Below are 72,089 nucleotides of genomic sequence, written 5' to 3' on the forward strand. Positions count from 1 at the left end.
ATAAATTCCCATTTCCTGATTTTAAATTTTACCTTAAAAGGTTCATAACGACCACCTCGTGGGACCACCTCTGTTCCAGGTTTTGTATCTCTAAGATATCTTGCCCTAAATCTTGATGCAATCTCAGCCAAAGCTTCTTTTGCAACACCGTAACTCCCAGGCACCAACAAGGGTATTTTTGGAAATTGTAAAAGATCAAAAAGGGTATTTCAGGAAAGTGAAAAAACCAAAAGGGTATGTCTGGAAATTGAGATACCTGAACAAGCTCTTCATTTTCAGCAGCACACTTGCAAAAATTTTAAACTGTTAAAACCCATCTTAGAAGGACTAAAGGTTAGAACGGAGAAGTAATGAAGCTATAAGTTGAGAAAAGAGTAATCACATCAAGGTCTCTAAAACATACCTGCTGTTCAAAACAGATTTACTCCAAAATCTAAAATAGAAACATAGCTTTAACTAAATTTTATAGGAAACTATGATTGTTCAGGATTCCAGAACTATAAATAACTCCTTCTAACTCCAAAGGATGAATTAAATATGAATTTTACAAAAAGGCGTATCACTTCTGTCTCCATCAAGACAGTTAAGTGAGGTTGGCCAATTCTACCCAACTTGTGAGTAAAATTCGTCCAAACCAAAATTCAGAGAAGTAAAGGACATACAAATGAAAGTCTCAGAGTTAGTATTGAATGAAAAGAATTTCCCAAGCTTTGGATATAAAATTCATATTGTGGACAATCACAGCACTAGTAAAAGCTGGTGATTGCCCACTGATCTGGAGTGTGGATCCATTCTAAACAATTTATAATTGGAAATAACACCTCATCTGCTCCATATATTAAATTCATAATACCAGGAACATATAGAAACTTGGAATCACTCTGGATCCTTTTCCAAGACTTACAAATGATGAAAACAAAATGACATATCAGAACAGACCCGGATCAGACCTAACAGCAAAGATGCCATTCTTGCCCATAGATAAAGTCCTTATCAATGAGGTTGGCCTGCTTAAGAAAGTTAGCCAACTCAATTTTTAAACTTTGGGCACTAGTTTGGGGTCCGTTTGAGTTCTATTGCTCAAGGTATGATTTTTACAAAATGACTATAGATCTGATGGAAAACAGAATCGTAGCCACCCGTGATTCCTTTTTGGCTTATCCATCCTTCTCCATTGTTAAAAAAAAGTTCTACAAAGAACTGATACAGATACAAGACATGAAATCTAAGTAAACCATTGAGATGAACATGTAATCAACATTTCATAGATGTAAACATGATATCCCATGCCTCTAACATGGAACATGATATACACATATCAAAACTTTTAATTGAATTTACAAATACATACACTAGCCAAAAATCAAGGGATATCAAGTACCTTAGTTGATGACTTGAGTAGTGAACTACAATCATTTTCTGTGCAATCCATCATATAGATCATTGGAAATGGGTAAAACAAGAATAAAAACCAATGAGTGGACAGAAAAAAAAGTAAAAAGGTAAAAGGAGCTAAACAGAAAGTTATACCAAATGAAAATACAAATGCCATCTACGTTTTACCATTCCTTGAATGTATGATATACCTAGCAAACCACAAGTTCTTCCAGCTTATCATCATCAGGTTGAACATTTGTTACTGGCATTGTGATATCAATATCATCAGAGAGTAGCTGGAAGCGTAAATCTTTAGCAAGTGAAAGAGGACATTTTGGGACCAAACTAAAAAAACTAACTGCACTCAGGGCCAGAAGTGTAGTTTACTATATCTTCTTTATAAACCATCATCCGAAAAAACTATTAAAATTAATAGTACAAAACAATTAAGAAAAATGTATAATTAAGTTGGATGCCATGTTGGCATGGAAAACTGTTTAACCCGCTATAACAAGTTGGGTTACCATGACCCATTTTAGTCCAATAAATCAACTATACAAATCAGTACCTACCTGGTGTGATCATGACCCATTTTAGTCCAACAAATTAGGAAAAAGAATCCATACAGGCTTGCCCTGTATGGATTCGAGTGCAAGGTGTGATTAGGTACCATATCACTTGGTCTTGTGTACATCAGGGAATGTTATAAGGTATGAATTAGGTAAGATTCTTCTTTTAAGCATTTATTCGAACACTTGGAGTGCATAGCTCATCTCCTTCATTTTCTGCGAGTTCCCAGAATCTAGGGTTTAATATTTTATTCTCAAAACATATGTTCAATATTATCAATACAAGCAGAAAGTAAAGAGACCACAAGAACATAGAAAAATACCTACTTATTTTTTTTGAAAGAGCAAAGGACCGAGAATTTAATCTCGGGACGGAATCCTATGTCTCGGGACGGAATCCATCAAGAACATCTGTGAATTTCGACACATAAATGTACCTATACAAAATTTTGAAAGGTAAGGATGATGCCGATGCACTGGCTGTGAACATACGCGAGCAATAGAAACGGGCAAATGAAGGCTGAGAAATTAGGTCTAGCCAATGTTTGCAAACATATTTGAACCTAAAAATTGATTTCAAGGGAATCTTGTGAGGATTTCGAGAAGGAGAGACTCAGTGAGGTTTTGAATATCGTATGAGAACGTATGAGCAAGGAGAACAAGCCCTAGAAATGATGATTCGGAAAGAGGGTTTACTTGTGTTGAATCGATTGGTGTGATTACCTGAGATTGAGAGTGTTTTCTCTTTCTTGAATAGGTGATGATCTGATGACGGTGGCTTGGAAATGAGTTCTGATCACCATCATCGTTGATGTGATTATCAATTTGATTGATTGAATTGTTGGGTTCCATTTAGCGGTGGTTTGAGGTTGGAAATGGAAATGGAAAGAGCGCCACCAAGGAGATTGAGGAGCGGAAGAAGAGAGAATCAGAGATGTTCGAAGTGTGGATTGAGTTTTTAGTGTTCAATTTCAACTCAATTAGTAAAGAGTCCAAAACAATTACACCTCCCTGTACCTCACTCAATAATCGAAACCATAGAAATTCTTGAGTTTTGTATGAACTTTTCTCACGAATGATGTTCACGTCGCCGGCTCCAAAGCGCCATAATCATGTCGAGATCCAGAATTGTATACGTTTGTTGTTTACAAATCTGTTGTTGAACCTTGAAGAATCGACCTAGGTATTTCCACCGCTTAAGATAAAGATGAAGGCCCTAGGGCTTTTTCTTGCTATGTAGAAGAGGCGGGGGGATTAATTTTTAGGATCCAATAGGCGGGGGTAATTTTCTTCGATTTCATTTCCCGCCTAAAACACATGTTTCACTTATAAATTATAAAGCGACACATTTACATGATGCACATTTTATTAAAGGCGCCCTCCACATTTCTTTTTTTTCTTTTCTGACACTAATTTTAGGGCGTGCACAAATGCGTGCCCTCTATCCTTTAGATTTTACAAAACTGACATTATTTTTTAGGGCACGCACAAATGCGCGTCCTGTATCAGCGAGTGTCATTATTTGCGCGTCATTAAAGGGTTGTTTTCTTGTAGTGATTCTAGTTCAAGTGGGGCAGAATTTTAACATCCCAATGATGAGGTACTTCTAATTTTGACCCTATAATTGAATTATATTGCATTTTGGTTCCTAATTTCAATAAAGAATGCATAAAGGGACCATAGTGGCATTTTGGTAAATTGGGACTTTGAGGAGTATGATGTGCGTATGTGTGTATGTTGAGCGTACTAGGACACACTTTAGTATGTTAGGCATACACCTTGTACGCAAGGCGTACATGGAAAGCATGCAAACCCTAATTTTTAGGGTTTTGGCTCATATTTAAGCATCCTTACGGCCTCATATCTTCTTCTTACCCAACCTCCTTCTGTGACATCGACCCTCAAGCAACCCTAAGAGAAAGAGAGCAACTTTGGAGCCTTTAAGAGGGTTTTGAAGTGGTTTTGAAGAAAGAAGAATGTGGTGAGAAGATCTTAGAGTTGAGAGAACCTTGGATCTTCGATTTCTACTTTGTTTGTAACCTCTAGAAGGTATAAAGCTTGCAACTTTACCACTCCATCTTGTAGATCTAGGTTTTTGCTCTTTTAAGTCACTTTTGGTCCCAAAATGGTGATTCTTGAGCATGGCCTGTTCTTGACCGATTAAGCCATTCTTTCAGACCTTAGGAAGCGTCTTGAGCCATAAAAATGAGGTATTAGTGGTGGGTTTTACTCCATGCACTCATTAGAAGGTCTTAATATATTAAGACCTTGAGTTAAGCACTTAATGGACATGCAAAGTCATATACTTGGAAACTTTATGACTCTTGAGGATGATTTAGCCTTGGATCTGAATTGGGACATAAGAGCTTAAGGAATTAAACTCTTAATGGAGTTTAAAGAAATCTGGGAGTATACCCTACGTAACCTGAGTATGCAGTGCATACGTGGTCAACTTCCCTGATGGTGGTCAAAGCTTAAGTACGCCCCGCGTACATGTTTTGTGTCGAATTGGTTAAGTTGACTCGAATGGGTTGATTCAGTTGACTTATGGATTTTGACCAGTTTGACTTTGACTTTGACCAAGTTTGACAAAGGAGTATTTTGGGTAATTTGAATGGTATTTGAGAAACTGGTCATTTGGGTGGATAGCTGACGGTTAGAGTTGAGATTCGGAGTCGAGACCTCATCAAATTTTGTCTAGACTTTGAGGTGATTTTTTCCTCACTGCACTTACGGGTCGATGACACCAAGGCCGACCCATTGGATTAGATATACTATTATGTGATAGTATGTTATCGGGGTTGTAGTGATATGTTAGATCAATATCCTGGTATATAGGATGATGTTATGCTTAGTGATATGTAGATCTGCCTGATTGTCTGTTGACTAGTTATATGTTTGTCTATTAAATGTGCACATATTTTGGTTGATGGTTGAGGCTTTACTGCTATGTGTGTGGGCCAACAGACCGAGGGCATTCCAACCCGACGGTTGATTAGGCCCGAGGGTATTCCATCCCGAGGATGACTGGACCCATTGTATATTGACATTCCAACCTTATGGTTGACTGGGCCAAGGGTATGCCAACCTGATGGTTAACTGGACCCATTGTATATTGGCATTCCACTTAGGGTATTCCATCGTGAGGATGACTGGACACGGAGGGTGACTGGGCCTGTGGTATTCCAACCCGATGGTTGATTGGACCTGACATGTTGTTATATATGTTATCTGTTTATGTGTTGGTTCTTTGGGGAAACTCACTAAGCTTTGGCTTTTAGTTTTTAATTATTATTTCAGGTACTTCTGATGATTGCGAGAAGGTGAAGGCATGACCGTACACATCCTCTGTTTTATGTACATTTGATGTATGGGATACTCTGGTATGGAACAACACTTTGAAAACAATGATTTTGTAAACATTCTATGATTTGCGGTTGTTTTAAAAGTTTAAATTTGATGTGATTTTTATGAAGTTACAAAAGGAATACTTGATACCATCCCTAAAGCATCAATTATATCTTTGAGCTCCTAGAATTGGCTATTGATAAGATGGCACCCCTTTGTATGCTGTTAGGGGAAGTAGCATGTTACTATACACCAACTACTGTCTACGTCAATCCGTAGTGATTCTTTTCCAAGTGGGAGATTGTTATATATATATATATATATATATATATATATATATATATATATATATATGCTCAAGAGACGTTATTAAATGATATTTTCTAATAACATATGATGATATAGGGTCACACCTTTATCAGGTTGACACATATTTAATATTTTTTATTATGATGATTATTAATAAATATAACCAACTCATATGATATGATTTAATAATTCATGTACAAGTTTTTCGTCATTTTGGTTACCTCCTAACTTTTCTATTTACATGAATAAACTAGTTGTTGAATTTAGTCAACTCTCTCTCTCTCTCTCTCTCTCTCTCTCTCTCTCTTATTTCTCTCGCTAAAACTATAGGTAATGGAGAAGTGGGTGAAGCTTGCTTGGAAGTTTCACTCTTACAGATACAATGCTTTAAATATCCCATACCTTTAAGCTTTGTTATGGTGTGGGTCTTGGATATGATGTGTGGGTATAAAAGAGAGAATAAGGCTTTCATTTGATTTTGATCCTTGCTCTTTTTCTTCTCCATAACCGAGAGCATCTCCTCTCTGTAGCGTCCCAAAAATGCATGACTAAATATTTCATTTTAAACCATTAAATAAAACCATATTATCAAACTATTCCATCAAAACATGAGTCAAAGTATTTCAAAACATTATCATCAGAGTTTACAAATCAAAACATCAGAGTAAACATCCCATGTTAAAAATCATGGTGTGTGCAATGTAGTCATCCTGAGCTCTTCTCTTTGCAACTGGAAGTACCTGAAACCAAAACTGAAAACCATAAGCATGAAGCTTAGTGAGTTCCCCATACTACCACATACCATACACATAATCACATATAATGTGCCCCTACCCCTTAATCGGGCCCCGCCCGGCATCGGACAATGTCCGGCATCAGGCCCCGCTTGATATACATATCTGTTTCTCCTAGACCTCGCCCGTTGTACACATACAAACAATATCATATAATCATGCTAGCATATAAAGAATCATACACAGTACTATATGTTCTAGTCCGAAGGCCTCGCCTATCATGGGCCCCACCCCTACTCTGCTACTAATGAGATATGGAACCCCATCCATACTCAGCTAGTGATGAGATACGGGACCCCGCCCACACTCACCTCCCTACCATGCATATACAAGTATCACAAAGACAACATGTAACGCCCCGATTATGGTATGTTATTTAATATTATTATTTATTCAAGTTTCAAGAGGGACTCAACGAGTCAGTAGCCCGACTCGTCGAGTAGAGACGGGATTTCGAGCACGTTTGAGTTGGCGACTCGGCGAGTCCATATCCTGGACTCGGCGAGTCCTTCAGTCTGAATGAAACACTAAATCCCCGGGTTTTGCACCCTATTTAAGCCATGTTATGAGCCCCAACCTCGTCCCATTCACCCTCAGAGCATCATTTAGCAACCCTAACCTTTCCTTGAGCATTTTGAGCATTTATTGTTTGAATCTTGAAGTTTTGGAAAAGAAGAAGTAGCTAGATCCAAGGGAGTAGAAGAAGGTCCAAGATCTTGCATCTATTGCAAAGTTATTGAGGTAAAAACCGGATCCCCTCTGTTGCTATGATTGATTTTTCCTTGTTGAAATACATTTAGACCATTTTATGCATTCCTTATCTTATTTATGGTAGAGAAATCACATTGGGGTGATTGGACTCCGGGTCTAGCCATGTTTCAGTTCCAAAGTAGTGGATCTAACACCTTTATGGAGCCTTCTTGCTTGAAAGCCCTAGATTTATTCATTTAAGTGTCTTTTTAGCCTTTAAATCCATTTACATGCATTTGTACACGTAAAGTTGGAAACTTTACGTGGTAGCTAAGCTTTATGAACCCAGATCTATAAGTTGTATGCATTAGATTTGAGCAGAATCTTCGGAGTAGTGTTACATGCAACCGACTCGGCGAGTTGTTCTTCAGACTTGGCGAGTCGGGTCGCGAGTCCCTGAGTTCTTCCCTTTTACGTGTTATGCCGAGTGGAATTAGTGAATTATGGGAAGACTCAGTGAGACGAAGATCGGACTCATTCATGTAGGTACTCGACGAGTCCAAGGCAATTTTCATACCTCAAGAACAGACTCGACGAGTTGTTCATATAACTCGGCGAGTCACAGCCAGAGTGTCATGTGTTGAAGGAGGACTCGACGAGTTGTTCATACAACTCGGCGAGTCGGATGTAGATTGACTGAGTGTTAGTATCGAAGAGGAACTCGTCGAGTCTATGCCAAACTCGACGAGTAGTAGCGAGCAGAAGCAAGAAGGTGAGAGTAAGGACTCGACGAGTTGGTGACCCAACTCGACGAGTCAGGTCAACTGTATGTTGACTTTGACCAATAGGTTGACTGTGACCAGGGGTAAAATAGTCATTTTATTCTTAGTATAGTTATCAATATTTGATTGAGTGTACTTATGGAAATTCCAGCCGGGGTGAAACCGGAGCAGCAGACAGATTCCAGAGCAATTCATTCAGCAGCTAGTCTACGAGGTGAGTTTCCTTCCAGTAGGAATGGGTCTAAGGCCACAATGTCGGCCCGATTAGCTAGCAGTAGTTTCCAAAATTCGGTCCGATGCAGCAGATAGTGTGTTTGACGCCTTCGTGGCTCAGACAGGATTTATGTGTTATGTGTTCCAGGCTACGGCCTGATGCAGTATGCAGTATATGTGTTTATGCTAGATGACATGTGTTATGCTAATTGATATGTGTTTATGCTATGCTATGATCCGTTAGTTCCGGACTTCGGTCCGATGCAGTCAGTTCCGGACTTCGGTCTGATGCAGCTAGTTCCGGACACCGGTCCGATTCAGGGGACAAGGTCCCAGTCAGTTCCGGACTTCGGTCCGATGCAGTTTCCTGACTTCGGTACGATGCAGTAGGTAAGGCCCAGTATGCGATTTATATGTATTGTATGGTATGTGGTAGTTTGGGGGAGCTCACTAAGCTTCGTGCTTACAGTTTCAGTTTTGGTTTCAGGTACTTCCGCAAGTAAAGTGAAGAGCTCGGGTTGATGGCATCGCACACACCATAGTTTCAGTATTTGTCCTGGGAGTTGGTTTTGATTCATAGTCTGATTTGATACAGTTGTTTCACGACATTTTATCATGATTTGAGATATTTGACGTATGGTTTTATGATATGACGTTCAGTATATGATTTTTATTATTATTAAAACAAAAAAATTTGGGTCGTATTTTTGGATGTTACACAACAAGTATAACTAAACATGCACATAGTCATCGGGTACCACCCGACATTGAATCGTAGTCCGGAATCATACATATAAATATTCCTTAGGCCCCGCCCGACATCGAACCGTAATCCGGAAAGCATATAGACATTCCTCGGGCATCGCCTGACGTCGAACCATAATCCGAAAACATACAAATACAGACACATGCAAGAATCACGAAGACATCAAGCATACAAACATTCCTCAGGCATCGCCCGACATCGGATCATAATTCAGAAACACATAACATAAATATTAGCCGGCATTGGTGCCTTCGACCCGTTCAAACAGGAGGAAAGTCACTTCACAAAGCTGGATCTCAAGGATAATCCTCTGGCTGCTAGCTGGTAGATCCGCAAACTGGTGATCTCTCGACTCCCTAAGCTACTAATTATCACATAAACTAGTTAAGTTCGAGATTCTCATAACTTAACCACAAGTCCTCACTGAGTTAAAAGACCATTCTTCACCTCACATACTCTTGTTCCAAAATGAACTCTTACTAAACTCTTGACCCATATAGATAAACACTCTTATAAGGTCCAATACATGGCCCAATTTCCAATTGGGCCCAATCCCTTCACATGGGCCTCAACCTAAGGCCCAATAATGCTTCTCTAGTCCAAAGGTTCAATTCTAGATGGCGCACTAAGGCCCAAGATGCCATCCCATGGAAATGGCCTAAACAACGCAAAGCCCAAATTCAATGAGTATGTGGGGTGTTCTCCTCTATACGCTAAGCGTACATGCTATATGGCTTGTACGCTGCGTGTACATGCTTGTACGCCCATCATATTGCTCTATTAATCCATTTATATCATTAAGCACTTAATACTTCATTCCACAGGCTAATATCACAGATCCAAGTCCTCTTCAGCGTCTTAATCCATAAAGTCACTGACTTGGTGACTTTACATGACCCAAATGAACCCAAACTCAGAGTATAGCAATCTACTTCCATGAAAATGGCCATAACTAAAGCATGGAAGCATTTTAATCCCAATGATGGCAACTTTATGATTCAATGACCCAAATAACACTGAGAATGGCAAATCTAAGCTTCATAAACTATAAGGACTTGTGACACTTCATTAATGGGACCAAAAGGGTCCATAAACCTATACTTCAAGAAATCTAAGCAAATAAACACCAAGTTCAAAGCTTTATACCTTATATGAATGCCAAATGTTGATAAGGATCTGGATCTATAAGCCTTTGCTCCTTTGATGATGCTTCAACAATGGCCACCTTCCTTCAAAACACTAAGATGCACTCCAAAATGGTCTTCTAAGCTCTAGGATCACTCAAGTAAGGATTAGGGTTTCGTAGTAGCTGCTTTGGGGTGAGAGGGAGGCTGGTCTTTGAGGCATAATGTTCCATATATAGTGTCATACCCTAAATTTAGGGTTTTAGTCTGAATGGAGTACGCCCCACGTACCTCTTTGTATGCCCGACGTACTCACAAACCACCTGCGACCATGCAGCCTTCTACGTTGGGTGTAACCCAACTTACGCTGGGCATACCCAGCCAAACACGTACATACATTCCTTGCATGTGTGGGACTGATCTGCCACTTATCTCCATCAGGGACCAAAATTGTCACTAACTTTAAAGTATCATATCTTCCTCATCCGAGGTCCGTTTCCAACGAACCTTATGTTGGGTTTTGTATACTACAACATCCTATGGTGCACATACAACCCTAAATGCTTTGGATTTATGTTTTCTCTAATTATACATGCATTATTGTTTCCAAAACATTAAGCCTACAACTAGCATGCAATTGACATAAACAACATAAAATACTAGTTAGGAGTTTACCTCTTTATGTAGCTTGTAGAACTTGTTGTATTTGGCCTTTAAGAACTTAGTGCCCCAAGTGTGACACCTCAAATGATTCACAACACACCTTAGATAAACGATGACTTTTGAGAGAGCTTATGCACACTAAAAATCGTCTCCATGAACTCCTAGAACATTAAGGTGTCGATTTTAGCTATGGGGTGCTGTATATATATGTTAGGAATCCAAGAGTCATGTGTAAACCCTAATCTTATTATCCATGATCAATGATTCAAATAGGCTAACTCTTTATGGATTCTTCCATAAACTTAGTCCATCATGTATCATAAGCCTAAAACATATATACAATTAATTTACACAATTAGTCCCGATTAATTTAATTAGTCTCTTTTGATCACTAAATTAATTCCAAATTAATTCTTGATCAATACTAATTAAATCATATGATTTTATATTAATATATTAGAACTTATAATATATTAATAAATCATAAATAACCTCTTCTCAACAGTCCATCCTATCAAATTGTCGTGGTGATATGCAACCCAAATGGATCATGCTACTCTCGGGTCAAGTACATACCAATTATAGTTATGGGCTTAGACCCCTAATCCAACACCTTATATCCACGAAAAGGTGGCGAGAAGCCCTACGCTCCTAACAACACGTCCAAGCCTTAAAACCTTCCGAATAAAACCCAAAACTCATAAAATACCGAGACATCCGTTTACAATCATACCCTTGGCTTCGGAAGACACAAACGAATACTTGGGTCACTCATTCCATGACCCCCACCTCCGAAATGGGCCAAATCATTCCTTTCCCAAGGCCCTAAACCCTATGGCAATAATAACTGGGTCGTAGCCCCGAGCAGCGAAACACTTTCAAAACTGGGTGTTACACACTCCCTCTATTCTTCTTGTCTTTTGAAGCCGGATGAAGATTTGGTACTTAGATGTGCTTCTCTTTTAGCTCTTAGTTGTGTTGAACACTTTAGCGACTAAAGAGTACTTCACATATGAAGGTAACTAGAATTCCATTGTGCCTTATTTTTTATGGTGGATACATTGTAGAAAAACACTATCCTTGAGTTTTTTCTATCTTCAACAACTCCCAATTTCCAAGTGGGATCAAATGCTCCAAAGGTTGTCTTCTTAACAACCCTGTGTTGTTATAATCTTTCTAGTTCATGTAACTGGATCATCTTGATGGTTTCGTTAAAATGATTATAAAATAAAAAAGTTATTTTTAAAGTCTTTCATTTGCCGTTTATAAATTATTTTATAAAAAGGATCATTTGTACCTTCACGAAACCCATCATTTTATCCTAAGTATGTTTTTCAACTTTACAAAAAACCCATTAAGTTGACAAATCTTTAATGTTTTTACCCTAACTATGTTTTTCAATATACATGAAAGTCCCTAAATTTGTAAAACTTTGTCAGTTTTGTCTGTGAAAACCTGCTATTATGAGTAAAATGGAAAAAATGAAAAAACGTTGAGAAATTTTGGAAATTAACAAACAAAAGATCGTCATCGAGACAAAACATACAAAACTTGTAAAACGTAAGGCATGTTATGTCTAAAGTCATTAATCAATCACAAATCTTTTCCAATTATTTCTCGACATGAATAATTTTTATTGTAAAATGAGCTCATAATAAATAAAGAAGCAAATCATGTGGATGGCCATAGTAGATCGTGTCCATTTCTCTCTCTCATTGTCTCTTTTTGGTTCGTCACCGAACCATCCAATTGCTACCAAACATATCATATCTCTTAATTTGTTGTTTTTCTCTCTTGGATACCATTAGATAATTCCAAGTCTAGGTTATGTAATAAATCACCAGTCATTTCCAATTCTCTAGATATATATCATTTTTCTTATAAAAGGAGCTCACAACAATCCATGGAGGTAAATAGTAGATCTTGTCCATTTCTCTCTTTCTTTCTCTGGGCACCTTTTTCATGAAAAAAGCTTAGATGTAAAACTTATACCTCCATCCCTTGAATTTAAGAGGAGGATGAAAATACACACCATATTTCATGAAAAAGTATTTGTTTAATCTCACTAGCAAAAAGGAAAGTGACAGAGAGGGTAAAGAGAAATCATAGTGACTACGAGGGTTAATGGTGATGGTATAAGGTGGTTCGTCCTACAAAAATGTTAGTTAATCAAGAGCTAAAATGAAATCATGAACGATATGGAGATTTTGTTTGCTTTAGAATCCTGAATCATGGCAATAATTTTGTCACTTTGATTCTGCAGATCTATCTTCATTCCAAATTTATAATTAACTAGAGATTGTGGTTGTTTGACTTGCTTCGATGAAGGATGGAAGGGTGGATGGAAGTATTTAGAAGAAATATTTTCAGAGGAGGGAAGGATGGTCAGTCATGTTGGTGACTGGAGGAGGAGGCAAGAGTGGTCGACATCATCAATAATACCATAGAGGTGGTATCGCAAGGTGTAGGGTTTTAAAAAGAAACTTGCATCAGATAATTTATGGATTTTCATTGCGAAAAAGAAACGAACGACAACGAAGAGAAAAGAAACGGTTCACACGACAACAAGAAACATAATATTTTTTTTGTATTAGAGGACACACGCAACAAGAAGAGACAAGAAACGAAAGATAGTGAAAAAAGAAACGAAAGAAGAACACGCCTCGCTCGACAGGAGGGAAAAAATCGTACACTCTTATCTCCAGTTTTCGATTCTTCCAAGATGCAAGTAACCAAGAAAAACGTTTTTTAAGCATTTGAGCTTCCTCCAATCTGATGCAAGTTGTTTTGTTTGAAATTAGTTCTTGACATGTTAGTAAAATTGAGTATTTTCAAAAAGACTGAGCTCCCATGATTCATGTGTTGAAGAATCATCCAAAAGAGAATGTTCAAATTCCAATCAATCATTCCATTCAGTTTCTAATGCAATCTAACAAATAATAACCCAAAATAACCTTAACAAATACAAAAAGTCTACATAATTTACTCTATGTTATAACACAAATCTTAAAAAAAATAACTTAAATTTTTGTCTAACAAATAATAACCCAAATCTTAAGCAGTGCACAAAGCCCAAACCTTAGTTTGAGTTTAATGGGTTTCATGTGTTTCACAGGTTGTGCCGTGTTGACATGGGGTTAAAAGTGTTGTGTCTAGGTCGTGTTTTTCAACATGTTAATTATATATATCGTGTATGGGCCCATCATTCTTAACCCATTTAATGTCTTGACCCGACACGACCCAATTTCTAGGTCTTTGTTATTATATTTGATCTTAAAAAATTAGTGTCACTACTGCTCGACATTTCAACGTCCATCCCTATGTGAATCTACACCTTTATGTATAACCAGGGTTGAGCTTGAGGATTCAAATTCCCAGGACGAGCCGGAATGAAAGCCATTAGACCCTAACGTGTAACGAGTTAAATTATACAAAATAAAGTTTTTTTTTGTAAAATGAAGATAAACTTTGTTGCAATAAACATAGCAAAATCATATTATTTTAATGAGTAATGACATCATAACAACTAACCAATGACCCATGAAGCTCTCCTAACATTCTTGTTAACAATAAACATAGCCCAAATATCAAAATGAAACACATCAAAAAGATGCTTTTGAAGTATAAATACTTTTGGGAAATGGTAGTCTATGTTGTCTAGCTAGTGAAGAGGGTGAACAGTGCTGTAATTAGGTGCATTTAGCCTTTTTATTTGTCTGTTAAAGCCTTGAAAAGAGGGTGAAAAATGCAATATTTTGGTAAATTTTTTAGGTAAAGTTCCCTAATAAGAAGAATATGACTTAAGAGATGCATTAGTGATGAGAGATGACTGATATTATGCACATTTTGGGCAATTTATGCACATTTTGAGTATTTTCTTCAAATTTTGTTGACTGGATGTTGAATTGAACTGTAGATAGAGAAAGTAGAGGCGGTTGGATGCAAAACAGAAGTCGAAAATGAAGATTGAAGAACTATAATGATGAAGCAGATGATGAAATACCTCATTTTAAGTCCAATTGACTTGAAATTTGAAACACAAGGTCTACTAACATATCATAAGATATTAGCATTGTTGTTTTGTTCTTTAGATATACTAAGAGGGATAGAATTAACCATTTTGGGAAAAAGGACGAAAATGTCTTTTTGTCCAAAAATTACCAAAACCCAACCAAACAGCCTCTAAACTTAATTCTTAGTCATATTAACTACATTGAAGTGTTTTGAGACATTTTTTCATTCATTATATGATTCAACTTATTAAGCCATATCAAGTCTTCAAACTCACTATTTTGAACACAGTTTAACCAATTCAAACTTTTATATCAAATTCAAAATTTTACTAATTGAATAGGCATCAAAACCATTAATGGAACTTAATACAATATAAGGAATCATAATCCAAAATGTGGTGATTCATAATCAAACTCTCTTTCAAAATCCATTTTTAAAGCTAAATTTTCAATGATTAGTAGAATTTCATATTTCTAGGACAAAAATGGAAAAACGCAATTCTGATTCAAGGCTTGGAATATTTTGATCAATTTACTAAAGAAAACTAGAAATCTGATAAGTGGAAGTATTCAACATTTAATTTTTGAATTCTGATAACATAAACACATGAATGGCCGATTACTCGATTATTGATTAACATGACTGCAAGTGGCCGGACGACTGGTAATTGATCATAGTATGATCGATTGATTTTCCTTTTCATAATCGATTAATGGAAGAGTCTCACTTCAGTCGCTTGAATGATCGCTCCTGCCTTCGCGTATGGACTACGAGTCTATGACTAATTGATTAAAGTGTGTAGTGGCCTGGACTATCCTTTGCATTTGGGTCTGATTTCAGAATATACTATAAAAAAATTGCCCTATGCACATGTTCACCTTGCCCTTGCTCATAACCAGACCTGTGCATAATAGAGGTTTTTATAATACTCTTTTGTCTATATAATCATACACTTTTTTATTATATATATATATATATATATATATATATATACATCTTTTCTATAAAAATTTGATTATATTAAAATACATTTTATAATATTCTTTTGTCTATAGAATCATGCACTTTTTTTCCTGTATAAGACTAATGGGTGTGGGCAACTAGTTAAGGGGTGTTATCACAGCCAAAAGTTGTCACCTCACATGCTATGTCAATATGCTGTTATAATACCAAATGGAGGAAATAGACAACTAGTTATAACACTCCATGTCATCTTTTTTTCAATTTATTTTTTAATTTTTAAATAAAAATAATTAGAACATGTTATTTAAATTAAACCTATTTTTTAATTAAACATAACATTTAAAAAAATTACATTTTGCCCATAATTTATTCATTTTCATTTCCATCGTACATAAAATCAACCAAATCTTCTTGAAGTTGTGTTTTCGTGTGTCTTGAATATCTACGACCCTATGTAAATATTCCGTTGTCCTAGGTTGAAGTTGCATGTGTCTGGGCTCTGAAGCCGAATACTCCGTAATGTTTCGTCATTTATCTTCAACCACCATGTTATGCATTATGATACATGCATACATAATATCTTGTAGAACGTCTAACTGATATGCTCGTGTCACATGTTCAATTATGTGTCATTTCGACTTCAGAACTCCAAATGCACGTTCCACATCCTTACGTGCTCCTTCTTGTTTTCTCTTGAAAATTTTGTCTCTTGATGTTACTGGGTGTCAAAACGCCTTCATGAATGTGGAATATGCTGGATATATTATATCCGTAAGGTAATACCCAAACTTATATTCATTTCCATTCACCATGAAAGGAGCATCTGGTGCCTTTCCTAACAAAATATGGTCAAATATTGGTGACTGATCAAGAACGTTCACGTCGTTGTTCGAACCCGCAACCCCAAAAAAAGCATGCCAAATCCATAAATCTTGGGAGGCAATAGCCTCTAGTACCAACGAAGGCATTTTTTGATGACCACTTGCACACTGGCCTTTCCACGCCACATGACAATTTCTCTAGTTCCAGTGTGTGCAATCAATGCTTCCAAGCATACCTACAAAACCATGTCTTTCTTCATGCACCGCATATAGTTGTTCTATATCATTCAATGAAGGTTTGCGCAAATAAACGTCACCGAAGCTTTCGACAACACCCCTCGCCAATTTATACAAACTTTCTCTTGCAGTTTTTTCATACATTCTCATATAATCGTCAATCGAATCAGGCGACTCTCCCATTGCCATAAGCTTAATTGTGACAACACATTTCTACAACCATGTGAATCATTGCTTACCTCTAGCATCATATCTCATTTGGAAATATTCATACCTAAACATATATTAAATATATGTAATAGATATATTTGAAAGAAACAATGTATTTAAATTATGTAAAAACTATATTTTAATGAAACAATACCTGCTTTCCAACGTGTTGGCTATCTGAACAAAAACATTTTTCCGCAAACAAAACTTTCTTTTGAAATCGCATGGCTGGTAGACACAATTATCTGCAAAATAATTGTGAACTAAACATCTATGCCCTTCTTCACAATCTTTTTTAACGTTGCACGCTTGGTTAATAGAGGAGCTGGATTTGATTGTAGTAGCACGTTTGTGCAATACTCGTACATCATAGAGACGAACATATCATCGTCATCACTATCATCGAACATATTCATTTTTTTGGAATGTATTGAAAGTATATGAAATAGAGAAAAATGGTGATTAAATTTATATAGAATAAAGAGAAAACTGGTGATTTTATAGGTAAAGATTTTTTTAGAATGTTACCATTTTTCAACGGTAAAATGAGAAAATTTAAAAAATAAATACGTGTTATCGTTCGTTACACTACCAATGGAGGACCACAGAACAGGAAGGGGCGGTGTAAAAAGAATATTGCATATACTTCAAAAAAATATGTTATAAAGTATTAATGGATTGTTCTTAAAGAATGAAAAAAGTTTCAAGTAATTTCCTGATTTTAAAAGAGTCAAATCGTCCGATTCTTTAATTTTGTACTTTCTGAATGTTGTATAAAAACATTTTGTTAATATTTTGTAAAACTAATAGTTAAATCGCCTAACTTTCATAGAAAGAAATATGTTATGAAACTAAGTAATTCTTAAGGAATGAAATCTATTTCGTTTTATGTGATTATTGTTTAAAAAAATATTGCAAAATTTTCAATATGTGATTTTCTGTGATTTGGTTTTAAAAATAGTAATCTGGATTTTATTAATATATTTGACTTGATTTCCTAAAATATAGTTACTTCTCTTTTATCTCATCATAAATACTTATAAAGCTAGCATTTTTTCTTGAATCTCATGCATTTGAAACCCCATTCTTTTTCCTTTCACCACATTCATTTGAAACTCCCATGACTTTTCAATTTCTTTATAATAATAATAATAATAATAATTATAATTTGGTAATTAGATTAAATAAATATCAAATCTAAAGTGTATTCATATATAAACTAAATTTCAATACTAAAATAATATCTTTAATTCTACTTATAAGATTATGTTTTTTAACTTTTAATATATTATACTTAATTTATTAGTTTTAATATATTGTTGGATGTAAACCATTATCATTTTAAAGGTATAATTTTTGAGCAATTTGTATAAAATACTTAAATTATTAATTAAAATATAACATTATAGGCTCAACTTAAATATAAATTTTATTTAACTTAAACAACCCAAATATTATTTTATAAATAGTTAAAAGTGATAAATTGTAGTGTCTTTCTAATAATGGTTATAAGTTGGTTAATAAGGTTAAATAAATATTAAAGCTAAGGTGTAATCATAAATAGACTGGATTTCAATTTTAAAATAATATTTTTACTTCTATTTATAAAGTTATGTCTTTAAATTTTAACATATTATATTTAATTTATTAGATTTAAAATGTTGTTGCATGTAAACCATTATCAGTTTAAAGCTACAATTTTTGAACAGTTTGGACAAAATACTTAAATTGTTAATTTAAATATAACATTACAGTGTCAACTTAAATATAAAGTTCAATTCCACTAAAAAACCAAATAATATTTTGTAAATAGTTAAAAGTGATAAATTATAGTGATAAATGCAAAAACTAAATTGTAATATCAGTTTAACTAAAATATTTCCTAAATATATTTATATAATCGTTAAAAAATTTCAAATAAGTAGCTTAAAATAACTTATAATAACAATAGTCAAAAATAACTCTATATAAATGATTATATTGTTACCTTTAAAATCAAAAAATAATGTTTGATGTTTTAAATAATTATAATGATAGAAATTAAAACATTAAGCAAATAAATTTTAAAAAATTAGTTAAAAACAACAACTATAAATAGTATTAAATCATATATAATATTTAATTTTATTGATGTGTAACTCGCGAGTAGAAGTCATTCAAACGATTGAGATTATGACGTTATAATAGATTTATATATTATCATATAATTCAAAATAATCAATATATTATATCAAACTAATATACAAATTATTATATCAAATTTAACAACAACGTTAGTGTTATATTTTAAAAAAAATATATGCTTGTAAAGACTTCAACTATATAGGTGTTTCTGCGCATTACAATGTCAACTCAAATATAAATTTTAGTTCCATTTAAAAAAACTAAAGAATATTTTGTAAATAGTTAAAATTGATAAATTGTAGTGATAAAAGCAAAAACTAAATAGTAATCTCAATTTAACTAAAATATTTCTAAAATATATTTTTATAATCGTTAAAAGTTTCCAAATAAGTAGCTTAAAATAACTTACAATAACAATAGTTAAAAACAACTCTATATAAATGATTATATTGTTAGCTTTAAAATAAAAAACAATGTTTGATGTTTTAAATAATTATAATGATAGAAATTAAAACATTAAGCAAATAAATTTAAAAAATTAATTAACAATAAAAACAACTATAAATAACATCAAATCATATATTATATTTAATTTTATTCATGTGTAACTCCCGGGAATAAGTCATTCAAACGATTGAGATTATGAAGTTATAATAAATGTATATATAATCATATACTTCAAAATAATCAATATATTATATCAATTTAGTATATACAAATTATTATATCAAATTTAACAACAACGTTATTGTTATATTTAAAAAATCATGTATTTGAAACCCCCTTTTTTAACTTTCTTTCACCACATTCATTTGAAACTCTTATGACTTTTCAATTTCTTTACAATAATATTATAAATAAGTTAAATAACGTTCTATAAACAAGAAATGATGTTTTATTACAATGTCTTCATCCCACATCGATGGTGAGAGTAAACAAGAGAATGTTTCCTCTTCTATAAATAGGAAATGTTGTGAAATGTTTCAAATGGACCAAACTATGAGAACTTCCTCATGCCTACCTTTGTAGGATTTTAAAGGTATTATTTAGTGAGATTATCTATATTGGCAAGTGTCCAGTTAACTTTTAGAATTGCAGAAATGGTTTTGAACCGAAATTTTTCAGGTTTAAACCGTGTTTCAGTTAGAAAAAAAAACTTAAAAAATTATGTAGTTGGGTATATTGAGTTGAACCCGAGTTGGATCAATTTGGACCGATAAAGGAATCATTTTCCTTTCACAACAAAGATTTAAAACTCCCATGATTTTTCAAATTATTTCTAATAATATTATAAATAAGTTACATAATTTTATATAAATATAAAAAAACATTTACCTAAACCTAAAATTTTAACTGTTTGACAAATCACTTTGATTTAAAATACGAAATATATACAAAACGGGTTTAACTAGAAAAAAAATATGTAGTTTGGTATATTTAGTTGAATCGGTCCGAATTTGATCTATTTGAACCATAAAAGAAGCATTTTCCTTTCACTAGATACATTTGAAACTCCCATGATTTTTCAAATTATTTCCAATGATATTTTAAAAAAGTTACATAATGTTATATAAATATAAAAAAAACATCTACCTAAACATAAAATTATAATTGTTTGAAAATTCGATTTGATCAAAAGCACGAAATATATACACAGATTATATTTTATAAATGAATTCTTTTTTTAATGAACTTTTGAATCTTGAAAATACATATAAACAAAGTTTCTATATTAAGTATCTAACTGAATTTATGATTTTAGAATTGAATAAAAAGTTATTCAATTAAAACTTACTTTTTTGGATAACAACTTACGAGATTGTAGAAAAATGGAACTATTGAACAATAAAGAAATGGTAAACAAGAGAAATGGTGTTTTACTAAATAAGTTGAAAAATGTTTTATAAACAATAAAGCATGTTTTATTACAATGTCTTCATCCCACATCGATGGTGAGAGTAAACAAGAGAACGTTTCCTCTTCTATAAATAGGAAAGATTGTGAAATGTTTCAAAATGACCAAACCAAGACAACTTCCTAATGTCTACCTTTTTAGGGTGTTGATGGTATTCTTTGGTGAGATTGTCTTTATTGGCAACTGTCCATTTAAGTTTTAGAATCCCGAAAATGGTTTTGAACAAGATTTTTTTAGGTTCAAACAGAGTTTCAGTTGAAAAACCGTTATGTGGTTTGGTATATTGAGTTGAATCGGTTTGAGTTTGATCAATTTGGACCAATAAAGGAAGCATTTTCCTTTCAGCACGTACATTTGAAACTCCCATGGTTTTTCAAATTGTTTCTAATAATATTATAAATAAGTTACCTAAACATAAAATTATAATTGTTTGAAAAATAAATTTGATTCAAAACACAAAAAATATACAAACCGGGTTTCAATAGAAAAAACGTTTTGTAGTTTGGTATATTAAGCTGAATCGGTCCGAATTTGATCAATTTGGACCGATAAATGAAACATTTTCTTTTCACCACATACATTGAAACTCCTATGATTATTCAAATTGTTTATAATAATATTATAAGTTACATGATGTTATATAAATATAAAAAAATCTACGTAAACATAAAATTATAATTGTTTGAAAAATTACTTTGATTCGAAAGCACGAAATATATACTCGATTATATTTTATAAATGAATTCATTTTATAATGACATTTTGAATCATGAAAATACATATAAACAAACTTTCTATATTAAGTACCTAACTGAATTTATGATTTTAGGATTTAACAAAAAGTTATTCAATAAAAACTTAATTTTTTATAGCAACTTACGAAATTACTGAAAAATGGAACTACTGAACAATAATTTTTCTGGATAACGTTTTATTTTTATTATTTAATATTTTATTTAACAAAATGAAATTATTACCAAATAAAGAAACAAGTTTAATTAAAATGTCTTCATCTCACATTGATCGTGAGAATAAACAAGATAATGTATTCTCCTCTATAAATACGAAAGGTTGGGAAATATTTCAAAGGGACTAAGCCATGAGATCTTCCTTGCATCTAACTTTGTAGGACGTTGAGTGTATTCTTTGATGAGATTGTCTTTGTCAACAAGTGAACAATTAAATTTCAGAAATTCGAAAATGATTTTGGACCGTATTTTTTAGATTTGGGTCGAGTTTAATAAGGATCCGAGTGTCTTCTCGCTGAGTTAGGCAAACTCGCTTCTATCGGAGGCCGAGTTTAAGTAACATGCCGAGTATTTGGTTGTGTTAGCCAAGTTTTACAACCCTCTATGTAATACAATTTAAAGTTTTAACCTTATAAAAGATGTCACTATTATCATATGTTCTATATAATTATGGTAATATTTATGATACAAAACATTTTTTTTACTATTTAAGATAAAAAGTTGTCTCTATTATCATATGTTGTACATAATGATAAAATTTAAGATAGATAAAAAGATGTCTCTATTATCGTATTTTCTACATCATGATAATATCTAATATAAACGTATTAATTTAATATTAAATTATTATTTAATAGATAACAATAACGATTTATTTATTTTTAAAAATTAATTTTTTTCTATTTTAATCATATAACTTTGTATATGCAAAACAACTTCAAGTTCCAACCTTATCTCTTATAATATAGTTCAACATAATAACAATGCAAAACTTCATTTTTTATTTTTTTATGAAATTATTATTTAACTGTTAATAACAATGATTTAATTATTTTTAATATAAAATATTTTTTATATCCCACGCAACGCGTGGGCATTCGCCTAGTTTAATAATAATCTCGTTTGTTTGCAAGGACAACAACATGTATCAAATTGTCATCAAGTGCACCAACTGCTCCCTTGAACACTCGTCGTAGCCTTCTATTATGTCCCGGAACGTTTGGATTCAGATTAAAAGAAGTTGATATTATAATGTCATATGCGAAAAGCAACATTTCATGAAAAAACCTATGAATTGTTTTCTTTGAGTGTTGAAATCTCCGCTTGATAATCACATAATGTTGGTTATGACCGATCATCATAAAAAAACATAGTCATCTTATCCTCAACCGATACATGTTTGCTATCCTTTAACGAGTAGTTTACTCTGAAATGAGAACATAGCCGGAAAAATGATCCATGAGACATACGTAGCACTTCAACACATTGTAGAGGATTACGGTGAAGTAAATCTAACGTAAATTCATGTCCCGTCATTTCCAAATCGTTGTCCCGCACTCGTTTGACACCCCTCTTCCAAAAGAGCGGACGTACAAGTACATTAGAATTATGATTAGTATTTTTTTTCGTGATCCATTAAGAACCTATTAATCAACAAAAGTACCAAATAACATAAAATAAAACTCAATAACCAACTAACATAACATAAGATTCTAGTACCAACTAAATAACATAACTTCCAAGTACCAAATAACATAACATAAATCTCAAGTACCAAATAACATAAGATTCAAGTACCAAAAAACATAACATAAAAGTCAAATACCAAATAACATAAGATTCAAGTACCAAATACTACAAATAACATTCAAGTAGCAAATAACCAAAAGTCATAACTATATAGTTCCAAAACATGCAATTAAAACCTAAACAACTCAAACATATAAACTTAACGAACAATCTTTACATCCTTTAGAACTCCTAAACTTGTAGTTGTCATCTCGATTCATCCTCTTAATATTTTTGGATCATTGGGCAAATTTACCCACATCTCTCTTATATTCATGGTCCCTCCAAAAATATGATACACATCAAATTGTAGAGGGTCTACCGGGTCTAACTCGAGCAACTCAAGCTTCTCTAAACATTGGGGAACTATTGGCCCTTAAGTCAAATGGCGTAGAGCTTTTTGCATCTCCAGTGCTAAATCATCAGTAGTAATAGAAGCTTTAGGCGAGGCACAAGAAGGTGGATCAGGTGAGGCACTAGGAGCTCGAGGTCTAGGAGTTGAGGGTTTAGCCATTTTTTGGGGGTTACCAGAAGGTGAAGCAGCAGTAGGTGAATCAGCAGAAGGTGATGGTTGAGTAAAATGCTCACTAGTATGATTTGAAAAGTAATCATTTTCATCTATGTTAATGGAAGGGGCATCCATAAACTTTAGTGGTGTGATATGGAAAGAAGATGATCCATGTCCAGATGGTGTTTGGGATGTGGCATAACTGAGATTACCAGATGCATTGTTTCCATCAAAGAGCTCTACACAAAGCTCTAGAAACAATAACGGGACGGTTTTCAAAGAAGTGGCTTTCGGATGTCCCTAAACCCAATCAATGTAACAAAAGTAACATAAGAATAAATGGCAACTATATAAGCAAAATACATATAAATATGTGTGTGTATATATATATATATATATATATATACACACACACACACACCTTTTTAAAGTTCTCCCACTCCTAATTTGTTAAGTTAAAAGTATTTGTCTGTGGATTGTAAAGGTTGTCAGTTTTGTTTTTAAGTATAACCATCCTATGTATTTGCCTTTAAAGTTATCATAGGCATTTTTTAATTGTCGTTGATTCAAATCCATGCCATACTTTTTCTTAATGGTTGTTCCTAACTTGTGTCATGATTGTTTGTGCAAACTCAAAACTTTTCTTAATGGTTGTTCCTAACTTGTGTCATGATTGTTTGTGCCTTTAAGGTTATCATAGTGCTTGTGTCTATTCAGGTGTACTTCCTAAAATATATTAGACACACTCCTCACGATCATCGCTTAGCATTCTAAGTTTAAGTATAGAAATAAATCCTTATTCCTAATTCGCTTAAACTAATGCTCTGATACCAACTGTGACATCCCCATTTTCACGGCCAGAAAACACCGATTTTGTTTATACTTTGTAAAAATCAGAGTATCTCTTTTTAAGAAAGACGTTGCGGAATTTGTTCCCAGAAAATATGATAATTGCATTATCAAAGCATTTCCGAAGAAAAGCATTTTTTTAATCTTTTTAAAACATTTGGGATGTCTTCGTCAATACAGAAACATAAGCATAAACATAACTTACATTCATTATCACTAGTGATTTATATCTCCTTAATCTCTCAGTGTAATGTGACTTCATATCAACACCTATGATATAAATAAACTGAGTGGGTCAGGTTGGGAAACCTGGTGAGTACATAGGGATTTCAATCCCACAATGTTTTATCATATATATAATTTAGAACTCACAAAATATACAATTTCACCATATATGTATAAGTAACTCCTATCCCACACCGTCGATTCTCACAACGAGACTATCCATACTCTCAAACCTAAGATTAACCGTTTTACCTAATCCATACTCCCAGATCAGAAATGAACGAATTTACCTAATCCATACTCTCAGATTAATGACGAATGGTTATGCCTAATCCATACTCTCGGACTAGGGGCGAATGACTAATCCATACTCTCGGATTAATGTCGGATGATTATGCCTAATCCATACTCTCGGACTAGAGACGAATGACTAATCCATACTCTCGGATTAATGACGAATGATTATGCCTAATCCATACTCTCGGGCTAGGGACGAATGACTATGTCTTAATCCATACTCCCGGACTAAGGACAACTGACTATGTCTTAATCCATACCCCCGGATTAATGACAATTGACTATGTCCAATCCATACTCTCGGACTAGGGACAATGACTGTGTCTCCCGAATAAATGACGTATACTAAAGTTCTATTCTTTGAGTATAACTCACTTGTACTCGTAAGAAAATACTACCAAATATTCCTCATAATTAATTTAGGTTTACTCTTTATCCTAAATCATCATATATAATCAGGCATGTTCTTTAACACGTATTTAAGGCAACATCAATTAACTCGCACATAAACATATAATTAATACTTCAATCAATACTTGTATTAAAATCATGTTCATGAAAGGGACTATGCACTCACCTGATATGGTGGTGACTCGGTACTTGGACAACACTTCGTTACTCTTAAAACAATTTCCCTCGACAAAACCTAGTATCATTACCACTAGGGTTTACTTCAGTATTTACCGAGACTAATTTAATACTCTAGCTGTTATTATTATTATATAAGCGTTAAACAACACTATATAACTCATAATAATAGCCCAACTAATTATTTTAAGGTCCTAATAATGTTACTATAATTAATTAGAAGCTATATTAAAAATAGCGTAGGTGTAGCTCACTTACAACGAGTTTTTTTTCGAAAAACCGGGCTTCGCTGGAGTAGCATTTCAGAGCCGAAAGACCCTTTTTCTCAGGACTCCGGGAGCCTCGGGGCTTCCTTCGGGTGCTAGGGGGTTTACCTAGGCTTTTAGGGGGGTTAGAGAGCTTAGAGAGAGAGTTTAGAGAGAGAAAGAAGAGGGTTGAGGGGTGAGAAAACGAGGGAAACCGACACCTCTATTTATAGGGTGAAATCCTGACGGACTCGCCAAGTCGGTTCACAGACTCGCCGAGTCGGTGCCACGTGTCATCACCTGATGGCTTTTCTTGGGGAGAAAGCCTTGCCCCATATTCAGCCACGTCACCCCTTTTACAGTAGCACCATTTCGACTTCTAAACCCCGTAACTTTCTCATACGAGCTCCGTTTTTTATGTTCTTTTTTTCCATGCTAAAAACAAGATCTACAACTTTCATTTAGACTCTGTTGGCTAATTCTCGACCGATCTTAAATTTAACAGTACGGGGAGATTAAACTACTAAATGACCGCGAAGAATTCGTAACTCCTTCATACGGACTCCGTTTTCGTATGTATTTTTACTGTCGAGTTCCTATTAATGAGATATTCAACTCTCATTTAGGTCGTGTAAGCCAAAAACCGCTCGAACTAAAATTCGAGTTTCGGGCTGTACACTACTAAGCCGAAACTTTGAAAAATCATAACTTCCTCATACGAAGTCAGATTTGGGCGTTCTTTTTATGGATTTTCTCGTTTTTAACATACTCTACGACTTTGGTTTAGACTACTAAGGCTAAAAAGTTTTCTATCGTAAATTCACTTTTTACGCTTCCCGGTACCGTGCCGGTTTTGCTGTAAAACTTCGACGGGTCATAACTTCTTCGTTATAACTCGGATTTCGGCGTTCTTTATATTTACGGAACCCTTTAGACATATTCTAAAACTTAGTTAAGATTATTTATTCTAAATAATCTTCCATTAAAAATCATTTTTGACACTCATTGTCTCTAAATTGGCTTGCCCGGATCTGCTGGCGTTACATTTAGCAACAAAGATTAATCATATTTCAACATAATCAACAAATAAGTTTAACATATTCAACAACAATGCATAATGAATGAACAAAAAAACCATATAAGCAAAGATTATACAACACAATCAACAAATAAGTTTAGCATATTCAACGATTTAAGCGCAAGCTTGCATATAAGCATAAACTTGATCTCCATTCAAGAAATACAAGTGATAAAGAAACTCATTTCAGGGAAGACTTTAACATATTCAACAAATATTTATGATTTCAGCATATTAGAATTATGATTTCAGCATATATACTTGCATATAAATTTATGATTTCAACATATAAGTATATGACTTCAGCAAAGATTTATGATTTTACCAAACATTCATAACAATTCAACACAAAAATTCATAAACCAAAACATAAATTTGAGCAGAAAAATTGTTATAAGAACAATTATATCATAAATCAACATTCAACAAAGATTTTAGCAAAGATTCTTTACATCTCAGCAATAAAATCGGTATTCAAATCAGAAATTTGGTACTCAACAGCATAATCGGTACTCAAATAAGAAATCAGAAAAAAAAACTAACATGTTGAAGATGATGGCAGTGCCGGTCGACTGGGCAGCAGGAGCGGCGAGCGGCGAGTGGTGACCGACGATTGGCTAGCGGCGTTCTTCCGTTCTTCAACAAGATCAACGACAAGAAGGGTTCTTGGCCGATGGAGAACGAATTCGGTGAGAAGGAATGTGGCTACAATTTTTGTCCACTTTTTTTTGTTTAGATTAGGTTAGAAGTAGTGAGAAGAGCCAAGCCCAATGCTTTGTGGGGCAGAGGACGAGAAGAGGTTTTTGAGCCCGAAGTCTTTTAAAAAAACAAACTGTTGCGAACTTAAAAGTGATGTCTCTGTGTTGCGCCGCACAACACTAAGGTGCTGTTTGTTTTTTGGAAAAAAAAAACATCTTCACACCTCTTATTGTTGCGCGGCGCAGCACACGCGCAACACTTTTTATCTCGCAGCTGTTTGTTTTTTAAAAGTCTTCAGAATCAAAAACCTCTACGCATGCTCTGTTTGGCGCAACACTTGTACTGCCTCTTCCAACCCCATCTTCTTCTTTTTTTTCTTGCTGAAATTTTTATTATATGTTGTTGAAATTTTATTTCACTTTTTTTTTTCGTTTCTTTTTTGTTTATTCTTGTTGAATTTTTTTTGTTTTTTTATATTGAATAATGATAGATTCTTGATGAAATATCATTATTTTTTACTAAAATCTTTATTTTTTTTTGTTGAAATATCATTATTTTTTTATTGAAATATCATTAATTATTGCCGAAATGTTATACATTATTAAATTTTCCGTATTAAAAAATTATTTTTGATTTATAAAATTAGTTTATTTTAACTTTTTAATATCTGCAGCAGTATGCAGATGTTAAAAAACCAAACACGCTTCTTATTACAGTCTGCAACCGTTTGGTCCACCTCTTCTACTGCAGAGGGTTACAGAGGTGGTCCACAGACTTCATGAATTTTTGCTCTAGAAAATCAAACAGCACCTAAGAGGTTAGAAGATGTTTTTTTTTAAAAAGCAAACAACATCGTGAAATTCAATTTAACCTAAGGGCCTTAATGTTTGGCTTAATGAGGGTTCAAAGTTAAGGATTTTCAAATAAAATGTCACTTTCATACTTATTAGGTTCTTTAAGACAATACGATAAACACCTTGTGTGCATGAAATCCTACAGTGATCATCAATTCTCTGATAGACTCCATTCCAACCCTTAAAGCTTAATATTTTCAATAAAAACAATCCAATCCAACTGTATGCATAATTCATCACAAAAGCAAGCAAATGAACAAGAAAGTTCATAATAAAACTCTACAATGACGTTAATAAATGTTAAACCTTTAATTCAAACTCTGACTTAAAGACAAAAGCATATGTAGATACTTCCATTTCATCCATATATTAGCATTGTGAACACAAAAATATTTGTGAATATAAAGGATAGCTTGGTGGTTCATGAAAATGACTACAAAGATGAAATACAAAAACAGACCTTTGGGATTAAATTATACATCGACATAATAACACCTAACTACCTTGAAAGATGTATATATTCTTAAAGGACTTTCAACGAACATCTGATAGGCAATGAAAATCAACTTTTAAAAATGAGTACTTATGTTACTATATCATTTAATTCTGCCATTACACCAACTTCATCACCACCGATTTTCATTTTGTTCAACTAATAACTAAAGACTAAAGGAAATTTTGTGAAAATTTTAAAACGTTATAAATGCCCTAACAATTGATTTTATGTCATCATTTTATAAAGTGAGATGAAATGGAAATGTATATGAAATTATGGCATCTTAATGAATATTCAGGTGAATTTCAAACTAGATTGAGCAAGCATCAGATTCAGATTGTTACCTGTCTAATTACGTCTCATGATGAACTGCAACACATACGACACTTGTAAGGCTGAAATGAAGCAACATGATTCCATTACTCCATGATATAACCTCCTGTAGAAAATGTCTTCCCAACAGTGGTTATCTCCGGTAGTGATTGATGGTGCCGATGCGATTTGCGGGAGGAGGCGGTGTTGGGCGGAAAGCAAGATCGGAGTTGGGTGTCATTGGTTTTTTGCATGAATAAGTAAAGTGATGGACTAGGCGCCTGTTTTAATTAAAACCAACACATGTTTTAATTTTGTTCTCAAATCCAAAATTGTTCTTAGTAGAATATATATATATATATATATATATATATATATATATATATATATATATATATATATATATATATATATATATATATAGGGTAAAGTGAATATACCTAACAACCTTATATAAGCTTAGATACTTAACTTCATAATACTACATCGGTTTATATCATATTTACATTGTAATTGCCTAAGGTTCTTAAACTTCAACCCCATAACTTTATTACTTCCAAAATCTTTGGACTTTCACCAATATCTTTCTTTTACATCACGTCTTTTTATTGTATACCGCCTGATGGGCTCCATATCCTATAACTACAAATGATATGATGTAGGAGAAATATAATGATGAATTTCCAAAATATTTTGAAGTAAATCAAGTTTAGGGATGAAGTTTAAGAACCTTGGATGATTGCAATGAAAATTTAATGCAAAATGACGTAGTTTGATGAGGTTAGGTACCTAAACTTATATAAGGTTGTTAGGTATATTCACTTTACCTATATATATATATATATATATATATATATATATATATATATATATATATATATATATATATATATATATATATATATATATATATATATGGTTGGTCTGGTTCACGATTTTGAATCCGCTATCCTTTATTTGGTGTTCGTTAAAAAATGAATGCCAACATGGCAAGCCTCATCAGCATGCCATATCAGCCATTTGACCCCATTTAATCCAAGTATACATGCCAAGTCAGTGGAAAAGGCCATGCCAGCCAAGTCAATAATAACCGGCACCTAGGCATTAATCTGATGGTCCTCTTTTAAAAAATAAAATTTTAAACGTTTTTTTAAAAATAATGACAAATCAGTAAAAAAATATTTAAGATAAATTAAATGAACTTAAAAAAACTTCGGTAGTATTATCCCTTTTATTTAATATAGAAAGTAGTACTTGATCAGGTTATCTAAGTGTATTCCCGTGAGCCGTTGCCCTCGTCTCTCCAATTATAAATTCATTCCCTCCCCTCACCTTTCCACTCCATCGTTCTCCTCTTCTCTCTTTTCAAGCTCCAACAATGAAGCTCCTTCCAATGGCGATTTTTTTGCTTTTTGCTCTCTTCGTCGTCTCATCAGCCATGGACATGTCGATCATAGGCTACGACGCAACCCACATGACCACCTCCGATGCATCCTCCTCGAGCTGGCGCACCGATGATGAAGTCAACGCTATGTACGAGTCTTGGCTCGTCAAACATCGTAAATTTTACAACGCCCTCGGAGAGAAGGAGCAGAGGTTTCAGATCTTCAAAGACAACCTTAGGTATATAGAACAGCACAACTCCGGCGATCACTCCTACAAGCTTGGACTTAACAAGTTCGCAGATCTAACCAAGGAAGAGTTCCGGTTAGGCTACACCGGCGCTAAGACGGTCGGTTCTAGGCGGAAGTCGAACAACTTGAAGAGTGATCGTTATGCTCCCCGTTCCGGCGATGCCCTGCCTGATTTCGTTGACTGGAGGACCAAAGGTGCCGTCGCTGCCGTCAAAGATCAAGGAAGTTGCGGTGAGTTATTTTATAAAATTACTTTTTTTGCTTTAATTTGCTTTTCCCCTCCTTTTTGAGCATTTGTTTTATTACGTGCCCACTAAAACTAGGGCACGAGAACGATTTGGAAAAATCATTAGTAAATATAATTTTTAGTACATAACAAGTTAAAACAAAATATAAACAAAATACAAAGTGAAATAGCTACTAAATACTGAGTGTTGTCGCAAAAGGATACTTCAGTATGATTTTGATTGGGCAACGAATCAAGAACCCGAAAAGTGGGACCGTGATTTTGATCGAAGATGTTTTGTCTTCTATAAGAATTTGGGAATGATAATTCCATGTCCTTCTTTAATTTCTTTTAAAAATCTTCATCTAATTGATAAGAAAAGTAAACAGAAAACTATAAAACATGTATTGCAAAGTTGATTAATATGATGGATCGCTGTCTGTTGAATTAAAGGGAGTTGCTGGGCATTTTCAACAATCGGATCAGTAGAAGGGATTAACCAGATCACGACTGGTGAATTGATCACACTTTCAGAACAAGAACTGGTGGATTGTGATACATCATACAACGAAGGATGCAATGGTGGTGATATGGATTATGCTTTTAAATTCATCATCAAAAATGGCGGAATAGACACTGACACAGACTATCCCTACACTGGCAAAGATGGAAGATGCGACAGTTCCAGGGTTCGTATCATATCTCCTTGTTTTCAATACTTCAATACTTGAATCATAATAAATTAGTGAATTTTTATATTGTGTTTCTTGATGTGCAGAAAAATTCAAAGGTTGTTTCTATTGATAGTTATGAAGATGTTCCTGTGAACGATGAGTCAGCATTGCTGAAGGCTGCTGCAAATCAGCCTGTAACTGTTGCTATTGAAGCTGGTGGCAGGGATTTCCAGTTCTACACTTCGGTAATCCTTTTATTCTTTAATCTTATCTTAACTATCTTATAAAGTATATTGAATTTTTCTTGAAATTTAAGAGATACATGCTCGGTAACTTAATGTACAAATATGTTATGCACAAACCACTTATCTTTTCATTAACAAAAACTAATTATGGTAAAGAATAATCAACGAAAATATTTAAGGAAGAAACATTAATTAAATTTTGTTTTTTTTTTTAATGTCTAAATGTAGACATGATGTTTGTTGTCTAAGGTTGGACATGAAATTTTTCTAACATATCAGCTGGAAAATTTGTAGCCACTGAAATATAGTCAAATAACATTTTTTGGAAAAAACATCATTTGTCGAACACACCTAATTTTAATTAAACAAGTTCGCAAAAGAATTTCCTAATCCTTAACATGAAAATTCTAGTTACATTATAGAATACACAGGAATGTGTGTCTCCATGGAATCTTGTTGGTTGAGGCCTAAGGATTGTGGGGTGGGTGGGTGGAAATTAATATAATATTAAATCATTATATTTAAAGATTAGGTACTCGTTTTGTCTTATTAATGTTTAGTACTTGATATTTTTTTTGTTTATTTTTTAACTTGTTCAATCTGGTATTAAATATTAAACCTAACGAACTTCAATTTTGTCAGGGCATCTTTACCGGTCAATGTGGGACCGATTTGGACCACGGTGTGGTTGTGGTCGGATACGGGACCGAAGATGGAAAGGACTACTGGTTAGTGAGAAACTCATGGGCTGCGGACTGGGGTGAAGAAGGTTACATAAGAATGGAAAGAAATATAAAAGAAAAAGTTGGTAAATGTGGAATAGCAATGGAAGCATCTTACCCGATTAAAAACGGTCAAAACCCACCTAACCCTGGTCCATCACCACCATCACCGGTCAAACCTGAAATCATCTGCGATCAATACGCCACTTGCCCTCAAAGCACCACATGTTGTTGTGTCTATAACTACCATGGCGCGTGCTTTGCGTGGGGATGCTGCCCCTTGGAAGGTGCTTCTTGTTGTGATGATAATTACAGTTGCTGCCCTCATGATTATCCCGTTTGTAACTTGCGCCGTGGCACTTGCTCAAAGGTAAAAGTAGTGTTGTTTCGTCTGTTAGATGAGACTGTGTCTAGCTGAAATCTGACTAGTTTTTGAATTTTGTGTTTTGCAGAAGAAGAATAGCCCATTGGAAATCCAGGCGTTGAAGCGTATTCTTGCTACACCGACTGATTTGAAGAGGAGCGATGCTTGAGGAAATGAAGTGATTTGTGTTATTGAAGTTTTTATTTAACTTTAAACTATTTGATTACCATCTGATTATAAATATAATCAGATGCTCATTTGTAAATACTGCATTGATTCCTCCTGTACTGAATTTGATCAAGAGACAAGTTCATGCTTTTCCTTTTTATATTGCTTTCCTCTTTTACTAAACCTTTCATAAATTTTGCCAAATACCAATGTGCTTTTACATGGTTTCTTTTAGAGAAAATTGCAAAAATAATCTGGGGTTGTCTTTTTTTTTTCCTTCATCTTCGCACTCGCCCAAATCTCAAGTAAAATATAGTTGAAAAGGATGAACCTGAAATTTTGAAAGCAAACAGTAAATATAGGGGTCAGTTTTGCAATTTTGTATCTTTCTATATTGCTTTCATCTTGTGATAAACCATCCACCATCACGCAACGACGGATGTCACCTTGGATAATGTACTACTCTTACAGCTGAATGTACAAGTCTCTGATATCCACTGACAAAGTCTCGGAAATAATTCACTGTGAGGTATGGGTTCCATGATCCATCTACTATTTTATTTCTTCTGGTTGTGGTTTTCCATATCTTGTAAGTTGTAACTTGATCAAACTAGATTCGCATCTCTCTACCCATCACCAGCCAATCTTATAAGTTCTAGCATGTTCAGTTGTTCACGTTATCTTAAATCTCACCATCAAAGTCGCATGCAGTTTGACTAAAAAATTGTAAAACTTATTGCCTTGTTGTCAGGGGCGGAACACAAGTATTAGAATTAGGGGCCGAAATCAAAACTCTATAGCAGAACAATATAAACAAGTATAATTGGTTCTATTTTATGACATTAAAATTTTGAACTAAGCATGAGGATATTTTCATCGGAAACAATTTCTAGTGCTTTTTGGATGTATTTTCATCGAAAACAATCACTAATGTTTTTTCGAAATAAAATATCTGTATGTTTTCTTTTAACAAATCTCTCACGATAGGATTTTTTTTTTTTTTTTTAAATTTTGCTATACACTGAAAATTACTAAATTAAAATCAATAAATAACAAAATAAAATAACAACCAGTAAATATATCTTAGCAAACACCTAAATCTTTAACAAAACTACAATTTGTACCGACAAGATGAATAACAAATTAAGAGAAGATGAATATATTTTAGCATATAATACATTTATACATTTTAGTTTATGAGTTTCTTTTACATTTCGCTGGTTATGAGAGTACGTAATTAAGAAAATGGAAATATTAATAAAATGATTAGGATTTGTATTCGGCACAGCTTTTAAAGTGTACTCACTGTAAAATAAAGATATTCAAAATCTCGTATAGTCATATTCACAGTAATAGAGTTATCACTATTTCTATATACCAATTATAAAAATATAAAGAAAGTGAGAAAGAATAAAAGAAGCAAATAAAGATATAGAGTACGTACAATATACATATGACGGAGAGGAGACCCTTGACGGAGATCGGCAACCGGCAAGAGTGCACGACGGAGTAACTAGTAAGGCGAGGTCGCGACCAGAAGAGAGGAGAGAGGTAGTGCACGCATCAGACGACCTGTGGAGGAGGCGTGGACTCCGGCGGCGACGCCTTATTCTTCTGGTCAGTTTTGAAACTATGTCCTGCAACGGCATATTCAATCGGCTTTGAGATTTGGAGGGAATAAGTTTTTCAACTCAAACTAAGTTGAAAATTGGATTAGATTTTGAGTTTTGTATACCGAGATTAAGAGGAGTTTCCTGGTTTATTTGTCTAATAGAAACAAGTTTGGTTTCGATTTTTGAAATTTTCAGTGATTTTTGGAAGTTTCATTGATTATTGAGGGATAATTAGTAAATTATTTCATAACTAATATATATATATATATATATATATATATATATATATATATATATATATATATATGCAAGTATTAGGAACTTCAAAACCAGGGGGGCCATGGCCACCCCTGGCCCCTAAGAGCATCCGCCACTGCTTGTTGTGTGTTATTATCAAGGCATTTTTTTCAGTTTTCATTGGACTCCAATTAGTTGGGTTGTTCGTTGGATGGTAGATCCTAAATACTTTGATGATTAACATGCTCGATGACACAATGATGGTTATTGTTTTGGTTTCTTCGAGAAGGCTCTTAGATGTGGAACAATTGTTTAGCTTGCGAATCATATATGAGTTGATCATTTTGGTACACTTCACTTCTTTGTTGCTACTGTAAAATATCATCATGAATAACTCCAATATCGAACCACTTGCACCAAAATAATACAGTCAAATAATCATATGGATATTGCACCTCTATAATCTATTCTAATTGGTCATAATATTTCTCTCCATTCTCACGCACCGCTAGATCCCCAGAGTTGTGTGTTATGTGTTGTGCACGACTAAGTACCATAAACCTAACACCGTTGACTATGCACCCGATGTAAGTATAAACATTCATTTGTAAACCCACTGAAAGGGCTAACAACAGTTTGTGGAATTATGGAGAGTTTTCTGTTTCCATATGAAAAACTCATTAAATATAAAATAATGTGTTGTGTATTCTTGATTTGTTATATTGATCAAAGATATTTTGTTTGTTAATTAGTATTACCTTTTCAAGAAACCACTTAGGAAATTCGGTATTTTCTTTACTTTCAGGATGTTCAGATTCGAATTTTCTATATTGATGACACACACACACACACACACACACACACACATATATATATATATATATATATATATATATATATATATATATATATATATATATAATGAATGGGAAAAAGTAACATTAGATAATGAAGATAAAGATAAGAAACTTACTTGATGTATTGTTTGACTTCTTCACAACTATTTAATATAAACCATTCTATATTATGTTTTTTCCTTAGATCAAAATGTTTGATTTTCGTTACGCTAGTTAGTCGACACTTAAACTCAACATCCAAAACTTTGTTTTTTCAACGACAACATCCTCGTTTCTTTCGGGGTGATTAAATTGAGTCTGCACATCTCGAAGGTGCATCAAACAAAATGATAAAGCTTCTTCAACAACATAACCTTCAACTGTACAACCTTTCGAGCTCGCCTTATTTATGACAGTTTTTTAGTTTTTTCATATACCTTGCGAATGGATATATCTATCTCATACATACCAGGCCTCCGACGATCACTTCATCAGGTAAATGCAAAACTAAATGAATCATAATGTCAATAAATGTTGGAAGATAAATCAACTCTAACTTACACAAGATTCTAGTAATGTCTTTGTAACACCCGTTTTCAAGAATGATTTATCTAAAGACTTAACGGGATAAAAGATGAAGTTTTTAGGAAAAACTCTACGCCACAACGTGCCATGGCATAAATGATTGTGTCCTCTTGATGAGATGGTATTAGGGCTACAATGTGGTGACTATTTCGGCCTAATCCCTTCATTTTAGGGTTTCCTCCGTATTTATGTCTCTAACCTCAGAATTAGGGCATCATTTTCATCCTACATCATCTCCAAGAACTTTGAAGCAAACCCTAATACCATCTCCTCTATATTTGAGCTTACTTTTCGTGATTTGGTGTATTTGGAAGGAAGAAGATCCTTGTGGCGTAGAGAACCTCTTGGCAAGCTTAGAGATTTCATTTGAGAAACTTCTGGACCTTTGTGATTTTCCTTTTTCTGGTCTTGTTAGTTAGCCTTTTCTAGATCTAGGTTTAAATGCTACTTCTTCATGTTCATGATGTGTTTGAGTGGATAGATTCAATAAAGTTTTCAACTTTATTGGTCATTGAGGTCCCTAGATAGTTAGATGTACCAGATCTTAAGAATTGTGTATCATTAAGTTCATGTACGGGGGTTTGGACCCTATTTCTACCATTTTTGACCTAGATGAGAGAGAGACATTCATTGGACATGCATGTCCATAAATTTTGGATTTTTATGAGCCTTTGGAGTCCTTAAAAGCTTTCTAGAAAGTTGTAGTTGAAGGCTTAATGCATTAAGGACTCAATCTATTAAGTTGTCCATATCTAGTAGCCACGACATGACAATGAGGGACCCATCGACCGTTTTATCCGGAGTGAGCCACGACATGGGGCATGTTTGCCACAACGTGGGGATTGGATTATTCATGATTGAGTTTGTAGTCCACGAGGTGGCCATGGACTGGCCACGACGTGGAAGTCAGCTGATGATGATTTTGATTGTTGATTGTTAACTTTGACCGGTGACTTTTGACTTGGTTGACTTTGGGTCAATTGGATAGTTTTAGAATGTAGACTAAGAGTTTAACTTGTATGGTTTATTAGGAGGTGTTTAACACCCGTTCATTGGCTGTGAGAGTTGTTAGCTGTTGACTATGTCTGCGAGGTGAGTCTTCTTATTATACTATGTAGGATGTTAGTTGTCATTGTGATACTTTCATTGAAGACCAGGATGTGGCCCCTGATACTTGTTTGTAAGACCCGGATTTGGCCCTCGACAATGCAAGGAAAGACCATGATTTGGCCCATGGCAAAAAGTGAATGTAAGACTATGATTCAACCCATAGAATTCAGTATTTCTTGTATAGTATGTGGTATTTTGGGGAGGTCATTAGGGTTTGTGTTTACAGTTTATGTTTAAAATATTTTTAGGTACTTCTAGTTCCAAAAGGAAGGGCCCGACTTGACTGCACTACATCCTCCGAAGGCTTTTTTCTGTATTGGTTATTTTTGACTCCATTAAGATGTTTTGAGAATGTTGTTACTCTTATTGTCTTTTGAAACAAATGAATGAATGGTTTTGGTTTTTTTAAAATGAAATTTTTACTAAAATATTTGGGATGTTACAAGTTGGTATCAGAGCCTTAGTTTGAGGGATTTGGGCACACTCTTGGGTGTGTAGCAACTCAAACCGAGGAGTTAATAAAATCTTTTAAAATAAAATGAGTTTTCTAAAACTGGAGTGAGCCACGACGTGGGGATCAGATTATTCACAACTAAGTTTGTAGGACACAACATGGCCATAGATTGGCCACGACGTGGAAGTCAGCTGATGATGATTTTGACTGTTGACTTTAACTTTAACCATTGACTTTTTACTTGGTTGACTTTTAGTCATTTGACTAGTTTGAGAAGGTGGATTAAGAGTTTAACTTGTATGGTTTATTAAGAGGTGTTTAGCACCCGTTCATTGGCTGTGAGAGCTGTTAGCTGTTGACTATGTCTGCGAGGTGAGTCTTCTTACTATACTATGTAGGATGCTAGTTGTATTTGTGATCCTTATATGGAATACCATGATGTGGCCCTTGACATATGTACAAAAGACCAAGATGTGGCCCTTGGCAATTGTAGCAAAGACAAGGATGTGGCCCCTAGTATTTGTATGTAAGACCGAGTACTAGCCCATGACATTTGTATGTAGGGTGCTAGTTGTCTTTGTGATACTTGCATGGAAGACCAAGATATGGCCCCTGACACTTGTTTGTAAGACCGGGATTTCGCCCTCGACATTGCAAGGAAAGACCATGATTTGGCCCATGGCAGAAAGTGACTGTAAGACTATGATTCAACCCACATCATTCATTATTTCTTGTATGGTATGTGGTATTTTGGGGAACTCACTAAGCTTTATGTTTAAAATGTTTTTATGTACTTCCAGTTCTAAAAGGAAGGGCCCGACTTGACATCACTACAACCCCCGAAGGCTTTTTTGTACATTGGTTGTTTTTTACTCTATGATGATGTTTTGAGAATGTTGTTACTCTAATTGTCTTTTGAAACAAATGAATGAATGGTTTTGGTTTATTTAAAATGAAAATTTTACTAATATTTTTGGGATGTTACAAGTTGGTATCAGTGCCTTAGTTTGACGGATTTGGATAGACTCTCGGGTGTGTCTAAACTCAAACTGAGGAGTTACTAAAATCTTTCAAAATAAAATGAGTTTACCAAAAAGGTTTTTAAGAAAAAGGGGTGTGATGCGTGCAATCAGCCGAGCTCAAGTAAGTGATTCCCAAAATATACGTATATGTTGATATGTTATATGCGTTATAGTATGATATGTATGTTAGAAGTTAGAATAAGGATCTATTCAGAGTTTCATGCTAGAATGCCTACTAGGAGAGATGCCTTTTTGTCTATTAGTTATGTTGCTCGAATGTTACTTGCTTTCTGCTTCGTGGGTCTTATATTGATGTTAGTTAACTATTAAATGAATACATTAAGTTACATGCCACAAAGGTTAAATACTTTTAGAATGATTGATTTGGCTCTATTATGTAGCTCTTGGTTGAGTCCAACCGTTGTAGTGTAGGATCTTTTAGTCAAAATTTTATTTAAGTTTTGTTGCATGTGATTGTATTCATTAGGTAGTTAGCTGACATTAGTAGGATTCCTTCAACAGATGATGGCAGGGTATGGTGGGAACCCTTAAAGAGCCTAGGAAGTGCTTTAGTGCGAATGGTACACTGTTTAGCTGAGTTTTGGGAGTGTCATTATAAGGAGGTAACTTAGAGGATTCAAGATAATTTTTGAGGAAAATACAGATAAGTGTGGAAGGTAGTATTGGGCCCATACTACTGAAAGCACAAGATCTACACTCGAATCAAGGAAATTCACGAGGATTCTAAGAAGCTTGTAGAATGAGGAATTATTTGGGTATGTTCTGATCGTTTGTATTGTTTCCTTTAAGCATGGCAGTGATCACTCGAGGAGGAGGTTCTGGTTCATGTTCAGTTTCAGGCTTTGGTGTTGAGCCGATTGATGAGAGGATACGCGAGTTCATTACGTCAGAGATCACTCGTGGTATTTTGGATGCGACCCCTAGATGTTTGTGTTGGATTAATGTCTAAGCCCATAACTATTATTGGTATGTACTTAACCCGATTGCGAGCATGGTCCTTTTGGTTTGCCTTCACCAAAGCAACTTGATATGATGATTTATGGAGAAAGAGATTAATTATGATTTATTAATATATTATATGAATAATATATTAAAAGAGAAATCATATTGTTTAATTAATATTAGTCAAGAATTAATTAGGAAATTAATTTTATGAATAAAAGACTTTAATTAAACTTGGGGGACTGATATTGTAATTATAAGATAGTTGCAATTGGGCTATGGATCACCTTGGAACATAGGTTGGACGAATTCTATGGGAAGCCCATAAGGAATTCGTCCAAGGGGTGTTCCAAAGGGAGTCCATTGGTTGTTTAGGGCCTAAGCAGTCATATTAGGGTTTCCTAGTTCAAAACCCTAATAGCCTCACATATTTAAGGACCCCTAGGGCACCAAAAACGTGGCTAAGCTTCCCTTAGGGTTCTTGGACGAATTTTGGTGCCTCATTCTCTTCTCCAAATTCATCCTCTTGCTCTTGGTGTTTGTGAGCCATTAGAGGTGTGACATTTGTGACACTAAGCTTTCAGAAGTCAATTACAAGGAGGAATTGAGATTGTTATTACTACATAACAATCAAGGTAAGATCTAAACCCTATTCTTATGTTAATATCGATTATCACATGCTAGATCTAGGGTTTATGGCTTTGTATGTTTATTGCATGTTCATTAGACAAACTAGATCCAAAGCTTTAGGCTTTGCATGTACACCATAGGAATGATGTAGTGCTCATAACTCAACAGTGGTATCAGAGCCTAGGGTGGTTTATACTAATGTATTTGATGCAAAGTTTTTTCATTCATAGCTGAAAATTTTTGTTTTTTCGAATTTAACCAGTTTCACGTCGTGAACATGTTGTTCATGTCGTGACATGTTGTTCATGTCGTGAACATGTTATTCATGTCGTGAACCCAGTCTGATAGCATGATTTCGAAAATCTTGCCTTAATTTGCTTTGGATAATTACCATAAATTGTTTTATTCAAATAAAAATCAGATTTATTGTTATGGTAATTGATATCCTAATCAAATTAATGGATAATTGTCGAAATTAAGATAGTTATTTGTTTTATTAGATAAAAATTGATTATTTGTAATTTTGATTTGAATTATCTTGTGAAAAATTAAATTAGGTCAAATTTAGATAATTCAAATTATTTGATTAATTTAATTATTTGTAATCTGATCTAGATAGTTTTGAAAAGTTTCAAAACTTGCCCTCAAGTTTTGGAATTAAAATTTTTTTATTAAAAAGTTTAATTTTGAAATATTTAAATTATAAACCCTAATGATTTGAGGGAAGGAGCCATTATTGATCTTGGAGTTGTTGTCTAGCAAGGAAAGAGGAGATCTAGCCAAGAGGAAGCAAGAGAGGGGTGGATTCTTGAAGATTTGAGGTCCAGAACATCACAACTGAGGTACAATCTCGAATCATTCTCTGTTATTGTGATGTTCATGTAGATTTAGGGCTTTTGAACCCATTTGTGGCTAGATCTAGTGTCCTCATGGTCCCTTAGCGAGTTAAGGTCCTGGATCTGGACCAATAGAGGTCCAGAGCACCTCATTGCCAAAGCTTTATATGCATCCATGGAGGTTTTGGCTTGGGATCAATGTATTTGAGGCTAAAACACCATTCATGAGCTATTCAATGCTTGATGAGCATCAAGACTTGGACTTTACGTGGTCAATAAGCTTAAGGAGACTGGATCTATGAATTAGTGAAGCGGATCTGACCTAAGAAGGTCGTTTGGGGTTGTGCATGGAATGCACTCGCCGAGTCCATTCCCCAGACTCGGCGAGTTGGTGCGGGTTGTTCAACGATTACGAACCAGGGGTTGAGTAACCGAGTCGGGTGAGTGACTCGGTGAGTCGGAAGAGATTCAGAGGGATCGGGTTTCCGTAGGAACTCGGCGAGTCCACGCCAGACTCGGCGAGTCGGGTTGACCGTTGACCAGTGTTGACTGGTTTGACTTCGTGGTATTAGTCAGCCAGAGTCAAGTAGTATTAAGTAGAAATACACTGGTGTTGTAGGAGGACGATAGCTCGGGAGATCGAGCACTAGTGGTTAAGAGATTTACGAGTTACCGAGACACGCGAGGTGACTCTTCTCACTATACGTTACCTTGAGTGGTATTATGAGTTGACCAGAGGGTCTTATGTGTTATTTATGAGATTATTTGCTATGTATGAGATTACGTGCTATGTGTTATATGTATGCTGTATGATTGTGTAGACCGGACCAGAGGGTCCAACGATTCTGACCGGGCCGGAGGGCCCAATGAGCTGTGACTGGACCGGAGGGTCCGACGAGCTGCGAGACTGGAGGGTCCCGCTGAGACATCTAGACCAGAGGGTCGGATTTAGCCTTGAGTGGTGTAATTATGGTATGTGGTATTTTGGGGAACTCACTAAACATTTATGCTTACAGTTGTTGTGTTTGATGTCTCAGGTACCAGCGAGGACCGTGGGAAGGCGACGGCTTGACACGTACACACACCGATGGAGTTTATTATGTGTAGAGATCTTGGGATTTGTTTTTGAAAACAATATTGATTATGGATTTTGATTTGTGATGTGATACATTATGTGATTTTGAAAAAGAAAAATTATTTTGAAAATTTACGGTGTTACAACCATCATGTCGTGTTTTTGTCTGACACGACACGACATGACAATATATTATGTAGCACGAACACGACACGACACGATGTCGTGTTTTTTAATTAACACGAAAACGAACCGTTTAAAAAAGGACAAATACAACACGACACAACAAAGATAACATAATAAAAAAAATTAGTTTATTTAATTAATATTTAATCATAAATAAAACGAAAAACATAACAACTAAATGGTAAATCGTGTCAATTTCGTGTCGAATTTTAAGCACGACATGACACGATATTGTGTTTTTTACACTAAACACGAACACGAATTTGAATTTCAGTTTCGAATTTGAATTTCAGTTTCGTCCAAAGTTCATTTTGTGTCATGAATTTTTATCGTTTGGTATCAACAATTGCCACCCATACTTCTCCTCCTCTAGTCAAATTGCAAATCACATATCCCCTCCCCCAATGCCATTTGGCTTTTTATTTATATGAATTGCCAATCAAACAACGGTAGGTCATCTGGAAGATCAACCGATGATTTTGTTGCGGTGTTGTTAGTGGTTATTGATTTTGTTGTCACTTCTTTGTAATTATTCTATAGATAATCTGGGTTTAACTTTTAACATTAACTTGTCCTCGAGTTTCAATAAATCAACCAATTCTCCAAAGATACATACAAATTAAACAAATCATCATACTAAACGAACCTAATTAATTTAACTTGCAACTTACTTATTTATTTTTTTTCCATAGATGCACACAAATCAATTAAATCATCATAATTTATCCTCCAGTTTTTTTATAAAGAAACCAATTCTACATATAGAAAAATCTATATTAAAGGCATAGAGCTGATGGCATCTTTTAAAATTTAAAAAGTTTTTTTTAATTAATAAAAAGTTAATAGCAAAAAAATGTTAAGATAAATTAAAAATCGATAACTTGCATCATTATCCCTTTCATTTAATATGGAAAGTAGTACTTGATCAGGTTATCTAAATATATTCCCGTGAGACGTTGCCCTCGTCTCTACCATTATAAATTCATTCCCTCCCTCCACTTTCCACTCCATCGTTCTTCTCTTCTCTCTTTTCAACACAACCTCCAACAATGAAGCTCCTTCCAATGGCGATTTTCTTGCTTTTTGCTCTCTTCGTCGTCTCATCAGCCATGGACATGTCGATCATAGGCTACGACGCAACCCACATGACCGCCTCCGATGCATCCTCCTCGAGCTGGCGCACCGATGATGAAGTCAACGCTATGTACGAGTCTTGGCTCGTCAAACATCGTAAATTTTACAACGCCCTCGGAGAGAAGGAACAGAGGTTTCAGATCTTCAAAGACAACCTTAGGTACATAGAACAGCACAACTCCGGCGATCATTCCTACAAGCTTGGACTCAACAAGTTCGCAGATCTGACCACGGAAGAGTTTCGGTTAGGCTACACCGGCGCTAAGACGATCGGTTCTAGGCGGAAGTCGAACAACGTGAAGAGTGATCGTTATTCTCCCCGTTCCGGCGATGCCCTCCCTGATTTCGTTGACTGGAGGACCAAAGGTGCCGTCGCTGCCGTCAAAGATCAAGGAAGCTGCGGTGAGTTATTTTATTGAATTGTTTTTGTGCTTTATTTTGCTTTTCCCTACTTTTAAGCATTTGTTTTATTACGTGTCCACTAACTTCAAGAGACTAAAGCTAAGGCACGAACGTTAACGATTTGGAATAATCAGTTAACCATGACTAAAAGTAATTTTTAGTTCATAAGAACAAAATACTGAATACTGAATGTTCTCGCAAAAATACTTCAGCATGATTTTGATTGGTCTAACGAATCAAGAATCGGAAAAGTGGGTCCGTGATTACAAGATGTTTTGTCTTTTATAAGAATTTGGGAATTATAATTCCATATCCTTCTTTAATTTCTTTTAAAAATCTTATCTTATCTATTTCATACGAGAAGTAAACTAAAAATTATAAAAAACATGAATTCTTGTTGTAACGTTGATTAATATAATGGATGCTTGTTGAATTAAAGGGAGTTGCTGGGCGTTCTCATCAATCGGAGCAGTAGAAGGGATTAACCAGATCACAACTGGTGAACTGATCACATTATCAGAGCAAGAACTGGTGGATTGTGATACATCGTACAACCAAGGATGCAATGGTGGTGATATGGATTATGCTTTTAAATTCATCATCAAAAATGGCGGAATAGACACTGACACAGACTATCCCTACACTGGCAAAGACGGAAGATGCGACAGTTCCAGGGTTCGTATCATATTTCCTTGTTTTCAAATTTCAATACATTAATCATAATATAAATTAATGACTAAATATATATTGTGTTTCAGAAAAATTCAAAGGTTGTTTCCATTGATAGTTATGAAGATGTTCCTGTGAACGATGAGTCAGCATTGCTAAAGGCTGCTGCAAACCAGCCCATAACTGTTGCTATTGAAGCAAGTAGCAGGGATTTCCAGTTCTACACTTCGGTAATCCCTTTTTTCTTTAATCATAGTCTTTAATTTTAGTTAAACAAGTTTGCAAAATAATCTCCTAATCCTTGAATTTTATGAACAATGGATATAAAGCATTACAAGAAGATTCTAGCCAATAATTATAGAATATGCACAAATTTGAATCTTTTAATTGTAAATTTTTTTGTGTCTCCATGGAATCTTGTTGGTCGAGGCCCAAGGGTTGTGGGGTGGGTGGATGTAAATTATTATAATATTAAATTATTACATTTAAAGATTTGGTACCCCTTTATTTTGTCAGGGTATCTTTACCGGTCAATGTGGGACCGATTTGGACCACGGTGTGGTTGTGGTCGGATACGGGACCGAAGATGGAAAGGACTACTGGTTAGTGAGAAACTCATGGGCTGCGGACTGGGGTGAAGAAGGTTACATAAGAATGGAAAGAAATATAAAAGAAAAAGTTGGTAAATGTGGAATAGCAATGGAAGCATCTTACCCGATTAAAAACGGTCAAAACCCACCTAACCCTGGTCCATCACCACCATCACCGGTCAAACCTGAAATCATCTGCGATCAATACGCCACTTGCCCTCAAAGCACCACATGTTGTTGTGTCTATAACTACCATGGCGCGTGCTTTGCGTGGGGATGCTGCCCCTTGGAAGGTGCTTCTTGTTGTGATGATAATTACAGTTGCTGCCCTCATGATTATCCCGTTTGTAACTTGCGCCGTGGCACTTGCTCAAAGGTAAAAGTAGTGTTGTTTCGTCTGTTAGATGAGACTGTGTCTAGCTGAAATCTGACTAGTTTTTGAATTTTGTGTTTTGCAGAAGAAGAATAGCCCATTGGAAATCCAGGCGTTGAAGCGTATTCTTGCTACACCGACTGATTTGAAGAGGAGCGATGCTTGAGGAAATGAAGTGATTTGTGTTATTGAAGTTTTTATTTAACTTTAAACTATTTGATTACCATCTGATTATAAATATAATCAGATGCTCATTTGTAAATACTGCATTGATTCCTCCTGTACTGAATTTGATCAAGAGACAAGTTCATGTTTTTCCCTTTTATATTGCTTTCGTTTTACTATAAATTATCCCAAATAGCTATGTGCTTTTATTACATGATAGAGAAAATTGCAAAAATGGTTCATGTGGTTTCTCTTTTTCTTTTTTGGCCTTCGTGCAAAGGCCAAATTTGAAGTAAAAGTAGATGAAAAGGATCAAAACCTGAAATTTTGAAACTCTCGGAATGGAAAACGAAAGAAAACAGTAAATGATATGGACCATTGTTGCAATTTTGTCTCTTTCTATATCTATATTTTTATATTGCTTTCAAGTTGATAAACCTTCCACCATCACGCATAGACAGAAGTCACCTTTGATAATGTACTATGTTATAGCTAAATGTACAAGTCTCTAATTTCCATTCACAAAGTCTCAGAAATAATTTGCTGTGAGGTATGGGTTTCCATGATAAAATTTCGTCTCCTTGTTTGTTTTCCATGTTCTGTAATCTGATCAAACTAGATTCACATATCTCTAGCCATGTTCTACCATGTTCACGTCATCTTAAATCTCACCATCAAACTCGTATTTTGACTAAAAAACTATATTTTTTTTTGTCTCGTCGTGTGTTATTGATTAATAGGATGGTGTTTAAAAAAATACTCTTTCATTATATATATTCTTAATGATTTTAGGGGATTTTTTTGTTTCTAACAGGTCAATGTACTCGATTGCTATTTATTGTTGTTGCTTTATCAACAGACAAACAATAAATCCAAAAACCAATAAGTTGAACTTGTTTACTTATTCAATTTCAATTAGTTAATTTTCAAGTTCAGCCAATCCATTTTCAAAATAAAAAGCAAAAGAACTCAAAAAGAATATGTATCACACCATTGCTTTTATTGTTAATCCATTTTAGGGGATTTATTTCTTCACTTAGTGGATATAAATCAATTCACTTAGTGGATATAAATCAATTCGAGAAATCAAATACATTGCCTTCTGTTCCGACCCATCTTCATATTCACTTGATCAAAATAAACGTCAAAATCAAAAGAGAAAATTTAAAGAGAAAATTGTTGGATTCCACATGTTTTTGTAGATTTGTCCTATTTTATATGAGTACAAAAATAGGTATTAGGTATTATTGGTAGAAAGATATTTAATGTTTCGATTCTTAATGGGCACATGAATTGATTTTATATATTTATGTTTCATTTTCACTCAAAATAGAAAGAACAATTTAATAGAGTAAGTAAGGCTTTTTACGTTCAATCATAAAGTTTTATAGATTTGTCCTTATTTAACTTTTTTCCATTTATGGAAATATGCCATAGATCCCTTATGCATGCACTTTTTATAAATAAACAACCAATTCTATAGAGAGATGCATAGAAAAAGTTGTATTGGAAGTTGGAACTTCTTATATGCAAACAAAGGAGATAAAGATCAATCATACCGACATACATGTGAAGTTCACTGTCAGTTTTAGTGCCCATATTGTTCAATGTAATATCACAACTTATTATCTTCATTTGTGCCCCAGCCTCCGAGTGCCTTTTCATTCCATTTTTGTCATTACATATTGCCATCACCATTTTCAAATATATCTATAATTATCGCCATGTTTGATAGCTTCTTAATGGTTTCCTATAAAACAACATCTGAATGATTTAACTATTAAGAGCGTTAGATTCGTCTAATTTGAATATTTCATTCGGTTAGAGGCATAACCTTTCAACTAAACAATAAGTCTAGACTATTCTTTTGTGAGAGTATATCATTACGACCACCAGTTGACTCTTTCCCAATCTTAGTCGGTCTCCTAGTCGCAATGTTCATTCTTCCTCATTGCCGCTGGCAAACAAGAGCAACATATGTCTATTTAATATAAAACAACCTCTTTGATAGCTTCTTAATGGTTTCATATAAAACAACCTCTTTGATAGCTTCTTAATGGTTTTAATATAAAGCAACCTCTGAATGGTTTAACTATTAAGAGCGTTAGATTCGTCTAATTTGAATCTTTCATTCGGTTAGAGGCATAACATTTCAACTAAACAATAAGTCTAGACTATTCTTTTGTGAAAGTATATCATTGCGACCGCCACTTGATTTTTTCTCAATCTTAGTCGGTCTCCCAATTGCAACGTCCGTTCTTTCTCATTGCCGCTGGCAAACAAGAGCAACATATGTCTATCTTGAACCCAAAAGGTTACCGACCTGTGACATCCCTAAAATTACGGTCAGAAAAGACCGTTTTAATTTATGTTTTTAAAATAATTTCAGAGTAATCCACTGATTTAAAAGAGTTGCGGAATTTGTTCCCAAAAACAACATATGATAAAATAATATTTACCAAAGCATTTCATAAAGGAATGTATTTTCATTAGATATCAAAACTCGGATGTCATGTTCCAATACAGACCAAAAAAACATAAACGACAAATTACAAGTCATACAACAGTTATATACAACTACAGACTTATAAACAAAATAACTTGATGGTTCATCCATCTTATGCCCTCGCGCCACTTCCTATAATACAAATAAACTGAGTGGGTCAGGCTTGGAAGCCTGGTGAGCATATAGGGTTTTCATCCCATAATAAATAATTATATTTAAATTCACCAATCAACAATAACCCGATTACCCATTTCCGTTATCCTCATTTTACGTCCCTAAAACAACATCTATCTCAAGGGACCTAATCTAGGATTTTTTCATCGGGACGGACATTACTGCAAGGGGTTTCCTCAACAATAGATGTCCTAAAGGCAACCATGAGTGGGATATCAAGCCCACAACACCTACAGGTTATGAACATGTCAGCGTTCCACAAGACATTCTAGAAAGAGTCTGTGGTTGTCATCCATACTCCGCTAGATGACTAGATCAACTACAACATCGAGGCCTCTCATCAGTTTATCACACGACAACTATCTATCCAAGTTCTACCCAACATTTTGTAGATAACAATATACATATGCAACTTAAAAGATGATAAGATATTCATTTAATACTCATTCCAAATATACAGATTCATTCCAAGTAACAGAAAATATATATCTATATACACATAGCACGTATTCACTAGGAGATACTTTATATCTATGTGTTAGAAGAAAAGGAATATACACTCACTTGATCAGAAGATGATCGGACAACACTACGGCTCTAAGAGTAGTATTTCTTCGGTGAAACCGGGAAATCTTCACAAAACCGGGCTTTACGCGGGCAGAGTTTCGGCTTGAAAACTTTACATCTCAAGATCTTCAGGGCTTCGGGACTTGCTTCGGGTCTCGGGATGATACCGGGGCTTCGGGGGTATAATTTGCAAGGCCGGTCCATTGCTTTTTACTACCCGGGGCGAGATAAGAATTTTTATGCCCTTATATATGAAAAAAACTAGAAAATCCAAAGTGCGGTAAATTTTATAATCAAACAAACAATATAAGTAAAACCTACAAAAATCACCTAAAACAATATTATCGAACATTTTTTGAACTTTACAATAATCAATAATTTGTAAAAAGTCACTTTCAATACATAAAATTGCTAATCATTCAATCTTTCTTGAATCATAATACTTCTAAGATATGATTTCATGAGCTTCAATTTTGAAAAACTTCTTTCCACAAAAATAACCGTAACCGGCACCTTCAACAATAACCTATATGCAACAAAAACGTTAAAAAATATATTCATTCTTCTTTTATGCTCTACTATTTGAATAGATGTCTAAGGAATTTCATTTTTGTATGCTTCATTCGGCAACATTTTCTGTAAAATTTGTAACTCAATCAATAAATTATTTTCATCAATCTCACATTCTTCTTCATTTGTCAAGTTGGACTCAAGATTTAAACAACATTTTTTAATTCATCATCAACTAAAGTAACTAATTTGGAACCACTAAATAAAAAAACAAATATAGATTCAAAATCATTTTTTTTTTTAAAATCATTAGAAATATCAACTAAATCATAAGATGTACTTGGTAAAATATAAAAATTATCAACCAGATTATTTTCACTAATATTTTGATTTCTAACAACAAATTTATTCAAAGACCCTCTTAAATGATTAGTCTCTTCTCGTTCATTTTTTTCTATTTTGAGAATCTTGTGGTTGTTTTTTGAAAACAAATTTAAAACTTAACAAATCTAGTTATAAACACTAAACAAAGAAAAATACAACTTGAATAAGAACACAAGGCAGCAGATTTTAGGCAAACCACAATGTCAACTTTCAATACAAAGCAGCCTCCTGATTCACATTACAAAAACAAAAAGAAAAAAGAAAAAAAATAAAGGATCAATGGAACTTTAGTAATTTGTAACATAAGCAAGTTTGACATTTACCTGATGTAAACAACAAATAAAGGATAAAGATTAAAGGCAACAGATTTTGAACTTAATCAGAGGCAAAACCCGAGCTCAAACAAAGGTGAAAAATTCCTTTTCAGTGAAAAATCGAAATTAGAAATAGCAAATAATGTTAAATCATAATAAAAAAAATCGAAATTAATCAGACACAATGAAACACATAAATCATAATCATATAGTAAAATCGAAATCAGAAGAAGGGAAGTAGAGAACCAGAGAAGTCACCCAAATCAGAAGAAGACAAAATCGAATTCAATAATCCTTTTTCATTCAGCTTTATATGTGATATGCCTCGTTATCCTGTATTCAAGCGAATCACTCAATCAGGTAATGAACAGATGATGATTGATTTCAGGAAGTTTAGAAATAAATAAGAAACAAACGAAGAAAAATAACTCACCGATTTACATCCTCAATCTCCCAAATCAGTTAAACAGTTTGAACTTTTGAGACACCTTCTTCCGTTTTCCTCTTGCTCCGGGCAGAAAAAAAAATCAAACCCAATCAAGCACAGAGAATCGCGGATCGAACTGGGAGCGAGAAGTTATAATAAAAAATTGATTGAAATGGAACCCAATCAAGCAGGCTAGTAGCATTAGTTTACAACAATTGAGAATAAGAGAGGGATAGAAATCAGACCAAGAGAGATAGATAGTTCAACGATTTTGTAGCCTCGAAACACCACAATACGATTTTCAAGGGTTGTCGTTACCGATTTGATGATTGAAGTTCTCAAGACATTTGGCGCTCACAAATCATGCCTTCCGCCTTCACTTTGCATCCGGACGTGTTTCTTCATGGATTGGAGCACTTGGACTTCACTTTTGGGCCAATATATATATATATATATATATATATATATATATATATATATATATATATATATATATATATATATATATATATATATATATATATAATATAACTTATTGGACATATATTATGCCCCCTTTTATTTGATGCCATGGGCCTAAGCCAACTCACCCATGTATTGGGCCGGGCCTGATAATTTGCGCGTAGATCGATGAAATAAGGGTGAGAGAGAAGAGATTTGGCAACCACAAACGGCTGCCCTTTGTGATCTATTTATAGGGTGAAGTCTGCCGCGAACGCAGGGGGTTCCTTTCGAACGCGATGCGTAGGAGCAGGGTTCCGATCCTATCCTTTATCCGTTGAGTCAACATCGACGTGGCTAATCCGGAGCCAAGCAATGAACGCTGGGCGTTCACACTTTGGGATGCGTGCCTCGAAATTCAGAAATTCATAACTTTCGCATACGATCTCCGTTTTCGACGTTCTTTATATCCACGCGTAGGTGAGATTATGCTTTACAACTTTCGTTTAGACTCCGTCGGCTAATTTTGATTTTATTTTTATTATATTATTTTTAGTAGGCCGAGACAGGAAAACTCCGTTAGAAATTCATAACTTCTTCATCTGACGTCCGTTTTCGTCTGTCTTTTCACTGTTGGACTATAATCGACGAGATCTTTGATTCTCGTTTAAATTGTTTCGGCCAAATATCATTCGATCTCATATTCGAACTTTGGATTGCACACAGCTAAGTTGAAACTTCGAAAAATCATAACTTCCTCATACAAAGTCAGATTTGGACGTTCTCTTTGTGCACGCTCTCGGTTTAACGTATTCTACGACTTTCATTTAGATCACTAAGGCTAAATATCGCTCTATCGGGATTTCACTATTTACGTCCCGCAGTGTCGTATCGGTTCTGTCGCGAAACGTCAACAGGTCATAACTTCTTCGTTATAACTCGGATTTCGACATTCTTTATATATTCGGAAACCTCGTCACGACCACTACGTCTTCATGTATTGATATTGGTTTTATCTAACATTTCATTTTCACGCTTCTTTTTATTCTTAATTCATTTAAGCCACACAATTAAGTATAAAACACATAATACTCAAATAATACATTCTTATTATTTTAAAATGAGTTAGAAATGTTAACCTAGACTATTACATCAACATTAATGCCTAGCCTAAAAACACGGGCGTTACACGACCGCCCCTTGCTTCTTTCCCATTGTCGTTCTTGTCGACTTAACTGTTGCCACCTTCTTCCTCCCCCTCCCCCCGATCATTGTCAAACAAGAGCAGCATAAAGTATTTTTTTTGTTGATCTTTTCATTTGTCTTTGTTTCCTCATGAAATGTGGCTCTAAATTTCAGTTTCTTGGTTTATGGCAAATGAAATGTTGCTCTTTTATAACAATCAATATTAACACGAATGGTGTTTATTATAATTCATTGAGGTTCGTAAGACGATTAAGAAACACGAATCACTAGAGAAGAAAATTATAGAGCATTATCCATATGGGTTTTCTCATTTTTTGTTCACATGACTCAATATCATGATTTTAAGAGAAAAAATGGATTTTGAAGATTGATAATATGTTTTGAATTTTGGATTTTGAAGATTGGTAATATGTTTTTGATTTTGAAGGTCGATGATATGTTTTGAAGGTTGATAATATATTTTAATGTTATTTGAACTTGTTATTATTAGAAGGTTATAATGATATTTTTATTTAATTGTTCAACAATGTCACACCCCCGAACCGAAGAAACGACGGAAACGTCCGGGGGTTTGGGTGACTTCATCTTGTAATATCATCACAGTGAATATAATTGAAACAAGGCAAGCATCATCATCACATGTACAATAATACAACAAGTGTTTACAAAAGTTACATTCTCAAAATATAAGTGTAAGATGATAGCAAAAATACATCAAAGTCCATGAGTTCTTGAAGGCCAACCTGCTTAACGATTTCCTGAGAATACAATTATTTTGAAAATGGTCAACATATATAATGTTGGTGAGTTCATAAGTATATTTGTATGAAAGGTTTGTATCACTTTGTAAACACCATAAAATCCGATATTTTCTGTAAAAAAAAATTAATGGTTTGAATGCTTTGTATCAAATCTTGTATTAAAGCATGTGTGTTTTCTATTTTGAAAATGTATAAAGAGAGTATTCCATAAAATCCTATGTTTTTTGTTGTAAGTAGAAGGTGATGTATAATGTAAGTTTCCCTAGGAAATCCGATATTTTCTGCTTGTAAAAGTGTTATAGTATTAACCCAAAGAACGTAAATTGGGGTTTGTTTTGAATTGTAATTGTAAAATCGTTTATGTATTCCGTAAATTTTATAGTGGAGTTAATTTCTTTGTGAGTCATTATAACCATACTTGATATGACGGATCTGCCTGTCATGACGTTTTTCAGGCGTCGACTTGTTTAAGGTAAGACATTTGTCACCCTAGACTGGCCTAGTCTAGCTGTAGCGAACAACTCAGGTGCGGGGCTGTCAACCCCGTATAGATCTATACACAAACTCTCGTTCTCCCTCCAGGAGACTCTGGTTATAACTACAAGATTAAAGATTGTATACTAGGTAGGTATGAATGAAAGAACACGTCTCACAAGAGCCTTAACTATATTTACACGAATATTGTCACACACTATTTAATTTAGTTACAAAGCCCAATGTATTTGTTCATGAATGAATGAGACCCAATAAACATGAATGAGTATACAAGGTCCGTCGAGCATGTAGATAGGTTAACAAGGCCCAATAAACATGTAAAGAGTATACAAGACCCATCAAGCATGTAAATGGGTCACTAAGGCCCAATAACATGTAATGAAGGTATAAGGCCCAATAAACATGCGAATGGATCACTAAGGCCCAGTAAACATGTAATGAGGGTATAAGGCCCAATAAATATGTAAATGGACCACTAAGGCCCAATAAACATGTAAGAAAGGTATAAGGCCCAATAAGCATGCAAATGGACCATAAACGCCAATAAACATGTAATGTATATTCCAGGCCCAATAAAAGTGAAAATGACGTATTTAGTCCGTTTGTTATTACATTGGTTGTTTAAGCTTAGTTGTTCACCAAAATGACATAAAATGCCCACTTTTTGTAATGATGACATTTTTGGCCCATTAGGCCGAAAATTTACAATTAAGGCACATTTTTGGTAAAAATGACACTTTAGGTCCATTAAGACCAAAAGCTTATATTTAATGGCTTATTTTAAATAAAATAACATTTTTAGCCCATTTTTGTTGAAAAATAACATTTTCGGCCCAATATTTGATGAAAATTGACATTTGCGGCCGAAATGTATAGAATTTTATCTTTTCGGACCAAGTTTAAAAAGATTAACATTTTCAGCCCCCTTTTAACCGAAATTTACATTTTTGGCTCAAATTTGTTTAAAATAACAATTTAATCCACAAAAGTCAAAACTTTACAATTTAAGCCCATGAACCGTGTAGGCCCAACTTTAAGCCCATTTGGTGAAAATTTACATTTTTGGTCCTTTTAAAACCGAAAATATCTTTAAGACCCATTTTTATATAAAAATGACTCTTTGGACCTTGAAAAACCATGAATGCACTAAAGGCTTCACCTTTGTTGTTTATTTGTCAAAAAAGGGCCCCTTAAACGGTTTTGTTTTGTTTTCTAGTATTCCACAACATGTTTACTCCTTTCACTTCATAGTAAGTTGTATTATGTGTGTTAAATTACAAACATCACCACGTTTTGGTAGAGTTTTCGAGATTTATGTAGTTTCAACACATAACCACAACATATAACATAGAAAACACACATAAACATGCATAAACACATAGATCTAACACAAAACAACTTGTATCCTCCCCCCAAAAAATAGTAAAAACCGAAAATAGGGGGTATGAACTCACTTTGGTTGATAGATTGGTTTCGGTGAGAAGATCGAAGGAGATTTCGGCCTAGCTTGCTTCTTGAGGGGAGTTATTGAACTTAAGGTGTTTTAAGAGCATGATTCAAAAAATGAGAATGGTTTAAGGAGAGATTTTTAGTGTAAACTTGAAGTTAAACGATAGATTTACACAAGGACTTACCAAAAAGGATGAATCTTTGTTGAGGAATCCCGCATAAATCGAAACCGAAATGGAAACCGATGGTGTGGTTTTTAATTTTGCAAAAACCGTAAAAAACCGAACCGCACCAAATATATATATATATATATATATATATATATATATATATATATATATATAGAGAGAGAGAGAGAGAGAGAAAGAGAGAGAGAGAGAGAGAGAGAGAGAGAGCTAGGTTTAAATGTGAATTGACATCTATTGTGTGGATGTGTGAATAATGTTATTTTGTGAGAATTACAAATAAAATATATTGTTTGATAATATGAATACGTTCAATCTTATATAATTATTTTAATTATTAAGAAATTTCACTAATTAAATCATCTATAAGGTTATTATATATTTTTTTTAATTATTCTCATTCTGTCAGAATGTTATCAGGATGTTTATTGAGTCGTATCCTCTAAGAATTAAAATAAATAAAAAACGATGAATGAAAACAAAAATGAATTAGAATTGGTGAGAATCCATTAAAATAACAATAGTTCTGTAAGATTGAACATATTCATATTACGAAACAACATATTTTCTTAGTAATTTTTATAAAATAGCATTATCCACACGTGCACACAATAGTTGTCCATCCACATTACAACCTAACCATATATATATATATATATATATATATATATATATATATATATATATATATATATATATATAAGAACGAATAACTAATGACAATTAAAATTTCTATAAATATAAATATCCATCTTATTAGAAAATGATTGTATATATATATTAAACATACATATAGTGATATTGCAAGAACAAATAGTGTTTATTATATTTTTTAGCATATAAATATGAAGACTAATAGTGATGATAGTATCATTTTTGTGAATACATTAATTAATATTATCACATGTACCTGTGAACCAAATATTATATTTAATTAATATTATAGTCAAACATTAGAAGCATGAATATTTATGTAATTTGATTTCAAACCAAGAGGTGGTGGTATCGGTTCATTTCCAAGATATCATTTAAGCTTTAATTTTGCTTGCCTTATAAGAGTATCCCCATCGCCTTTGAGATAAAACATTTACCATTCTCAACTTTTTTATAAAAATTCAAGTCTATGGCTTTTAACCCACATCTTTAAGAAGTACCACATTGTTGGGAATGAAAAATCTTGCGCTCCTACTATCTATATAAAGTTTTTCAAGAAATGAATAATACTTACCATCCGAGTCAAAATAACTCGTCGAGTTATAATAAAAAAAGTAACTCATTGAGTTATAGTAAAAAAGTAAAACAAAAACCATATAAAAATAACTAACAAAAAAAAAAAAAAAAAAAAACCGAACCGGAAAAAACCACAGAAAAACCGAACTACATAAAAATCAAACCGTGTGGTTTCTAAAACCAAATCATCTCACCCTACTGGTATTTGCCGGTCCGACCCTTTTTTCAGTTACGATTATCCCTCCCCTTGCCTATTTCCACTCCATCGTTTTCCTCCCTCTCTTTCCAATTTTCAATACAAGAAGCTCCAACAATGAAGCTCTTTTCAATGCCCATTTTCTTGATTTTTGCTCTCTTTTTGGTCTCGTCTGCCATGGACATGTCGATCATAGGCTACGACATCACCCAAACGACCACCGCCGATACATCCGCGTCGAACTGGCGCACCGACGAAGAAGTCAACGCTATGTACGAGTCCTGGATCGTCAAACATGGTAAATTTTACAACACCCTGGGAGAGAAGGATAATAGATTTCAGATCTTTAAAGACAACCTCAAGTACATAGAAGAGCACAACTCCGGTGATCATTCTTACAAGCTTGGACTCAACAAGTTCTCAGATCTTAGCATTGAAGAGTACCGGTTAGGGTACACCGGCGCCATTCCTAAGGGGAAGTCGAACACGCTGAAGAGTGATCGTTACTCTCCTCTTTCTGGCGATGGCGATGTCCTGCCTGATTTCGTTGACTGGAGGTGCAAAGGCGCCGTCGCTGCCGTCAAAACACAAGGACAATGCGGTGCGTTATTTTATAAAATTAATCGATACCTGATAAGAAAAGTAAACTAAAAATTGTAAGAACATGATGGAAGATTTTTAGGGGGATATTTGGGGAAAAGTTGATTAATATGATGGATTTGGATTCATGTTTGTTGAATGAAAGGGGCTTCGTGGGCATTCTCAGCAATCGGAGCAGTGGAAGGGATAAACCAGATCGTGACAGGTGACCTGATCACACTATCAGAACAACAACTCATTGATTGTGATACATCTAACTATGGATGCGATGGTGGTTTTATTACCGATGCCTTTGATTTCATCATCAAGAATGGCGGAATACACAGTGACAAAGACTATCCCTACACTGCCAAAGATGGAAAATGTTACACTTCCAAGGTCCGAATGTCATATTTACTTCTACTGATTGTTAATAAGATTCCTGTTCTTAACTATTATATTCTGCTTCCAATTTGTTCAGAAAAACACAACACTTGTTTCCATTGATGATTATGAATATCTTCTGGAGGAAAGCGAGTTAGCATTACAGAAGGCTATTGCAAACCAGCCTATATCTACTGGTATTGATATCAGTAGCAGGGATTTCATGTTATACAGTTCAGTATGTAAATCCCTCTTCGAATTTAGTGAAACAAGTGAAAAAAAAAAGATGTGATCAATAATCTGTGTATTTTATATTTTGTCAGGGTATCTTTAGTGGTGTATGTGGAGAGTTAGTAAACCATGGTGTAGTTGTAGTTGGATATGGAACTGAAAATGGGAAGGACTACTGGGTGGTGAGGAGCTCTTGGGGTGCAGAATGGGGTGAAGAAGGTTACATAAGACTAGAACGCAATATAAAACGGGAAACTGGTAAATGTGGAATAACAATTTTGGCATCTTACCCTATCAAAACGAGTAATTAATTACCCCATAGGTAAAATTATTCTTTCATTTGTTGCATATGTATAGTCCTAGATGAGTCTCCACCATATACATCAAGTTTATAATCATTTCAAGTAACATATTTTCTGTTTTGTGTAACAGGGAAAGAAAAACACGACCATTTATCTGATTTGTGTTATTGAAGCTTAACTAGAAACTAATTCATCATCATATGATTATATCAATTGCATTTGAGTGTGACCTTTAATAATGTAACACTCTTATAGCTAAGGGGCTATTTGATAGTTGCCTGTTGAGTCAGATGTGATTAAATCAAAGACTGATTGAGTTAGACACAACTTCTTACCAGACTTAATAAGAGACATATCAGAGGTTATGAGACTAAGTTAGACTTAGCTAATTGTAGTATCAAACATTCTGAATCTGACAGAGTAAGACCCAGGTTGATAAACTTAGGAAGAGGCATATCAAACAATCTTTAAGTGTACAAGTCTATATCATACACACATAACACTGGTGAAATCTATATGGGTTCAATCTCTCATTTCATATTGTTGCGGCGTTCTATATTTTTAACAGTTGATTATAGTAGATTCACACATCTCTTTGCATGACCAACCGATCTTAAGCACTAGCATGTTCATGTCACTTTAGATCTTAATTTGGTGACAATGGAAGACTTTGATACCAATATAGGGTTTTGTTTATTATAAAATATTATGATTATAGCAACATGTAGGAAATTTTAGGGTTTGTGATGGAGATCTGGATACCAATTTGGATCGTGATATCACTTTCCGAACTGATATTTCTACCCTATGTCTGGGTTACAAGAAATTCAGCCTAAGATGATCCAAGTGGATACTTACGATTCTAGGCACAGAAATCTTAAGCCAATATGCTAAAGGATTCTGCGAAAGTATGATGAAAACCAAGAGCTTAAGGTCGTGTCTCTCTTTTGAAAAGAAGAGTTGTTTATATAATCAACGATATTAGGGTTTCAATATGGTTGGGCCGTTACGAGTTTCTTTGGAAACAAGTCAGCGGGACGCCAGTCAGGGGCTCTGCCCCTTGGACCCCGCTAGGGGCGCTGCCCCTTTGGAAACCCTAGACCCAGGGGTGTTGCCCCCGGACCCCTGACTAGTCGTCGAACCGACTACTAATTTGATCTTATACATGCGTGCATTCTGCACCAACTTGTACACATTAGAAAAACAAATTAAGAAGCCCTTTAGCTCACATGCTAATTCCAGTTACATAAAATGATATGGTGACATTAAAATCATCAACACAACATAAGTTAAACATGACCATATTGGTAGTTATCCAGGAGATCGACGATTAAAACATGAATACTAAATACTAAACCCAAGGAATCATGCACTTGACAATTAAATATCACTCTTTTTTATGTAGGTTTGAAGCCAAAGTTGCCTTTCTCTAGTGTCTCACACCATGGGGTCATGGGTGAGACCAATTTGAACACACTCTCGCCTTACCATTTAGCCCAAAAGCTGCGCTTATTAAGCCGAAACCAATATTTGCTTCAAATGTTGATAACTTGATATGAAATTTTGTTTATAGAGAACAAAAATTATAAATTTGCATATATTTATTTTTCTGATAAAAAATAAACCCTAAAATAGATGGTGGTGATGATATTTGTTTTGAAAATATGATTTTGACAACGTGTTAAAACAAAAAGAAAAAAGTCCAATAACTGTTGGATATTGTCCAAATTATAAGAACTTTTTATTATATGTTATTAGCCTAATTGTGTATTCAATAATTTATACAAAAGAATAATAAGGCGACACACTTCAACTTGTCATCTTTTCTAATAAATGAAGGTTTTTTTTACATTTGTCACACTCTCATTTATTTTGCCACATGTCATTTTGTGGTTATTTTGAATTAATTTTTATTTCATATGTAATTTTGTGGTTTTCCTATTTTATTAAATTCCATATGATATTTAAATTTAATAATAAATGCATACCAATTTCATTAATGGATTTTCCTTATAATTTCAATTTTTAAAAATAAAATCTCATTAATTTACTTTGATTATTTTATCTAAATGGTTTGTTTAAATTTAAAAGAGAAAAAAAAACACTTTAATTTTAGTAATTCAATATTTTTCTCATTTTTCTTATAAATTCAAAATTTTCAAATGTTTATATATATTTAATTGTTTTAAATACACCCATGTAATACATGGGTTCACACCTAGTATAAGATATATATGTGGGAGGTGAATCATGAAATCCTGATAATATTTCTAGTGTTTCAGAATTCGAACCTTAAACATCATATATAAAATTCCATTTCTTAACCGCTTGATTCTTGAATCTCGTCGTAATATAGTAGTTTATATAAGTAGATAAGAATATGATAATGTCATAAAATTAAAGTTAAATGTTAAAGTAGCAAGCGGCAAAATTAAAATATTGAATCCAATGAACTACATTATGATCATTGCATTATTTTCACTTTGCAGTAATTTCACGTGATGTATTTGTATGTTTTTCACGTTTCAAGCGAAAATAATATGAAGAAATATTATAAGTATACTTTTTGTTCTGTCAAAAATGTAGGATATTCAATAAAACTAATTATTATTTTGAAAAGTTTAAAATGAAAATTCTTTATTTTCATAAATTTGAAAACCAACCAATTTATTTGGAATATAGCATTCTAGATTCAATGAAAACGCTTCAAGTCTATTTGTAATTTTGTATGGTCTCTTCGTATATACGGGACCCAGAACTTATATCGGAATAGCATTTAGAAAAAATTTGAAAACAAAAAAGAAAAATTAAACTCAGTTTGTGGAGTTTTTATTTATTTATTTATTTTTTGGAAACTCTATGGATTCCACGAACCAAATTCGTTTACATGTTTATCTACTTAAACTTTATGTCATAATGTGTAAAGTACATGTTCAAAATGCGAAAAGCATCTTCAGAATATAAAAAATAGATCCGGAGAAGACTCAAAACTTATCTTTGAAATAAGACGAACGGATTTTATAATGTTTATTTCTTTTGGAATCATATCGTTATTATAAAGAACTATATGTTTGTTTATGACACTCTTCAACATCTACCGTTGTGCCACATCCACTAGTAGATTATGAAGTGATACATTTAGGTTAGAGAACATGATCTTACTGATACGACCGAGTTAGAATTGATTCATGATTTTCACTGTGTGAAAGAGCAACTATAAGAATTGGAAATCCTGTCACAGACATTCTAAAGTCGAGAATAGGGCCGGTCCAAACCAATTTGGGGTCCGGGGCAAAAAAATAAATGAGGCCCTTGTAGAGGTGCAATTTGGTCGGTTTAATCAATATTTGGTTTTTTAAAGTTTAATTGATTTCGAGTTGTTCGTTTCGGTTTATCGGGTAAACCATATTACAATAATATATTAATATGTTCACGTCATTTGTTTTTTACAATTATACATTAATAAGTGTAGATAATAATACCAATACAAAGAATATGATCACTTTTTAATTTTGTAAACAAAGGTCCAAAAATTGGAACAAAATAAATAAAAATATATATTGCAAGCCATCAGCTACAACCTCCAAAAAATATATTACTTCTTCCGTCCTAATATTATTGTCCATAGATAAATAACATACAGATTAAGAAAAACATTAATTACCACTAACTTTATATAATAAAATAACAGTTTTGTCCTAACTTTGCATTTAATGTTCCATTAAATGTTTAATTGGTTAAGTAATAATGAGAGAGTATTTTGGTAAAAATGTTATTTATTTTTAGAAGTTGACTATTATTTTGGGACTAACCAAAAAGGAAAGATGAACTATAATTTTAGGACGGAGGGAGTATTTTTCTATGTTTGCTCTTTGCAACAAGTCAAGAACAAATTAACACCAGGAAGCATGAACTAAGATGGTAGGAACATTTTAAAAAATATATTTACTTTTCTATGTTTGCCCTTCGCAATATGCAGCTACAGCTACTCATATGTGTGGGCTATGTGGACAGAAATGAAATAGCAAAGTACGTTTGATAATTGTACATCAACAAATCAATAAGCACCTTAAGGGATGTTTGGCTTAGTTTTTCACAGCCAAAAGTCCTTTTTGGAAAAGAAAAAGAAGCAAAAGATGTTTGACAAACTAGTTTTAAAAGCCACTTTTGAAGTTTTTACATAAGGAAAATAAACTTTTTGGAAAAGTCAGGAAATCTTGACTTTTTGTAACTTTTCCAAAAAGGACTTTTGGGGTTTGAAAAGCTAAGCCAAACACCCCCTAAACCCTATGGAGATGGCATGAACAATAGACATAAATTAAGTATTGGACAACCAAGCAGATCATCATCGATTAGAATTTCACTTACATAACAAAAAAAACAATTGAACTTTCAAGACAGACCCAATAAAGCAAGGTTCTGTTATTATTTTACAATAGTAAACCCACTACCACCAGATATTATCCATCAAATTCCTACCTTGGTACACATTTGGCAGACATGGCCATTTCCATCAACAAAATAACCAAGCCAAATTCATATCAAATAACAATGTACTTAGGAAATACCATTATCTCCATGCCAATCAGCTATGAAAATCATGTACAATGATCAATTAACCACAAAAAACACAGATTGACACCAAGAACAAGTAGCTCAAAATGAAGAAATAAGTATTTTGATTCCAAGGAATTAACAAATTCATTAAAAAATCTGGAACTCAATTTTCTAAGAATAGAGGAATTAATCAAGACGGAACATATTCGATAAACCAAAAATAAATTCTAGTTATCAATCATCCAAGAATTAATTAACTTTTGATGAGGGCTTTTTGATATCAAGCAATCAGAAATACAATTAGCCATGTTCTAGACCTACAACAAAACTGATGCATGAAATCAAAGTCGAGATACGAAGCATATATCATGATTTGCAGAATATCAATTCATGAAGATAGAATATTGGAGCTTGATCGAACGAGTATTGATGCTTGAAATCAATTTATTGAATCGAAAAAATCCCTAAAATTAACTTTGGAAACTGAAACGTTTAAGCCGCTTTGAAACTGAGAATCTCATGGGAGAACTTATCAAACTAAAATATAAAAAAATAAATTAAAAATATCAAAAATATACCAAGGCAAAAAAAAGTTCGAACTCAGGTCTAATAATTCAAACTCTACAGTCCGCAAACCAACTCATCTACAATCATCTTTATTTCTTTGTTGCATATATATTATATATAATATAAAATTATATATATACTTAACGAAATTCGGGGGCCCCAAAATTTGGCGAGGCCCGGGGCGGTCGCCGAGTTTTCCCTCCCTCTAGGGTCGGCCCTGGTCGAGAAGCATAAAAGGTAATCACATTATAATATGCAAGTGCTCGTGATTAGAGTGTTTCAAGATATACAAGAGTTTCTCAACTCAATGGAAAGAATCCAAGAAGCACGTAGGGTGACTGCAAAGCTTAAGGAACTACTTGAAATGACTTAAACTATGTTCTAGGGATGAGCGTTGGAACCGGACCGGGACCGAACCGGAACCGGACCGGTTCGGAACCGGAACCGATATTACGATAGTATAAGAACCGGTAACCAGACTGCCGGTTCCAATACCGGTTCCGGTCCCGGTTTTCCGGTTATTTTTCCAAACAAGAACCGGTTAAAATTTAGGTGAAATTAATGACTTTTTCGGTTAAAAAATAGGTACAACTAGTTTAGATGCAATTCATAATACTTACATGTTGTTAAGTTGGCTTCTAAAAGAACATAATATTCAATAATCAAGTTTCAAAAAAACATAACATTCAAAAATCAAGTTTTTAAAAAACATAGTGGTGTTCAAAAAACAAACTCGTCCCCACATATCAATTTTAATACAATTCAACTAATCAAGTTTAAACCAAAATAATTCTCTCTAAGTATCATCTACGTCTCCATTGGTCTTTTTCCCATTGCTTTGTCATTGTGTAAAGCTTCCTCAATCTCTATATAAAACACAAAACAAAAATGTTGTTAGCATTTACTAAAATGTAAAGGTCGTATAAAAATATAACAAGGATTGAAAGTACAAAATACCCATAGCTACTTCATCATCATTTAAAATGTCGTCGACGTTGTCTATTATAGGTTTTCTACTCTTTCTAACCCAATCTTGGGTACACAACAAAGCTTCAACTATCACGTTAGACAAGTTAGCACGATAGTCAATTAAAACTCTACGACTTGTGCTAAAGGCAGACTCCGATGCTACAGTTGAGATTTGTATCCCCAAAATATCTATTAAGAAATAAATTATTGTTAAATGTAACATCATTCATTATTAAAAGAAATGTGACATATTTAAAAAAAAAGTCAATACCTTTTGCCATTCGAGCAACTATCGGGAATCTTAACCCGTTAAGTTTCCACCAACTTAGGATATCAAAACTTTTGTTGTACGTAACCCGGGGCTCTTTCAAATATATAATTAATTCATTTTCCAACGCATCCGAGTTGTCACCTCCACTATTAAGGAAGTTGCCAAAAAAGTCGTTATCATCATCACAATCAACGACTTGTTGAGAACTTTGTTGTTGAGAAGACCCGCCCATGTCGTATTTTTCCACGTAGGTCTTAAAAAATTTCTCAATCTTCCTCTCGACCTCATAAAGCATTTCATATGCTTTCAATTCTATCTCCGACTTTGATAACTTTTCATTCTTGGAACCAATCATTTCTTTAAAAGTATACAACAATAATTGAGACTTTATTGTAGGATCTAGCAAAATCGCAAAGTAAACATAATCACTCATCTTTGCATAGTCACCCCAATATTTGTCATATTTGTCCTTCATGTCGGGTATCAAATGAACAAAGTTGACTTTGGTTGACCATTTTTTAAGATGTAGATTCACATCTAAGATTTCCCGGATTAATCGATGGACTAAAGGTTTTGTTGAAGCCGAAACGTTCTCCGTTTTCGTCTTAAACTTTTCAAGGAAATCCACCATCTCTTTTATCGCCTCGAAATCCAAACGATCCGGTACTCTTTGTAGATCCTTCTCATACGATTTTTCTATCAAAATCCAAAAATAAAAACCAATTAAATTATCATATATAAATAAATGAAAAAAATGCTGCATTGATATGTTGTCTTTACAGGCTTGTATCTAATTCAATATTTAACCAAAATATGATTTGTAAAAGTCTAAACTGAAGTATAAAGACGAAGCTACATGTTGAAAAAAAAATCAAGTGATTCCGACTTCATATGAGTGAGTTATGCAATTTTAAAAACCGGGACACAATAATAAAATGTGCTGAAACAGAAAAAATGCTGCATTGATATGTTGTCTTTGCAGGCTTGTATCTAATTCAATATTTAACCAAAATATGATTTGTAAAATTCTAAACTGAAGTATAAAGACTAAGCTACATGTTGAAAAAAAAATCAAGTGATTCCGACTTCATATGAGTGAGTTATGCAATTTTAAAAACCGGGACACAATAATAAAATGTGCTGAAACAAAATAAGAAAAGTAATACCTTTGATGCCAAATTCCACGAAAGCTTCCCATAACTCGTAGGCGGTTTTCAACAACTCGAATGTCGAGTTCCATCGGGTTGGAGAGTCGCCACACAAAAATTTATTTGTTTCCAACCCCACGTCTTTGATGGCTTTTTTAAACTTCTTAATCCTTTGTGTTGAACCTCTAATATACTTCACCGCCTTTTGTACACATTCCACATGATAGTTATGGTATTTTAACCCAACCTTCACAATAAGGTTTAGGATGTGAGCCATACACCGTATGTGGAAATGTTTTCCACCGTCGTAAATCGTGGGAAACATTTTAACCAAAAATTTGATTGCTGTGTCGTTACTCGTGGCATTATCGACGGTCATTGACATAACATTTTTCATACCCCACCCATGTATGCATGCTAGTAACTCTCGTCCAATTTCTTCACCTTTATGTGTATCTATCTCCCTAAAATTGATGACTCTCTTATGCATGACCCACTCGTCATCAATAAAATGGGCCGTGACAACCATGTAATTGACCTTTTTACAAGAGGATGTCCAAGTGTCGGTTGTCAAGTGTACAACGGTGTTTGCATTACTGAAATACTTGAGCAATTTATTCCTCTCATCTAAGTAAAACTTGCCTACGTCTCGGGAAATTTTATGTCTAGAAGGCAAGATCACCCTACCATTAAGCGCGTTAGTATATTCAATAAATGCTTCATTTTCAACATACTTGAATGGTAGTTCACCAACGGTAAAAAGGCCTAGTAATGCTCGTTTGATCCTAGTGTCATCATGTTTCCATGTTTGTACACTAGTCTCGCCATTTGGTTCCTTCTTAAAATTCAATTTGGCTTGCTTTTTATCATTTTTTTCTTTGTTTTCCGGGTTTAACTTGCAATTCCTCCAATGTTTGTTCATATTAGAAGTCCCGTTTCGATCCGTATCGGCTTTAAGTATTGTATGACAATGAATACATTCCACACTTTTCCTTTCAACACCATCATCCTCTACAATCCACACCGGCTCGAACGCTACCCAACAAGGAGCCGTTCCTTTACCATTATTCCTTGCTCTATCTCGTTTGCTAGTAATTGGTTTTGGCACGCCTCCATTCCTTTTTCGTTTCTTAGGACTTGGCTTTGGCATGTCTTCTTTTCCGGATTCGTCACTAATATTATTAATTACCGGTGGTGTCTCACCAATAAAATCATCTTCATAATCCTACATTTGGAAAATGAGTTCAAAAGATGTTTAATTCAATTTGGATAAGTGACATTATTTTACACCATACTAAGTTCTAAGATTTTATTTGTATATTATTTGTATATTCACTTGTTACACTTTCTACAGGCTCAAACACACGAGTTGCATCAAAAACATAATCATCATCAGGATCAATCCCTTTTCTACCCTCAATCACCACACCTGCATATTCACATATAAACCCCCCTGAACCCATCTGTGAAATCCGATTCCTACAGGTATTAGGGCATCTACAAGAATTCCCACATTCATGAATCACTGTGTTGTGAGTCATAAGAACACCAAGAGGTGTATACGGCATATACCCTCCATTTTTTTGGAGACAAGGGCAGTTACTGCCAAGCTGGCATCCATCTGTGCAAGTGCAAGTTGAGGAAGATTTAGTCAAAGGAAATGGATTTTTATTCTTGAGAGTTCGTGTATATGTAAAAGAAGCGAGCCCCTTTTCGTCATCAACATCGTTTACAAGAGACACGGGTAATGTTTCAGCATGTGAAGAAAGGTCAGGGAGAATCACATTAACACCAATTCTTGTAATAGGACCACGACTCTTTTTCCATTGTTGAATTAATTTCCATAATGTAAATGCTTCTGGTTGTCCTGGAACTCTAAACAATTTGTACTTAAAAACATCACAATCAGATTTACCTTTTTCAATCCAAGATTCGTGTATTGTGTATAACCCATCATAGAGATATACTTTCCCACTTGTATATTGACAATCTTTAATACCACGAATGACACGTACCTTATCACCCCTGTGTAAGCTTTTTTCAAGAGCAAGGTTACCTCTTGTTAGTTTGAAAATTGAAAATTGAAATACATCATTCCCCTAAACTGGAATGGAACCAAAGGAATCCTCTCTACCTAACATCCTAACTCCTAACCTATATGTGCCATGTTGGTATACTAACATAAATGTAGACTAACATAATCAGGAAAGAAACTGGAAAGAAACCTAAAGAATAAGTCTCAACTCTCAAATGGGTTGAAGGGTAATTAAGTAATTTAGTAATGGAGTTGTTTTTAGTAATTTATTAATGCAGCAAGCCAGCAACAATCGACAACTGCAATCAGAAAAAAACAGCAACAATGACTTGTTGATTAGTAATTTAGTAATGCAGCAACAATCAATTGGAGATTGCACTTGTTGATTAAAAGATCTTAGCAAAAAACAGTTGGTAGTTATGTACTTTTGTTGCATCAAAAAAGCAAGAATTAAACAGTATACAATAAGAAACAATAGCAACAATGACTTACTTGAGTTTCATCTTCTGTATTAATCCAATTACTTGAGTTTGGCTTCTCCATTGTTACACAAAATCGATTTTTGTTTGTCAGGATCGGTTTTTTTTACAATGTCGACTATTGATCGTGATTTCCTAAGCCCCAAGCAAAACCGATCGTCCCTATTTTCCTCTGTGTGGTGATCGACTTTTTTTTTTAACTCTTGACTTGCCGTTTTGTGTTTAGGTTAATTAAGGAATAGATTAGGAATTTAGGATATATGACCTACCGATATTGCATCAATTAGATAACATTTTGAAAATAGATTTGCATGGATTCTGACTCTTACATTTCCAAGCCGGTTCCGGTTTTTTAACCGGTTTTTGTTAGAACCGAACCGGTGGTAGAACCGGAACCGGTTTTGCCATAAGTTAAGAACCGATAACCGAACCGCTCTACTAATTTGTGTCCGGTTCCGGTCCGGTTCCGTTCCGGTTCCGGTTCCGGCGGTTCAAAAGCTCATCCCTACTATGTTCAACTTAATTGAAAAGCTACATGCAATTCTTTGATGTTCACCGTATGCAAGTCCTAAGTATTGTGGACATCTCATATAATGAAAATGTTTGACGTTCACCGTATTCAAGTCCTAACTTGTTATGGTTTGACCACCATAAACCATCATAACATCACCATCGAACCAACAACAGGTGTTGGTGCTATGAGGGACACAAATTTTCAGTTTTGGTGCCATAAAGAGCTTAAGGGGTTAAGATGTAAGCTTAACCCTAAAATATACTAAAGTTGATGTTTCATGCTTAAACTCCAGTGTTATGTCATCATTAGGTCATGCTTTACGTCATTCAAATAAATTTCATCAATATGCCTTAATAACCTCATAAGTAGCCAATTATTATGTCTAAGGTGCTAAGAATAAAGCTTAATCATTAAGTCCTGAATGAGACATCAAAATTTTTGCTTAAAAGATGTCATGATTAAATTCCTAGAATCTGTCCTTCAACTTCTAAAAATCATACAAGACCATTCGAAGCTCCAAAAATCATACAACATAGTTTTCTGGAAAGCTTGGTGTGCTAGTTTCTCCGCACTTTGAATAACTTTACATATTTCCAACTTCTTGAAGGGTATAATTGTCAATATTCTCAGACTGGTATGTGATGTCACAGATTTCATAAGTTGTCTTTCAAAAATCATAATAAATTCATTAGAACTCCATATGTCAAAATTCCAAGGCCTATTGTTAGGTATGGCTGCCTTAGTTTCCTCCGTATCAAGGGCTTCATGAAATTCCTAGTTGACTAGTGTAGTTCATTCGAAGAGTACTGCGTGGTCCACAAACCTACCGAAATCATAAATCAACTTGTGTCATGCATAATTAATTCTACAAAATCCCAATTCATGTAATGCCAAAAGTTTTGGTTAGGGTATAATGTCTAGTTTACCATAAATTTTTCCCAATATAAGAATGTTACTTTTCCCATAGTAAAAGTTACCACTTTTTAGAGTGGGTTTAGAAAATGACAGCCCAAAGATGTTAACTTGTAAAATCTAATATAAAATCAACAAAAATCGTTAGAATGAGATGTTTATATTTATGGAAAAGTAAGATAGGGAAATATACAAATATAATTTTATCAGAACCTAAGTATGAATTTAAAGGTAAGAAATCAGGTTCCGATCAGAACATTATAAGCAATAAAAAGTTAAAATAATACAAAGATATGTATTTTAAAGTATAGTAAGGAAGCACAAGTGAAGAAAATGTTAAAAATGTTGTGTAGGTGTTTAGAAGTAGGAGGTTCATTTAGCTCTCGCAATTAGATTGTTTCAAGTTATCAAGAGAAGTGAGTTACACTAACTTGCTTATTATGTTAGCTCTCGAAACCGGATTGGGTCAAAACCAGTTTGGTAAAAACCGGATCGGATCGTATTTAAAACCAAATTATAAATTGGATCCTAATCCTAGATTCCAAATCGAATTTAATACTGCATTGTAAAGTGGATTTTCCAAAAACCGGTTTGAAAACCGGCCAAAAATATGTTAAAACCCAACAAAAACCGGATCAAACCGATTTACATCATCGAATGGAAAACCGGTAAAAACCGGTTTCAAACCGAATTGGATTAAAGGCAAACTGGATCAACGATGACGTAAGCGAAACCAGATCGGATTCAGATTCGAATCAGATCAGATCAGATTCAGGTTTTATACATCTCTACCACGGATACCTTAATCTGGTAGAGTGGACAAGGATATGTTCTTGACCATGATAGACCCTTCGGGGGGGGGGGGGGGGTGTTTGGATGATCATGTAACGCCCATAGATCCGGGCTAGTCAATTTAGAGACGATAAGCATCAAAAATGACTTTTTGATGGAAGAATATTTAGAAGGAGTAATCTTAACTAAGATGTAGTTTATGTTACAAGGTTTCCGAATATATAGAGAACATCGAAATCCGAGTTATAACGAAGAAGTTATGACCTGTCGAAGTTTCGCGACAGAACCGACATGACACAGCGCGACATAAATAGTGAATTTACGTTAGAGCGATATTTATCCAAAACAATCTAAATGAGAATTGAAGATCTCATCGATAGTAGTTCAACGACGGAAAGACGGATGAAAACGGACGTCAAACAAAGGAGTTATGAGTTTATAATGGAGTTTTCCTGTCCCGGCCTACTAAAAATAATATATAAGTAATATAATTATAATATATTAAAAATAAAGTTAAAATTATCCAATGGAATCTAAATGAGAGTTGTAGAGCATAATCCCACCTTTGCGTCGATATAAAGAACGTCGAAAACAGAGTTCGTATGCGAAAGTTATGAATTTCTAAAGTTCGGGGCGCGAAACCCAAAAACTATCAGATATCACGACGTGACAAGCAGTGCCACGACATGGTCAGTCTTCTGACATCTCCGGGAGTCCCCCAGATGCAACTTGCGATGACGCATGCAGTGACGACCAAGCCCACGACATGGAAAAAGGTGCCACGACGTGGCAAGGGCAGATTTTGCCCTATAAATAGATTTGAAGGGTCAGTCGAGTTTGGTTGCTCATTCTCTCATCTCTCACCCATATTACCTCGATTTACGTGTAAAGAAGTACCCCCGAAGCCCCGGTATCATCCCGAGACCCGAAGCGAGTCCCGAAGCCCGAAGATCCCGAGAAGTGCAATTCCCGAGCCGAAGCTCT

At 34.3% G+C, this 72,089-nt stretch overlaps 4 protein-coding genes and 1 long non-coding RNA gene across 10 annotated transcripts; 3 read left to right on the forward strand and 2 right to left on the reverse strand.

Annotated features, from left to right (window-relative positions):
* Nucleotides 1-16,337: 16,337 nt before the first annotated feature.
* LOC145052847 (uncharacterized) lies at nt 16,338-16,853 on the reverse strand. The gene is made up of 2 exons (XM_079000750.1): nt 16,670-16,853; nt 16,338-16,561 (listed from the first exon to the last, which is right to left on the reverse strand). Exons 1-2 carry the CDS (start codon nt 16,851-16,853, stop codon nt 16,338-16,340), a joined length of 408 nt encoding a protein of 135 aa, XP_078856876.1.
* Nucleotides 16,854-30,919: 14,066 nt separating this feature from the next.
* LOC145079226 (low-temperature-induced cysteine proteinase-like) lies at nt 30,920-33,800 on the forward strand. Its single transcript, XM_079023100.1, has 5 exons — nt 30,920-31,472; nt 31,921-32,156; nt 32,246-32,386; nt 33,029-33,478; nt 33,561-33,800. Exons 1-5 carry the CDS (start codon nt 30,986-30,988, stop codon nt 33,639-33,641), a joined length of 1,395 nt encoding a protein of 464 aa, XP_078879226.1. The 5' UTR covers nt 30,920-30,985; the 3' UTR covers nt 33,642-33,800.
* A 10,378-nt stretch (nt 33,801-44,178) lies between these two features.
* Nucleotides 44,179-46,680, forward strand: LOC145079242 (low-temperature-induced cysteine proteinase-like). The gene is made up of 5 exons (XM_079023101.1): nt 44,179-44,723; nt 45,163-45,398; nt 45,482-45,622; nt 45,909-46,358; nt 46,441-46,680. Exons 1-5 carry the CDS (start codon nt 44,237-44,239, stop codon nt 46,519-46,521), a joined length of 1,395 nt encoding a protein of 464 aa, XP_078879227.1. The 5' UTR covers nt 44,179-44,236; the 3' UTR covers nt 46,522-46,680.
* A 1,885-nt stretch (nt 46,681-48,565) lies between these two features.
* Nucleotides 48,566-51,829, reverse strand: LOC145079258 (uncharacterized). 5 transcript variants are annotated; one of them, XR_013694793.1, is made up of 3 exons: nt 51,409-51,829; nt 49,765-51,308; nt 48,566-48,854 (listed from the first exon to the last, which is right to left on the reverse strand). It is a non-coding gene; the product is annotated as an uncharacterized LOC145079258 (long non-coding RNA). The 5 variants fall into 5 exon arrangements; XR_013694787.1 differs by lacking the exon at nt 48,566-48,854 and adding an exon at nt 48,987-49,158; XR_013694799.1 differs by lacking the exon at nt 48,566-48,854 and having other exon boundaries at nt 49,608-50,293; nt 51,234-51,308.
* Nucleotides 51,830-57,348: 5,519 nt separating this feature from the next.
* Nucleotides 57,349-59,235, forward strand: LOC145079289 (putative cysteine protease RD21B). Of its 2 annotated transcripts, XM_079023102.1 has the most exons (5): nt 57,350-57,966; nt 58,111-58,343; nt 58,426-58,566; nt 58,652-58,881; nt 58,992-59,235. In XM_079023102.1, the coding sequence occupies exons 1-4, from the start codon at nt 57,483-57,485 to the stop codon at nt 58,868-58,870; spliced, it is 1,077 nt and encodes a 358-aa protein (XP_078879228.1). In that variant the 5' UTR covers nt 57,350-57,482; the 3' UTR covers nt 58,871-58,881; nt 58,992-59,235. The 2 variants fall into 2 exon arrangements, with proteins under 2 accessions (XP_078879229.1, XP_078879228.1); XM_079023103.1 differs by lacking the exon at nt 58,992-59,235 and having other exon boundaries at nt 57,349-57,966; nt 58,426-58,561; nt 58,652-58,792.
* Nucleotides 59,236-72,089: the final 12,854 nt, after the last annotated feature.

The sequence above is a fragment of the Lactuca serriola genome, chromosome 1 (assembly GCF_051521515.1).
Source record: "Lactuca serriola cultivar US96UC23 chromosome 1, Lser_US96UC23_V15, whole genome shotgun sequence".
NCBI lineage: Eukaryota > Viridiplantae > Streptophyta > Magnoliopsida > Asterales > Asteraceae > Lactuca > Lactuca serriola.

What these genes read in the sequence shown, in the direction of transcription:
- LOC145052847 (XM_079000750.1), bottom strand. Translation starts at nt 16,853, where the DNA reads ATGGGAGAGTCGCCTGATTCGATTGACGATTATATGAGAATGTATGAA. An exon ending in AGAAAGACATGGTTTTGTAG is followed by an intron (nt 16,562 to 16,669) that starts GTATGCTTGGAA and finishes CGTTGGTACTAG; the next exon opens with AGGCTATTGCCTCCCAAGAT.
- LOC145079226 (XM_079023100.1), top strand. Translation starts at nt 30,986, where the DNA reads ATGAAGCTCCTTCCAATGGCGATTTTTTTGCTTTTTGCTCTCTTCGTC. An exon ending in GAAGATGCGACAGTTCCAGG is followed by an intron (nt 32,157 to 32,245) that starts GTTCGTATCATA and finishes CTTGATGTGCAG; the next exon opens with AAAAATTCAAAGGTTGTTTC. An exon ending in ATTTCCAGTTCTACACTTCG is followed by an intron (nt 32,387 to 33,028) that starts GTAATCCTTTTA and finishes CAATTTTGTCAG; the next exon opens with GGCATCTTTACCGGTCAATG.
- LOC145079242 (XM_079023101.1), top strand. Translation starts at nt 44,237, where the DNA reads ATGAAGCTCCTTCCAATGGCGATTTTCTTGCTTTTTGCTCTCTTCGTC. An exon ending in CAAAGATCAAGGAAGCTGCG is followed by an intron (nt 44,724 to 45,162) that starts GTGAGTTATTTT and finishes GTTGAATTAAAG; the next exon opens with GGAGTTGCTGGGCGTTCTCA. An exon ending in GAAGATGCGACAGTTCCAGG is followed by an intron (nt 45,399 to 45,481) that starts GTTCGTATCATA and finishes ATTGTGTTTCAG; the next exon opens with AAAAATTCAAAGGTTGTTTC.
- LOC145079289 (XM_079023102.1), top strand. Translation starts at nt 57,483, where the DNA reads ATGAAGCTCTTTTCAATGCCCATTTTCTTGATTTTTGCTCTCTTTTTG. An exon ending in CAAAACACAAGGACAATGCG is followed by an intron (nt 57,967 to 58,110) that starts GTGCGTTATTTT and finishes GTTGAATGAAAG; the next exon opens with GGGCTTCGTGGGCATTCTCA. An exon ending in ATTTCATGTTATACAGTTCA is followed by an intron (nt 58,567 to 58,651) that starts GTATGTAAATCC and finishes ATATTTTGTCAG; the next exon opens with GGTATCTTTAGTGGTGTATG.